The sequence below is a fragment of the Emydura macquarii genome, unplaced genomic scaffold, assembly GCF_026122565.2.
Source record: "Emydura macquarii macquarii isolate MOO-44397 ecotype Brisbane River unplaced genomic scaffold, CSIRO-AGI_Emac_v2 contig_2676, whole genome shotgun sequence".
Lineage (NCBI taxonomy): Eukaryota > Metazoa > Chordata > Testudines > Chelidae > Emydura > Emydura macquarii.
The window spans coordinates 9,828,392-9,900,480 of record NW_027132813.1 but is presented as its reverse complement, the minus strand read 5'-3'; the positions used below and the strand labels follow the sequence as shown (position 1 = coordinate 9,900,480).

Below are 72,089 nucleotides of genomic sequence, written 5' to 3'. Positions count from 1 at the left end.
AAGCCCTGTGAACATGTTCACTGAAGCCTGGCCTACACAGACATGTACCAACTTGACAAAATAGTTTTAGAAACTGACTCCATTAAAGAGTGTCCACACAAGTGGAATACACTGATTTAACTAGTTTCTAAACTGATGTAGTTACATGGTACAACTTGTGTGCATAGGCAAGGCTTGGATTTCATGCAGTTCCCCATCTCAGAGAACTATGAGGCTATAATAATGTTTTCAAGTGTAATTGTGGACCCTAATTCAGGCAAGCTACTCAAGTACATGCCTATCCTCATGCCCATGAGCAGTCCCACTGAAGCCAAAGTCAAGCATGTGCTTAAAACACCTTGCTGAACTGAGGTCTGTGTCAGAAAAGTGACACTAGAAAAATGACTCTAGAGCCGGGCATTCACTGTATCTCTGGTTTCTAGGTCAGGTTTGGTCACATAAAACCTGACTTATTAGCTTCCAGCGTCACAGTTTTCTTCTGCACTGACAAAAGTTCAGCTGTCAGAACTGAGCAGGGAATTTTGTGGCCTGTGCCTGAACAGAGCCCCTTGCTCTTCCATAGCTTCATGGGATCTACTGGGCTAACAGGAGTTAATTCTAGTTTGCATTAGCAAAGTGAGCCAGATACTAATTATCTGGTGACTATTTGGCCCTGCACAAACATAAACAATAAACATTCCCTTCCCTTAAGATCTTCCAGCCTAAAAGAATCTGAACTGTTTATTGACTTGGTGTCTAGCTATATGCCACAGCTCCACAGGGAACAGATATGCTGAGTTCAAAAATGCCATTTTTAGATAGCATATGATCAGAGAATGTGCTTACTTTTAAATTACATTTAGAAAAGACTTCTCCCATAGCAAGAGCACTTCCTAGCTTACCTCCACCCTTTATGAAAATCTTGGTAGAAACTCAGGACCCATAATGTGTGGTGGGAGTTTTTAATTTTTTTAAAATGTATTTCTAATAACCCCCTTGCCTTGTAAAGATCCAATATGTGTCCATTTCTCAATGGGAAAAAGCATGCCTGGTCAGCAGCAGCAGAGTCTTCTCCATGTGCAGTGTTCATGGCTACTTCTTATCTCCTATATGAGCGAAAGACTGGAAATCCCTCAGGTGTACCCAAGAAATTCTTGGTATTCGCCAATCCTGTCTCCACATTAGCATGCACATGTGTATTTCTGATGGTTGAAGTATCAGCCAGAATAGCATATTCTATGTTGCCAGCTCAGGAAAAGATAATGATTGGGTGTATGGGGAAGAGCGGGGCGAAGGAGTGTCAGTCAAGAGAGAGTCAATTACAGTCCCAAGTAGGGCCAGAGTCAGATAATGACTTTAAGCTCCATCAAGGCTGGTGGATGGATCCAAGAAATACTCACCTACATCACAAAAGTTTGAAGATACAGATAGAATTCAGCTGGCTTTATTTAAGCATTTCTGAGCTCTGTATATCTAGGTGCCATACAAGTGTTATAAAAGCCAGTGGGCCCAACCCTGGGATAGTGTTTGAACATTTCAAACTACTTAGGTCTGCAAAACTGAGGAGGGGAAATCTCTTGAACAGTCCTACTTGTGTTATTTCAATACTGCTTCCAGCTCTGCTAAATCCAGAAGCTCAGGGGTCCAGAGATGGTGAGTGGAAGGGGGTTAACCAAAGTCTTTCAAACATCACACAAAGTTTTTGAATTTTTGGTGAGAAGTACAAATCAAATTCCCTCTCCCGCACCCACCACATTTGGTACTTCCATCCAGAGACCCAGCCAGCTAGTTTATCCTTATGTCCAAAACTGTTCAGCTTCACTGTTGACACTACTTATCTCTGTCACAAACTGCTTTGGACAATTGGGTCTCTGTTCAGCAACTTTGCGTACCGAAATCCTCTCCATTTTGGGATAGTGGTCAAGCTCGCAGAACACATTAAGGAACTACAATAATGTTTCATTGTCAAATCACAATGGGGTGATGGTGAGTTTGTCCTGGAGGTGGAGACTGTTTGTTTTGGTGTTTAACTGCAAAGGTTTGAACTGTGTGCAGAGACGGAATAAATAAGTTAAGAGGGGGAAGTCATCACAGATCAATGAAATACAAGTTGATCAGAAAGAGAGGCCAAGGGCTCTGCGCTGGGGTGACTTCTTTCTTGCAAATGGGTTTCATCAATTGCTATAGACTTGCAGACCTTTTCTCACTGAAGTTTTCAATAAGGCTCCTAAGCTGAAAATTCACAACCTGTCTAACAAGTCAGTCAGTCTGTGGTATTTAAATGCCCCCCCTGGTATGTAGTATCTAAGAACATCACAATCTTTAATGTATTTATTCTCACATCACTCCTGTGAGTAGAGCATTATTATGTTACCCATTTTACAGATGGGGCAACTGAGGCACAGATCCACTGAGGTACATATTTTTAGAAGTAGTTAGGCATTGCTGTGCTCAGCTTAGCAATGCCTAGGTCTCATTTTTAAATGTGATCTTGGCACTTAGGAGCCTATATTGCACTGACTATCAAGATCACATGAGAAGCCTGTGCAGGACAAAAGATTTGATCCCAGGTCTTCCAGTGACATAGTTTAGTGCTCTAACTATTTTCTCCTGCAGTGTGCGCCTTTTGTTTTTAAGCTCCCAGCAGGAGATTTTCAAAGCAGTGCATTGTTTTGTGTATTTTTTTGGCTCATTTGTGTCCATCCAGTAGTGCTATATATTTTCTTGCTCAGAATGAGTAATAAAATACATCTGATTCTGTTTGCTGCTTCAGTGCCTTTAGCCTTGTGGTCATTGCTATCTCATGGGGATGTGATGAGGATTAACTGGTTAGATTTTTCAAGGTGTTTTACAAACATTAAAGGGCTGTGCAGATCCTAATATATATAATAAACTGGCTAGGGTGTATGTGCAGTGCTGCCTGGTCAAATTGGATGTGTTCAGCTGTGTGCCATAGCACTGATGCTGCTAACAGAGCAGCTGTCTTAGCTCAAACGGCAGGGGTTTGGGGTTTAGGACCAGGGTGATCTGAATCCTAGCCCTGCTGTTGTATTTGGGTGGCCACAGTCTGTGGTGTAGCGACAGCTGTGAAGTTTCTAAGTGGCCACGAATTTGTTACACTTTTATTATTCAGCTTGAGCCTTGGAATAACTCTGAACTGTGTCCACCAACACAAACTTTTTTGGTATTACTTCTTCAACTCTCATTTTCTCACGGAACACTGCTTGGTCCCTTCGGTAAGAATAACACTGGCGCCCTCTGCTGCACATAGCTAATATAACAGGATATTACAGGCTATATTGCAAGTTACTTTTGTTTATAGAGCATTGGAGGGGAGGAAAACATGTTTTCCTAGCTACAGTGGGCGAAGCAAAGGGATGCCGAGCAAAACTGCGATGCGACTTCCTCCAGCAGAGTTGGAAGTAGCAAAGTTTGTCCAACAGAAGTTGCAATGGTTTAAATAAATAAATTGGCGTTAAACTGGTGCAACTTCTGCTGATGCTCTTGTTTAAACATGGCTTATATCAATTTAGCTTGTGTCTAGAGTGTTCATCTGCACAGGCAGTTACAGCATTTTAACCAAGTAATATACAATACCATTAGTTATGTCAGTACAACTGTGTGTGTAGACCAACGCCTAGAGATGACCAAAGCTAGCTAGCTCAGTCACTGTATGGTGATAGACCTGGAAATAAGGTGTCAAATTTTAACGGTGAGAGTAATTAACCATTGGAATAATTTACCAAGGGTTATGGTAGATTTTCTATCATTGGAAATTTTGAAATCAAGATTGGATCGTTTGCTAAAAGCTGTGCTCTAGGAATTATTTGGGGGACTTTCTATGGCCTGTGTTACACAGGAGGCCAGATTAGATGATCACAATGGTCCCTTCTGGCCTTGGAATCTATGAATCTTGGCTTTCATCCAAAATTCCCTATGTAAGAGAAGAGAAGATGACCAGAAAATAGTCTGTCCATTTTACACTTGATCAAGAGAATGAGCTGAGCTCATTCTGCTGAGAATGAGCAGTATTAGGACCCAGGATCCCAAATGTTTGGAATGGAGGGTGTCTTTTTGATTCAGACCCCTGGTGGTTGTTGTTGGTACTACCATAATGCCCAGAGATCAGGGCCCCATTGTGCTAAGTGCTGTACAGACAGGGAAAGACACTTGTCCCAAAAGTACCTACTCTTACTGTAATGTGAACACTCTTTTTTAAAACTGGCTTCTTTATAGTGGATCCTATCTCCAAATGCCCCTGAATCATAGGTGCTGGGTGAACTGCCCATTAGGGGAGGCTAGCCTATGGCTCCTCCCCTTCCGCCTGAGGCCACACCCCTCTCACACTCTCCCTCGCTGCCACCCAGAGCTGCCACCCTACTGCAGCTGGAAGAGCCTTTCCCCACTCCAGAGCCAGGCTGCCCCAAGTCCCGACAGGGCAGTCCCAGTGCCAGATGGCCCCAGCTGCCCCAAATCCTGGCTAGCAGCCCCAGCCAGGCAGCCGGAGCTGCACATGGCGCCAACCACCCCAGGGCACCGGCCGAGCAACCCTAGCCACCTCAGAGCACTGGCTGGGCGGCCCTGGCCATGCCTGCTGGCAGCCCCAAGCACCCTGGAGCACTGGCCAGGCGGTCCTGATGCCAGGTGGAGTCCCTGCTGGGTGGCCCCAGCACCCAGTGGCTCCAGTCACCCCAATACCCCACCGGGAGGCCCCGACCACCCCGGAGCACCAGCCAGGCAGTCCGAGCTGGTGGCCCAGACCAATGGCTGGCTCGTCCCCTGCCTATACTAGCCAGCACCCATGCCCCGAATTCCTTGCTGAGCCTCTATCAGAGTTTGGCTCTTTATGTGTTTTTGGTTAGGGTCCGGTCTCTTTGATAAATACTACTGGGAACTGTGTGATTATAGGAGACTTTAATTTCCCAGGTATAAACTGGAAGACTAGTGCTAATAGTAATAATAGGGCGCAGATTTTCCTGGTTATGATAGTTGACAGATTCCTTCACCAGATAGTTACTGACCCAATAAGAGGGGATGCTATTTTAGATTTGGTACTGGTGAGCGGTGAGGACCTCATAGAAGAACTGGTTGTAGAGGACAACCTTGGTTCGGGTGACCATGAGCTAATTCAGTTCAAACTAAATGGAAGGATAAACAAAAATAGATTTGTGACTGGTGTCTTCGATTTCAAAAGGGCTAATTTTAAAAAAATTAGGGGAATTAATTCGGGAAGTGGACTGGACTGAAGAATTCATGGATCTAAAGGCAGAGGAGACTTGGAATTACTTCAAGTCAAATTGCAGGAACTATCTGAAGCCTGCATCCCAAAGAAGGGGAAAAAATTCATAGGCAAGAGTTGTAGACCAAGCTGGATGAGCAAGCATCTCAGACAGGTGATTAACAGAAAGCCTACAAGGAATGGAAGATGGGAGGGATCAGCAAGGAAAGATACCTCTTGGAGGTCAGAACATGTAGAGATAAAGTGAGAAATGCCAAAAGCCAAGTAGAGTTGGACCTTGCAATAGGAATTAAAACCAATAGTAAAAGGTTTAATAGCCATATAAACAGGAAAAAAACAAAGAATGAAGTGGGACTGCTAAGAACTGACAATGGGGTGGAGGTTAAGGATAATCTAGGCATGGCCCAATATCTAGACAAATACTTTGCCTGAGTTTTTAATGAGGCTAATGAAGCATTTAGGAATAGTGGCAGGGGGGCTAATAGGACTGAGACTAAGAAGGTAGAAATTACCACATCCGAGGTAGAAGCCAAACTCGAACTGCTTAATGGGACTAAATCAGAGGGCCTGGGTAATCTCCATCCAAGGATATTAAAGGAACTGGCACGTGAAATTGCAAGCCCATTAGCAGGGATTTTAATGAACCTGTAAACTCAGGGGTTGTATCATTTGACTGGAGAATTGCTAACATAGTTCCTATTTTTAAGAAAGGGGAAAAAAAGTGATCTGGGTAGTTACAGGCCTGTTAGTTTAACCTCAGTAGTATGCAAGGTGCTGGAAAAAATTTTGAAAGAGAAAGTAGTTAAGGACAGCGAGGTTAACGGTAATTTGGACACAATACAACATGGTTTTACAAAAGGTAGATTGTGCCAGACCAACCTGATCTCCTTCTTTGAGAAGATAACTTATTTTTTAGACAAAGGAACAGCAGTAGATCTACTCTATCTGGATTTCAGTAAGGCATTTGATACGGTTCAACATGGGGAATTATTAGTTAAATTGGAAAAGATGGGGATTAATATGAAAATTGGAAAGCGGATAAGGAACTGATTAAACGGGAGACTACAATGGGTCATACTGAAAGGTGAACTGTCAGGCTGGAGGGAGGTTACTAGTGGAGTTCCTCAGTGATCAGTCTTGGGACCAATCTTATTTAACCTTTTTATTACTGACCTTGGCACAAAAAGTGGGCGTGTGCTAAAGTTTGCATATAACACAAAGTTGGTAGGTACTGCTAATACAGAGAAAGACCAGGATATCATACAAGATCTGGATGACTTTGTAAAGTGGAGTAATAGAAATAGGATGAAATTTAATAGTGGAAAGTGCAAGGTCATGCACTTAGGGACTGATAACAAGAACTTTTACTATAAGCTGGGATCGCATCAGTTGGAGGTGACAGAGGAAGAGAAGGACCTGGGGGTACTGGTTGATCACAGAATAACTATGAGCTGCCAATATGATGTGGCTATAAAAAAGCTAATGCAGACCTAAGATGCATCAGGCAAGGTATTTCCAGTAGAGATAGGGAGGTGTTAGTACTGTTATACAAGGCGCTGGTCAGACCTCATTTGGATTACTGTGTGCACTTCTGGTCTCCCATGTTTCAGAAAGATGAATTCAAACTGGAACAGGTACAGAGAAGGGCTGCTATGATGATCCAAGGACTGGAAAATCTGCCTTATGAAAGGAAACTCAAAGAGCTTGGCTTGTTTAGCCTAACCAAAAGAAGTTTGAGGGGAACTATGATTGCTTTCTATAAATACATCAGAGGGCTAAATAACAGGGAGGGAGATGAGTTATTTAAATTCAGCGCCAATGTGGACACAAGAACAAATGGATTTGAACTGGCTATCAGGAAGTTTAGACTTGAAATTAGATGAAGGTTTCTAACCATCAGAGGAGTGAAGTGCTGGCACAGTTTTCCAAGGGGATCAATGCGGGCAAGAAACCTAGCTGGCTTCAAGACTAAGCTTGATAAGTTTATGGAGGGGATGGTATGAGTGGACAGCCTAATTTGGCAATTGACTGATCTTTGACTACTAGCAGTAAATATGCCCAATGGCCTGTGATGGGATGTTAGATGTGGTGGGTTCTGAGTTACTACAGAGAATTATTTCTGGGCATCTGATTGGTGAGTCTTGCCCACATGCTCAGGGTTTAGCTGATAGCCATATTTGGGGTCGGGAAGGAATTTTCCCCCATGGCAGATTGGCATAGGCCCTGTGGGTTTTTCACCTTCCTCTGCAGCATGGGGCACGGGTCACCATGGGGCATGGTGGATTCTCAGTACCTTGAAGATTTTAAATCATTATTTGAGGACTTCAGTAACTCAGTCTTAGGTTATGTGTCTCTTACAGGAGTGAGTGAAGTTCTGTGGCCTGCATTGTGCAGGTCAGACTAGATGATCATAATGGTCCCTTCTGACCTTATAGTCTATGAGTCTATATGGTTCCTGTTTTTTATCTCTTCCCTCCCCCCTCTCCACCCAGCTGCCCTAGAAGACCCGTAGACTCAATGGGATAAGAGATTATTCACTTGCTGGCCTAAAACACCCATGTAGTATTGTTAAGCAATTGCCATATTTTCCCTAGAAATAACAGGATTTTAGTGGTGGGTAGATCAAAATGAAAGGTCCTGCACAACTCTAAGGTATTAATAATATGTATGTCATTTGTTTCTTGTTTGGCTCTCATCAGATCACACTCTGGATATGATTCAAGGCTTGTAATAAATGAACTTTGAGTTATTCACTCTGTACTTCTCAAACAAAACAAACTTTTGGCTTTATGTCACAGGTCATTTAATAAAATGGGACAGCAGAGCCTATTAAATCTGAACTAGTGAAGAGGAGGAGGAGGGAGTAGTTGTTTTTCCCTCTCTCACTGCAACATGTCTTTGTGGCTATAGAATGCAGTGAAGGGGAAAAGTGGGCATGGATTAATCAGTAAAAAACACTGTGTGCAATGTGATATACACCACAACAGTTCTGAGTGCTGAGAAAAATAGTGCACTGGACAATATCAACCTTCTAGGCTTTGGAGGAGCAATATGTGCTTAGTGGCTCCATTATAAACACCTGACATTCGTAGAATCATAGAATATTAAGGTTGGAAGGAACCACAGGAGGTCATCTAGTCCAACCCCCTGCCCTGTTGTGCTAGCTGGCTTGAGTGGGGGGCATTTACTGTATTGTGTAACATTAATATGTCAAAATCATAGTGAGTCATGTAAGATATGTCATGTCAGGTACTATTAGAAAGGATGTAATGTGCTGAGTAAGATGACAATGCTTATGTTCATGTATTATATAGGTAATGGAAGTTATGGACATATTTGATGTATCTTCATTTCAACCTGTGCTGTATAAGATACACCCCAGACAGAATGGCGGCAGAACAATGGCCCGCTTAAAGGCCCATTGAAACTTTCACAGATGCAAGGGGCCCAGCAAGAAACTGAAGGCATACCTGAAGAGTTACCAGGATTGGCCCCATGTGACTCTGGACTCCATTTTAGTTCCTGTAAAACTCTACAAACCGCATGGCCAGGGCCAGAGGGTATATAAGGCAGAGGCCTGGGGAATCCATTTAATCTTCAATCACCAGTCTTCAACCAAGACTCAGCTTCAGGTACCAACTTACCTCTGGATCAGCTCACTTACAACTGAGCTGAATCTGTGAAACAAAGGACTGAGACCCACCCAGAGACTGGGTGCACACCAGAAGAACTATACAAGCCTGCAACTCCACAATTCTTATAGAAACCTGATGTACATGGACTTTTAATCATTTGTATGTATCTGATTGCGCTAATCTTTTAACATTTCTCTTATGGTTTATTTCTTTCTTTTTACAATAAACCTCTAGTTTAGTTACTAAAAGATTGGCTGGCAGCATGATATTTTGGGTAAGATCCAAACTTATATTGATCTGGTACTGTGGCTGACCCCGTGGGGTCAGAGGGAACCTTTTTAGTAAAGAGCGTAGAGTTTAAATAACTGGTCTCTTTACTGGACCTAGTGCTGATTTGGAGCCAGAAGCTGAAATGCAGTAAAGGGGGCTGTGTGTATTTGTGTACTGGCTTCTGTGGGGATTCAGAAATGCAGTTTGTGGCTGGTTGGGAAGCCTGACTTCAGTGTCACCCAGTGTTGGGAGAATCTGCTCTCTTTTTACAGCCTGCCCTGACCTTAGCATTATTAGGTGGCTACCCTGGGCATGGGATGGGTCACAGTGTTGTCAAACTAGGGTTTAAAAACCTCTAAAGATGGAGATTCCACCACTTCCCTAGGTAACCCATTCTAGTGCTTCACCACCCTCCCAGTGAAAAACTTTTTCCTAATATCCAACCTAGATCTACCCCCACTGCAACTTGAGACCATTGCTCCTAGTTCTGTCATCTGCCACCACTGAAAACAGCCTAGCTCCATCCTCCCTGGAACCCCCTTTCAGGTAGTTAAAGGCTGCTATCAAATCCCCCCTTATTCTTCTCTTTTGCAGATTGAACAAGCCTAGTTCCCTCAGTCTCTCCTCATAAGTCTTGTGCTCCAGCCCCCTAATCATTTTTGTCGCCCTCTGCTGGACTCTGTCCAACTTGTCCACATCCTTTTTTGTAGTGGGGAGCCCAAAACTGGACACAATACTCCAAATATGGCCTGACCAATGCCGAATAGAGGGGAAGAATCACTTCCCTCAATCTGCTGGCAATGCTCCTACTAATACAGCCTAATATGCTATTAGCTTTTTTTGCAACCAGGGCGCACTGCTGACTCATATCCAGCTTCTTATGTACTGTAACTCCCAGGTCCTTTTCTGCAGAACTGCTGCCTAGCTTGTCAGTCCCCAGTCTGTAGCTGTTCATGGGATTCTTCCATCCTAAGTGGAGGACTGTGCTCTTATCCTTGTTGAACCTCATCAGATTTCTTTTGGCCTAATCCTCCAATTTGTCTAGGTCACTCAGTATCCTATCCCTACCTTCCAGGGTATCTACCACTCCCCCTAGCTTAGTGTCATCTGCAAACTTGCTGAGGGTGCAATCTACCCCATCCTCCAGATCATTAATGAAGATGTTGAACAAAACTGGCCACAGGACTGACCCCTGGGGCATACCGCTTATGACCAGCTGCCAGCTAAACATAGAGCCATTGATCATTACCCGTTGAGCCCGATGATCTAGCCAGCTCTCTATCCATTTTATAGTCCATTCATCTAACCCATACTTCTTTAACAGTCAGTCCTCTTTAATGTCTTTTGGGGTTGAAATATGATTCTCCAACACGATTAGAATGTATGGTACTAAGCCAAAGGCAGTTACCCTTAGATACCAAATTTATAATCTTCTCAAAGAATGAAATCAGGTTTGTTTTAGACCTATTTTCCGTAAAATCATGTCTACTGGCATTAATTATATTTTATATTTTAATTCTTTATTAATGGAATCCCATATCAATTTGTTCATTATTTTCCCTGGGATTGATGTCAGACTAACTGACCTACAGTTGCCCGGGTCAACTCGCTTGCCCAGCTGTAATACTGGCAAATATTATCATTCTTCTAGTCTTCTGAATTTCCTAGGTGTTCGAACCTGGGTCTTCAACATTCCAGGTAAGTACTTTAACCATGGGGCTCTTAGGTAAAAGAATGGTGGCACTTAAGAACATAACAGCTGCCATACTGGGTCAGACCATGGTTCATCTTGCCCAATATCCCATCTATGACAGTGGCTTGTTACTAGAGCTTCAGGAGGAGTGTACAGAATAAGGCAATTATTGAATGATCCATCCCTATCTTCCACTTCCAGCTACTGAGAGTCAGAGGTTTAGGGTTGCTCTGAGCATGGGGTTGCACCTTGACCATCTTGGCTAATAGCCATTGAAGGACCTAACCAGCATGAATGTATCCAATTCTTTTTTAAACCCCTTACACTTTTGGTCATCACAACATCCTGTGGCAATGAGTTCCACAGATTAGTTGTGCCCTGTGTGAAAAATACTTCTTCTTGTTTGTATCAAACCTGTTGCCTATTAAATTTATTGGGTGACCCCTCATTTTTGTGTTGTGTAAAAGTGTAAAGAACATTTCTCTATTCACTTTTTCCACATCAGCCATAATTTTATAGATCTTAGTCATATTCATCCTCAGTAGTTTCTTTTCTAAGATGAACAGCCCTAATCTTTATAGTCTGTCTTCTTTGATAGCTGTTCCATATCCTGAATCATCTTTGGTCTGGTCTATACTACAGACTTTTATTGACCAAAGTCAGCTTTTTGCACCAAAACAGTGGTGCTGTGCACTCTACATTCCCCTCTCCTCCCCACCCCGCAAATCCCCAGATTTTGCAACAAAATTAAACCACCCCAATGAGAGGTGTAGAGTTTTTTGCACCAAACGTTTAGTGACAAAGCATCAGTGTAGACACTGCACATGCTTGTGTCATGGTAAATGGCTTCCAGGAAGTGTCTCACAATGCCCATCTTGACCATTCTAGCCACCAGTTTGAACGCTGCCATCCGTCCCTCCCCCTTTAAAGTCTCAGGAATTTTTGAAATTCCACTATCTGCTAGGTTGGCATGGAGAGCTCACAAAGCATCTTCCCAGCTGACCATGGTAGCTCTATGCACCAAATGCTCTCCTGCTTGGAGCACACTGGAGCTTCTGGATCTGAGCACCAGTTGGGGAAATGAGGCTGTGCAGTCCCAGCTCCGCTCCAGCTGAAGAAACTTTGATATCTACGTGTCATGGTGGAGAAGGGCTAAGAACAGGACACATTGCAGTGTCGTGTAAAAATAAAGGAATTGTAGCAGGGGTACCAAAAGGCAATGGAGTAAAACTGTTGCTCTGGTGCACAGCCAAAGACCTGCCACTTCTATAAGGAGCTGGAAGCCATCCTCAGCGGCTACGCCATGTCCACCACCAAGAGACCCATGTATACCTACGGGGGCCCAGAGACAGCAGACACTGGCCTCAATCCTAACGAAGAAGTTGTGGACAAGAAGTTTGAGTCGGAGGACAACGTGGAGCAGGTGACTGGGTCATTTGGTGATGTGGTGAGTCAGGACCTCTTCTCCATCCCAGAAGGTCTAAGCCAGTCCCATCCCTCCACCTCTGGCGTGCAGGTTGAAAGAAAGGGGAGCAATGGTAAGTGTTTTTTTTTTTAGCTGATGCTGCTCAGTTACATAAGGTACAGCTGTACTCTGCTTTGTTGCATTATACAGCTGGTTGAAGGCACAGAAATGCACAAGAGCAGCTGTGTTTGCATGTGCTTCTCAGTCTCCTGTTCAGCCAGGCAGTGTGGCAGAAAAGTGTGTTAATGGACCCTGAGATTTCACAGGAATCCTCCAGAGAAATCTCTAGGAAACTTTCCTGGAGGTACTTGCCAATCCTCTGCTAGAGATTCCATGGCAGAGCTGCTTTGTTTCTTCCCCCATTGTAGGAAACTTTCCCCCGCCAATCGGCCATCACTTGTGCTGAGACCAAAGCAGTGCAAAGGCAAGCAGCATAGGGACCTGGTTTGAAGCAGCTTGCATGGAGAAGACGCACTCTAGCATCACTGCTTACTCTCAGGAGTGAGATATCGGCTTTGGCTTCTATGGACCCCGCCTGTGGAAAAAGGTGGCACAATTTGAAATTTAGTCCCTATCTACCTTCATCAATACCCCAAACAACCACCCAGAATCTTTGCCCCAGCTTGAGTGTCTCCTCTCTCCGAGCACAACTCACCAGGCTTTAGTTGATCATTGAGCTGTGTGCTTGCCAGGGACAGTGAGAAAGAGATGTATTTTGGATAGAGAACTGGCTAGAGCATAGGGCTCAACGAGTAGTGATCAATGGCTCCATGTCTAGCTGGCAACCGGTCACAAGTGGAGTTCCCCAGGGGTCGGTCCTGGGGCCGGTTTTGTTCAACATCTTTATTAATGATCTGGAGGATGGGGTAGATTGCACCCTCAGCAAGTTTGCGGACGACACTAAGCTGGGGGGAGTGGTAGATACCCTGCAAGGTAGGGATAGAATACAGAGTGACCTAAACAAACTGGAGGATTGGGCCAAAAGAAATCTAATGAGGTTCAACAAAGAAAAGTGCAGAGTCCTCCACTTAGGAAGGAAGAATCCCATGAACAGCTATAGACTGGGGACCGACGAGCTGGGCAGCAGCTCTGCAGAAAAGGACCTGGGGGTAACAGTGGATAAAAAGCTGGATATGAGTCAGCAGTGTGCCCTGGTTATCAAGAAGGCTAATGGCATATTGGGCTGCATTAGGAGGGGCATTGCCAGCAGGTCACGGGAAGTGATTATTCCCCTCTATTCGGCATTGGTGAGGCCGCATTTAGAATATTGTGTCCAGTTTTGGGCCTCCCACTACAAAAAGGATGTGGACAAGTTGGAGAGAGTGCAGTGGAGGGCAACAAAAATGATTAGGGGGCTGGAGCACAGGACTTATGAGAAGAGGCTGAGGGAACTAGGCTTGTTGAGTCTGCAAAAGAGAAGAATGAGGGGGGATTTGATAGCGGCCTTTAACTACCTGAAAGGGGGTTCCAGGGAGGATGGGGCTAGGCTGTTCTCAGTGGTGGCAGATGACAGAACAAGGAGCAACGGTCTCAAGTTGCAGGGCGGGAGGTCTAGGTTGGACATTAGGAAAAAGTTTTTCACTAGGAGGGTGGTGAAGCACTGGAATGGGTTACCTAGGGAGGTGGTGGAATCTCCATCCTTAGAGGGGTTTTTAAGCTGAGGCTTGACAAAGCCCTGGCTGGGATGATATATCTGAGGTTAGTCCTGCTTTGAGCAGGGGGTTGGACTAGATGACCTCCTGAGGTCCCTTCCAACTCTAATATTCTATGATTCTATGATTTTACAGTATTGCATCAGTGCTGTTATTGCACTCACAATAATGCTTCTGTTCATTGTTTACTGTGTTTTTACAGATGTGCCCTTGAGGGGAAACCCCTCCACACCTGCCAATGATTGCAGCTGATAAGGAAACAACCATGGAGAAGCAAAGCATTCCAAGAACTCCTCCAGTCCTCTGAGGCAGAAAAAAAGAAAAAAAAAGGAAAAAGGGCATGGAGACATACTGTATCTGAAAATCAGAAAATTGATAGGCAGGAGAGGAGGGAAAATCAGGACTGAGTGACAGCATCACGTGTGCATGATAAAAGCCATGGAGGAGCAAATGGAGCTGCTAAAGTCACTCATAGTGCTGCAGACTGAATTCATGTATGCTCGCCCTCCCCCCCTTGCAGCCAGTACAGAACTGGTTTCCATGCCCTCCCCAAACTCCACCCACACATTCCTACCAAACTCCTGGCCCATCTCAGCACCCTATTCACTCCACCCCTTCAGACAGCTTCCAGAATGAGCCAGACTTACACCTAGCTATCATAGCTCACATTGCCCCTACTGCTTTCTCCCCTCCAGCCCAGCTTCTCATGTGTGCTCTGAATAATTGTTATTTAATAAAGATCTACTCTAGGAAGAATAAGCAATATTTATTTGTCTCTTGCACACAGTGGTTGCACTTCACATTGATACACAGTGAAAGCTGAATAGCAGTCATAGCATAGCACAGTGCTCTTTACAATGACACCTTATTGGTGCTCATTGTCAAAACAGTTCCTCAAGGCCTCCCTGATTAGAATGTGTCTTGTCCCCCCTGTTGTGCCCCTCTAATAGCCGTGACATCTGGTTGTTCATATTCAGCCGCAAGGCGATCCACCTCTGTGCTCCACCCAGAGGGAAACTTTCACCCTTAGCTTCACAACTATTATGGAGCACACAGCAGGCAGCTATAACCATAGGAATATTTTCTTCATTTAGATCTAACCTGCCATAAAGGCATCACCAGCCAGCTTTTAATCTGCCAAATGCATATTTAACTGTCATTTGGCAGCTACTCAGCCTGTTATTGAAGTGCTCCTTGCTGTTATTCATATAAGGCTTCATGAGCTATGGCAGTAAGGGGGAGGCTGGGTCTCCCAGGATCACTGTGGGCATTTCAACATCCCCAATTGGAATCTTTTGGGCTGGAAATAGAGTCCCTGCTTGCAGCTTTCTGTACAGGCCAGTGCATCATGCATCTTCCCTGACCAACCCACACTGATGTCAGTGAAACGCCCAGGTGATCCACAAGCCCCTCAGTACCATAAAGTACTTCTTTCTATTGATGTACTCCATTGCAAGATGGTCTAGGGCCAAAATTTGGATGTCATGACAGTTAGGGAAGCCCATCACTGTGAATCCATCCATTATTTCACGCACATGTCCAAGACTCAAAGTCCTTCATAGCAGAATGCGATTAATAGTCCTGCACACTTGTGATAACACAGCTCCAACAGTAGACTTCCCAACTCCAAACTGATTAGCAATCAACCAGTAGCAGTCTGGAGTTGGTAGGTTCTACATGGCGCTCACCATGCGCTTCTCCACCGATAGGGCATGTTTCATTCTGGTGTCCTTGCACCACAGGGCAGAGGCGAGCTCCACCCAGAGTTCCATGAAAGTGGCTTTGCACATTCAAAAGTTGTGCAGTCACTGCTCGTCATCCCAGACCTGCATAATGATGCGCTCCCACCACACAGTGCTCATTCCCCCCCCCCCCTGCCCAAAAGTGGTGGTGCACTGTGTGCAGATGCTCCATGAATGCAAACAGTAATCCATCATTGTTTGTTTGCATGGCATTCAGTAGGTCAGGTGCCTCGGATTCCTGTTTCAATTAGAAGTTCATTATATACTGCATCAGCAGCTGCCATGTGTTCAGAACACTGACAACAACAGTGGAAAGCAGTGCAGGATCCATCCTTTCAGTTTGAGATGGAGAGCATACAGGAAACTGGGGCTGTTGAAAAATGACACGAAACGCAGCCAGAAACCCATGGAATGACAGGATGGAAATTACTGCATCATAGGCTGTTGAGTCCACATCCATGATGCACGGTGATCTTCTCCACCTTTCCACAACTCCTAGAAGCACAAAGTGGCAAGTTGCACAGTGGGATGTTGCTAGAGCACCAACTGTGGACAAGTTTCAAACACAAGTGCTGTATCGTGAATTATAACATTGCTGCTGTAACTTGCATCGACAACACTCTCTAGTGTAGACAAGGCCTTTGTTGCCATTCTTAGAACCTTTTCCAGTTCTACTATATCTTTCTTGAGACGGGTGTGACATTATACTGCAAAGCAGCATACTGTAAACCCCCATATTCATCATTTCTGTGTGACTGTAATAATTCATATTAAGCATGCCATGTAAGATATCTAACGAAAGGTCATAATCTGTTTAAATCCATTATGCTTTCAAAATATGCATATCATTAATATGTATCAAGTTATAAGATTTTGCTGTTATTACAAGATGTTATAAGTTTGCTAGTAACAGCAGAGGAGGCAGCCCCACCTAGGAGGGGCTCAGCAGCCATCAGCCAACAAAGGAGTTGTAAACAAAGGATTTAAAAAATACAATGACCATTACACAAGACTATACAATAGAGATTGCTCAACTCTATGACTCATTCGCATGGGAGGAATTGAGCAACCTTGTGGCTCAGCAGAACCCACCTGGACTAATGTCTGCTGGCCACATGGTCAAAAAGATATAAAAGAAGGAAACGAGGCTGCATGCCTTGTCCTTTCTCCTCCCCCATCTACGCTGAAAGCAGTAGGAATGCTGGAAGACTAAGAGACTGGACCCAGGCTCTTGGGAGAGGCCTGAATACTGAGAACTGGAACATCCAAGTGGGGGTGAGAAAACTGCTTAATCTAGATACTGCCTAGTGTTAAAGGTTTAAGATTTAGATTCCGTGTTTAGCTTTATTTTTTTGGTACCTATCTGATTTATTATGCCTGCCACTTATATTCACAAAGTTCACCTTTTTGTAGTTAATAAATCTGTTTTATTTTTTCAACTATAACAGTGTGTTTCAGTGAAGTGTTTGGAAAAATCCCAGTTCAATTAACAGAAATTGATACATGTCTCTCCATGCTAAGGGAGGGGTGAACCAGGTGATAAATTTACTGGTCACATTTCTGACCAGGGCAAGACAGGGCAACTTCAGGGTGCAGGGCAGGGAGCTGAGGTGGATTAACTGGTGCCCCTCTGTGAGATTCGTGAGTAGCAATCTAGCTGGGCGTAGGGCTCCACCTGCCATTGGGCTGAGTGATAACAGTACCTGGAAGGGTTTGCAGCTTGTCAGGCTGGAGAGTTAAGGAGACACAGCAGTACCCCAGTTCCAGGTGGCACTCCATCACAATGGGGCAACCAGAATTGCATACAGTATTCAAAGTGAGGGCTCATCATGGAGTTATATTGCCATTTTGATATTTTCTGTCTTATTTTCTCTCTCTTTCTTAATAGTTCCTAACATACTGTTAGCCTTTTTGACTATTGCTGCGCACTGAGTGGAAGGTTTCAGAGAACTATGCACAGTGACTCCAAGATCTTTCTTGGAAAGTGAAAGCTAATTTAGATCCCAGCATTGTATATGTATAGTTGGGATTGGTTTTTTTTCAATTTTGCACTTATCAGTGTGAGCTGAATTAAGAGTTTTTACACAATATTGTTTGTAAGGCTTTATTATTTTTTTCATATAAGAATATTTTAGTGTTTATGAGTTGTTATTATGTGCTTTTGCCCTGCTATGCTTTACTGGTACATTTTTCTTGACATAAGTAGATTAATTCCATTTTGTTGCTAAAGACTCCATTTTGTTGTTTTTCTTTAAATCAATTGTACTATTGAACCTATTTTGGGGAGTGAATGAGGTATGTGTGTGATAAGAAAAGAGGTGCCAGACATAGATCTTTCTAACAATAAACATCATCCTGACAATCCTGCTAGCCGAAGAATGCAAATAAAACTACACTAAAGTACAAAAGAATCCATCCCAAGGATGGGACAGAACAAAGTGTGAGATAAGATAACAAGTGATCATGCTCACAACATTAATGGGTAATTAACAACCACACTAGAATGCGGAGGCAGCATGACACAGCAAGACCCATAGACTTACATGAGAATCAACCACTTTAAAGATGGGGTTAGAAGATGAAGACTTTGGGTTCTGTTCTGCAACCATTCTGAAGCATCGGATTGCGACCAACAGAGGCCCAGTTCCCTCTCATGCTCAGCCTACCTGGCCAGTAGGTTGACTCGAGCAATGCATAGGCTGGTAACTATATTCCACCTGCAGAACTTTTTGGTATGAGTGCATATGTGTGTGTGTGTGTGTGTGTGTGTGTGTAAATATAATAGCCTTTTAAGATTTTTCCATATTTACAATAAACGTGGCGTATTGCCTTGTCCCCTGAATAAGATCCTGCTAATCTTTCTTTTATAAGTATAATATCGGCATTGAATTTCATCTGGCATTTTGTTGCCCACTCACGCCTGTAATTCCTCCCTCTTCCTCAGGAAAAAAAAAAGAGCTCAGACTTTAAGGCCAGAAGGGACCATCATGATTGAGCATCTAGTCTCACCTCCTGCACATTGCAGGCCACAGAACCTCTCGCGCCCCGCGCCCACCCACCCCCCCCACACACACACTCTTGTAATAGGCCCATCACCTCTGGCTGTGTTCCTGAAATCCTCCCATCATGATTTAAAGAGTTCAAGTTACAGAGAATCCATCATTTACTCTAGTTTAAACCTGCAAGTGACACATGACCCATGCTGCAGAGGAAAGTGAAAAACCTCCAGGGTATCTGTCAATCTGACCTTGGGGAAAATTCCATCCTGACCCCAAATATTATGATCAGTTGGACCCTGAGCATTTTGGCAAGATCCAACAGCCAGACACCTGGCAAAGAATTCTCTGTAGTAACTCAGAGCCCTCCCATCTAGTGTCCCTTCACTGGCTGTTGAGGATATTTGTAGGCTGTTTCATCATGGAACCATAGGGTTAGAAGGGACTACAAGGGTCATCTAGTCTAACCCCTGCCAAGATGCATGATTTGTTGTGTCTAAACCACCCAAGATGGATGGCTATCCAGCCTCTTTTTGAAAACATCCAGCGAAGAAGCTTCCACAACCCCCTGAGGCACTCTGTTCCATTGTCCTACTGTTCTTACAGTTGGGAAGCTTTTCCTGAGTTTAATCTATATCTGCTATGGTGTAGTCTGAACCCATTGCCTCTTGTCCTCCCCTTGTGGCAAAAAAGAACAGCTTTTCTCCATTTTTTTGTGGCAGCCTTTCAAGTATTTGAACACCATTATCATGTCCTTAATCTCCTCTTTTCCAAACTAAACATACCCATTTCCTTCAGCCTTTGCTCATATGGCTTGCATTCCATCCCTTTGATCATCTTTGTCACCTACCTCTGGATCCATTCCAGTTTCTCTACATTCTTTCTATACATTATTGACCAAAATTGGACACAGAACTCCAGCTGAGGCCCAACAAGCACTGAGTAAAGCAGTACTATCACCTCCCATGACTTGCATGCGATCCCTCTGTTAATGCAACCTAAAATTGCATTTGCTTTTTTTGCAACAGCATCGCATTGCTGACTCATGTTGAGGTTATGATCCACCACAACTCCCAGATCCTTCTCAGAAGTGCTGCTGCCAGGCCAGTTTTCCCCCATTATGTATTTGGTGCATTTGGTTTTTCTTCCCTAAGTATAGCACCTTACATTTATCTTTGTTGAATTTTGTTTTGTTGTCTATAGCCCAGTTCTCCAATTAATCAAGACCCCTCTGAATTTTAGCTCTATCCTGCAAAATATTGGCAACCCTACTCCCCATCTTTGTGTCATTTGCAAACTTGTTCAGGATGCTCTCCATACCTACATCCAAGTCATCAATAAAGATGTTAAACAACATCAGACCAAGAACAGATCTCTGTGGAATTCCACTTAAGACCTCCCTCCAATCCGACATCATTCCATTAATAGTCACTTTTTGTTTGTGGTTGTTTAACCAATTATGTATCCACTTAGTAGTTCTGCCAAGCACACATTTCTTCATCTTACTTATCAGAATGTTATGTGGGACTGTGTCAAAAGCCTTACTGAAATCCAGGTATATTATATCCACTGCATTTTGTTACCTGTCAGCTCTGTGTTCTTGGGGAACCAGGGCGCAAAACCCCTACTCTCTATGGCTCACCTGAATCCCCTCCCCCAGCCTCTGCTTGAACCAGAAACCAAAAGCAATGAAAAGGCAGTGGGAGACACACCTAAATCCCTCCAAACAAGGGTGATAGGATTAAGGCAACTCCCCTAGCCTCATCTACATCAAAGATGTAAAATGGAGGCATCTCGATTAGCACATCGAATGGAAAACAGAAGTCTCATCTACATTGAAGATGGAGCAAGAATTAGCATACTGAATGGAGAACCAAGATCCAAAGCAGGAACCGCACTGAACTCTGGGATTGGCAAAGCAGGGACGCACTGCATGATGGGAGATCTCTGCTCCTGATGTTAATGAACCCACACCTGGACACACACCGTTCCACAGTTATCAGACTAGTTTGGTTATTGATATCCAAAACACTGAATCTGCCTGATTGCATTGTGAGCTCCCTCAAAGGAACACTGCCCATAGGCAGGAATGATCAGCTCCTATTGTCCAGCATAAACAAAACCACTCTGGGATACTCCCTTGAGTCATTGTCTACCCATAAACAAACCTAGTGTTCTCCCTTGAACCATTATTTCTTCCCTACAAAAACCCCTACCCAAGTTCAAACCCCTGTTCTGATGCCTGGATCCAAATGCTGCACCAGTTCCACTGGGACTTCACCTTTTCCTGACTGATTGTGTTGGGGGCTCTGCCTGTCTCAAGCGCTCCAGACCCTAAGCTGAACAGCCTGTCTCCTGGTAACCTTTGACTGCAGGGAGTGGTGAGACCCCTGTCCCCCTCTTCTCCCAACACACTCTCTCTCTCTCTGGTTAAGCCTACTTCTTCCCCTTAGAGCTAATTTAATCTCTCTCTCTCTCTTTTAGTCCAGGTATAACTTTCTATCCATGACTTTTTGTAATCGAACCTGGGCTAGCTTTCCCCAATACCCCAACTGAAATTGTGTAATTGTAATTGTGTAATATTGTATGGTTATTACTATTAATATCATAAGTTTTATATACCTGGCAATAAAATAACTGTTGTAATCACGCTGATTGCCAGTCTCTCTTTCCAAACTTCATTTACTCCTTTGTGTTTTTGGCTTCCCTATCTTGCTCTGCAGCAACTCTTCTTTTACCTAAGCCAAAGCTCTCTGGAGTGCCCAAAAATCCTATGGGGTTTGCTCATCAAGGGGGTTACTACTAGGGCACTTGTATAGCAAGAGTGGGAATAGCGACATGCTGAACCTGTGGCATATAAGGGGGTGCAGCTGAGAAGTGCTGCTCTACCTAACCTGCAGAGTCCAGGGGCATATAAGTGTGGCAGGTGAAAGTGCTGTGTAACCCAGCCTGCTCAGAAGTGTGCTCTATTCTGGTGCGGTGCAAAGGGGCGTATAAGGGTGGCTGCTGAAAGTGCTGTGTCACCCAGCCCTGCTGAGTTCAGGAACATATAAGGGGTCAGCTGAGAATGCTGATAGCCTGGTCTGCTCAGACGGTCTCTGTTAATATGGAATGTGTGTATGTATCTGAGGGGGCTTTATTTGAATGTGGAGCTGGAGGAACCCAGCCCTGAAAACCTTAGGTCCTGCAGGATAGCTCCATTGGGAGGGGACTTGTAGCCATATGAACACACAAGTAACACAATCAGTACATTAATAGAATCACACACTCCCTTCCAGGAAAGTAACCCTAATAAATAAGCGTACCCCAACGTGACAGGCAAATCTGGTAACAATTTCCCCTTCATCATACCATCCCCTCAATAAACTTATCAAGTTTAGTCTTGAAACCAGCTAGGTTTTTCCCCCCACTGCTCCCCTTGGAAGGCTGTTTCAGAACTCCACTCCTCTGATGGTTAGACGCCTTCATCTAATTTCAAGCCTAAACTTGTTGATGGCCAGTTTATATCCATTTGTTCTTGTGCCAGCACTGGCACTAAACTTAAATAAATACCGGGGAAGGAGAGGAGTTATTTCTCTGATGTATTTATAGAGAGCAATCATATCTCCCCTCAGCTTTTTTTTTTTTTGGTTAGGCTAAACAAGCCAAGCTCTTTGAGTCTCACCTCATTAGGTAGGTTTTCCATTCCTTGAACCATCCTAGTAGCTCTTCTCTGAACATGTTCCAATTTGAATTAATCTTTTTTAAACATGGGAGACCAGAATTGCACACAGCATTTCAGATGAGTTCTCACCAGGTCTCATTGTATAATTCCTTATCTCTACTGGAAATACCTTGCCTGATGCATCTGGGATTGCATTAGCCTTTTTCTCCACCGCAATCACATTGGCAGTTCATAGTCACCCTGTGATCAACTAATACACCTAGGTCTTTTTCCTCCTCTGTCACTTCTAACTGATGCGTCCCCAGTTTATAGCAAAAATTCTTGTGATTAGTCCCTAAGTGCATGACCTTGCACTTTACACTATTAAATTTCATCCCATTTCTATTACTCCAGTTTTCAAAGTTGTTTATGCCTCCATGTATGATATTCCAGTCCTCCTCCGTTTTGGCAAGAGCTCTCAACTTGTGTCATCCACAAATTTTATTAGCACATTCCCACTTTTTGTGCCAAGGTCATCAATGAAAAGGTTAAATAAGATTTGTCCCAAGACTGATTCTTGAGGAACTCCATAAGTAACCTCCCTCCAGTCTGACAGCTCACCTGTCAGTATGAACCATTGTAGTCTCCCCTTTAACCAGTTCCCTTATCCACTTTTCAATTCTCATATAATCTCCATTTTCTCCAATTTAAGTATAAATTTCCCATGTGGAACTGTATCAAATGCCTTACTGAAATCCAGATAGAGTAGATCTACTGCTGTTCCTTTGTCTAAAAAATCAGTTATCTTCTCAAAGAAGGAGATCAGGTTGGTCTGGCACAATCTACTTTTTATAAAACCATGTTGTAATTTATCTTAATTACCCTTTACCTCTATGTCCTTAACTACTTTCTCTTTCAAAATTTGTTCTAAGACCTTGCATACAATTGAGGTCAAACTAACAAGCCTTCAGTTTCCTGGATTATTCCCCCACTCCCCACTGGCCGCCCTTAAAAATAAGTACTGTGTCATCAATTCTCCAGTCATAGGGTACAACCCCCAACTTTACAAATGCATTACAAATCCTTGCTATTGGGCTTGCAATTTTATGTGCCAGTTCCTTTAATATTCTTGAATGGAGATTAATAGGACTAAATCGGAGGGCCCAGATAAACTGTTTGAGTTTGACTTCGACTTCCACGTTGGATGTGGTACTTTCTAAATCCATATCCTCATTTCCATTAGCCACCTTGCCACTATCCCTAAACTCCTCATTAGGCTTATTAAAAACTGAGGCAAAGTATTTGTTCAAGTGTTGGGCTGTACTCAGATTATCTTTAATCTCCACCTTATCCTCAGTGTTTAATAGTCCCACTTCTTCTTTCCAATTTTTTTTTTTTTTTTTTGGTATTTATATGGCTATAGAACCTTTTACTATTGGTTTTAATTCCCTTTGCAAGGTCCCAGTCTACTTGGTTTTGGCAGCTCTCATTTTATCCCTACACTTTCTGATTTCCAAGAGGTAGCTTTCCTTGCTGATCCTTCCTATCTTCCATTCCTTGCAGACTTTCGGCTTTCTCTTAATAATCTGTTTGAGATGCTTGCTCATCTAGCTTGGTCTGTAACCCTTCCCTATGAATCTTTCCCCCTTGCTAGGGATGCAGGCTTCAGATAGCTTCTGCAACTTTTGACTTGAAGTAATTCCAAGCCTCCTCCACCTTCAGATCCTTGAGTTCTTCCCTAACTAATTACCTTCATTTTTCTAAAGTTTGTCCTTTTGAAATCAAGGACCCTAGTTACCGATTTATTTTTGTTTATCCTTCCATTTAGATTAAACTGAATTAGCTCATAATCACTCGACCCAAGGTTGTCCTCTAGAACCAGTTCTTTTAGGAGGTCCTCAGTACTCAGCAATTCTAAAATGGCATCACCTCTTGATGCTTCAGTGACTATTTGGTGAAGAAATCTGTCAGGTATCACATCCAAGAAAATCTGGGCTCTACTATTATTAGTAGCACTTAACTTCCGAGACACAGATTGGAGGACAAGTCTCTCATAATCACACACTTCCCAGTAGTATTTATTTCATTAAAAACATTAAAGCAATCTCTATCCATGTCCAGATCAGATCCTGGGCGTCTGTAGCACACCTAATCACTATCCTGGGGAAACCTCTGGTAGCTTTCTTCCCCAAAGTGACCCAAACAGACTATTTTATCCATTCCACCACTTCTAATTTCTTTACACTCTACCTCATGAATATACAATGCTATTCCACCACCTTTACTTTTATTTCGGTCTTTCCTGAACATCACATACCCTTCAATCCCTGAACTACAGTCACAACTACTCTTCCACCATGTTTCTGTTATCCCTATAATACCTGGTTTCACTTCCTGCGCCAATAGTTCCTCCATTTTGTTATGCAGGCTCCTTGCACTAGTGTACAAACATCTTAGTTGTTTCCTCTTGGCTTTGCCCAGATTCCTCACCCACTTAGGCCCTGTCATTCTGCTGCCAGTATTGCCTGAATATTAGCTTTATTGATATTATCTTCACTAGCAGTATCTTTACTCTTAACGTCTATTCTCCTACCCACCCCTGTTCCTTTCTCCATTGCTGTATACTCTATTTCTTGATTTTCTTCCCTCTCAATGTTAAAATCAAGCATGGAGATTACATGAGCATCTCCCAGCCATGTCCCCCAAATTCCTAGTTTAGAGCTCTTTTAATGAATTGTGCCAGTCTATTTCCCTCCCTACTCAAGTGGAGACCATCCCATAAGAACAGTCATCTGTACATGAATGCCTCCCAGTGGTCAAACATCCTAAAGCCCTCTGTAGAGCACCACTGTCTGAGCTGTCTGTTGCTCATAGAATCATAGAAGATTAGGGTTGGAAGGGACCTCAGGAGATCATCTAGTCCAACCCCCTGCTCAGAGCAGGACCAACCCTAACTAAATCATCCCATCCAGGGCTTTGTCAAGCTGCACCTTAAAAACCTCTTAGGATGGAGATTCCACCACCTCCCTAGGTAACCCCAGTCCAATGCTTCATCATCCTCCTAGCGAAAAAGTTTTTCCTAATATCCAACCTAGACCGCCCCCACTGCAACTTGAGACCATTGCTCCTTGTTCTGCCATCTACTACCTTTGAAAACAGCCTAGTTCCATCCTCCCTGGAACCCCCTTTCAGGTAGTTAAAGGCTGCTATCAAATCCCCCCTCATTCTTCTCTTTTGCAGGCTAAACAAGCCCAGTTCCCTCAGCCTCTCCTCATAAGTCATGTACTCCAGCCCCCAAATCTAGAGCTAATACATGCCGACTAACTGTGGTAATTCTAGAGCTTGGATCATCATACTCTTGTCTTGCCTTCATTCTCCTCTTCTAGTGACTTGTAGAATCCCACTGAAGATTACCTGATTCTCCATTTCTTTAAGCATCTTTCCCAGCCTGGCATAGTCTCGCTTTCTATATTACAGTGAGAATCAAGCTGCATCATTTGTTCCCATGTGAAGGACAATCAGTGGATTCTTTCCTGCTCCCATCAGGATCCTCTTCAGCCTTAGGTCCACATCCTGTATCTTAGCTCCCAGCAGACAGCACACCCTTCTGTTCTCCAGCTCAGTTCTGGTGACAGGCCTGTCTGTTCTTCTTAGTTGGGAGTCACCAGTCATGTAGACCTACCTCTTCATGGGGTTGGTCTGATTCTCCAGCCTTCCTCTTGACCTGGCTTGGTCGCCTGTCACAGACCTGGTTGGGTTCCCTCTGTTGGTGGTGCACCAGATTGCTGTTAGGGGCTCTGTTGGATCCCTGGTTGTTTTAAGCTCCCCGAGTCTGAACACTCAGGCTTCCAGTCACAAACTTGGGATGCAGATCCTCTATCTAGCACCCCTCCTGAGAACTGTGACCACACAGTCCTTCTGCCCACTCTCCAGAAGCAGTGCTGATTTCTCTATCTTAAACATGCTTTCTCCCAGAACTTCTCCCAAAGGTATCAACTTGCTGGTTTCTCTCTTCAAGGGGCCATGGGCTAGGTGTAGCATATAACACACACAGACACTTTGCACAGAAATTTAACACATTATTGGTCTTACTTAATCATATGAGAAACACAGATCTATCCAAGAATAAACAACCCTACATGCATTTCCTTGCCTCAGTTTCCTCACCACTCCAGGGAAGTCCCTGGGCTGGGGTTAGTGTTCTTTGGGTCCATCCAGCATCTTTCTGCTCCAGTGCATGGCTTGTGTTCTGAAATATGGAACCTGCTCTTCCCCCAGATCAGCTAGCTTCCTCTGACCTTGGCCAGTCTGTCTGCTTCCCTCCTTCTGCCCAAACTTCCTGTGTGCAGCTCTCCAGGTCTTGCTCCTGTGAGTCCTTTCATAACCCTTTGCGTTGGTCAGAACCCTGCTGCTTTTCTCCTGCTTTGGAAGCTTTCCACTGCTTCACTTCCCCCTTCCCATCAGACAGAGAAGTGAGGCTCTTCTTCCAGCTCGAGTGAATGCCCTTAGCATACCTATTGTCCAGTCGAAACACAGTTGCTAAAGTTAAGTTCCCCTCACCGTCCTCCAGGTTGTCGGTACCTGCTGCAGATCCTGTCAGCAATGGTGGACGCTTAGCGAGATTGGGGCTTTCTAGGAAGCAGCACTTAATTCCATAACAACAACTTCATAATATCACTTAGCATTCATAAACTATGCAGGCAAATCCCTAGATCATCACAGGACCGAACTCCAGGGGAAGGTTCATGGCTGTAAATCCTGAGTGGAGGAGGCACCTCCCTTTGGCCTCCAGAGGTGGCTGTCAAACTCCCTTTGAAGGGTGGGGGTTAGGCCACTCCCCTCTCCTCAGAATTTCTTATTGGCTTGGTTCAATAGCGCCCTGCTCAGCACACTGGCTTTTCTGAATCCCATTCTTAGAGGCCTTATTCTCCCTGTGAACTGTACAGGTGGTCTGGGTGGCTAACCCAGGGTTATGAATTCCGGTAGGCAGCAAGACACCTAAAAGGCCAGCAATGCCAAGCTCAGTGTTACAGTGCCTAAGTGTGCCTTGTGAATCCCAGCCCATAGTGGACAAGCATCTCAACATGAGCTCCCAGCGTGAAACTGTGCAAAGCGCTACGGTGATCCTTGGATGTGCAAACGGGAATGGTAAGTGGGAGCAGGGAGGTGATTTTACCTCTGTGTATGGCATTGGTCAGACAGGTACTGGAACACTGCATACAGTTCTGGTGTTCACATTTTTGAAAGGATGTTTAAAAAAATTGGAGCATGTATGGAAAAGAATTACAAAAAAGACTGAAGGGCCAGAGACAATGTCTTATAGTGAGGAACTTAACACGCTCATTCATTTAGTTTAGCAAAAGAGCGCAGTGACTTGATTATGGTATATAAGTGCCTTCCCAAGGAGCAAATACTGGCTATGAATGGTATGTCTACACTGCAATTAAACACCTGTGGCTGGCCTGCGTCAGCTGCCTGGGGCTAAGAGGCTGCTTAACTGGACTTTCGGGCATGGGCTGGAGTCTGAGCTCTGGGACCCTCCCCCACTCATGGGGTCTCAGAGCTCATGCTCCAGTCCGAGCCCACATGTCTGCACTGCAATTAAACAGCCCGTTAGCCCGAGCCAGCAGACCCAGGCCCACTGTGGGTGTTTAATTGCTGTGTAGACTTACCCTAAGGGTCTCTGATCTTGCAGAGAAAGGCACACCAAGAACCAATGGCAGGAAGCTGAAGCCAGACAAATACCGATGGGAAATCAGGCACAAATTCTTAACAGTGAGGGTGATTAACCAGGGATACACACTACCAGATGAAGTGGGGGACTCTATGGTCTGTGGCTGACTTCAGATCAACACAAACCCAAGTAAAGGTGTGTAATGCTGAGGTAACTGGGTGAAATTCTATGGCTTGCGTTACAGAGGTCAGATTAGATGCTCTAATTGTCCATTGTGGCCGTGAACACTGAATTAAAACCAAAAAGCTTTCAGGTCATTTTCATGAGCATGAAGCAGCAAGGAAAGGCACTAACCCAGTTGCTTTCTAGCTGCACCTTTGAAGGATGCAAGCTAATGCATTGAGGGTAAAGTGAAGGATCCAATTCGCCCCTATTGACTTCAGAGGTAGGATTGGGCCCAAAGTGCCAATGAATAATTTTCAGCTGAGAGCAGTTTAGGGCTGCAGTGAACACAAGTTTGTGCTGCAGCATGGGTATAAACATGGGTGTCTGGGCCAGAAATGGCAGAAAGCAAGCGGTGTGCGGTAGAGGAGCCTGATCTCCTGAGTCCTTTGGATATTGTACCACTGATGGCCCAGAGCTTTGTCAGCTGTGAATGGAGTTGCTGGCCTGCTCTTTCCAGCAGAGGAGCAGTGTGTGAATGCTGCAGCCAAAGGACAGGGCAGACTACAGAGCGAGCCAGTGGAGGTAGTAGCTAGAAGGGGAAGCCAGAAAGCCCCTCCTTTTTCATAGCAGGGGCAGCAGGTAGAGGAGGAATGAGGGATGAAGAGAGATGGCAGTGTGCAGCCTTCTGGAAGCAGCTACTCACAGCGACACACTTGCCACATTCAGCTTTAGACAAGATAAAATGCTGCCTCTGCAATAAATAGCCAATGCTTGTTCCATTATTGGCTGGATCTCTCTGCAATATAATAGGAGCAGAAATACATACATTGGGAACAGAAAAGTCTCACTGCTTACCTGTAATTCTTGCCCAAGAATAGCAACGTTTTTTTTTTTTCCATGCTGCTCATGTGGACTGGAGGGAGCATCATTCAGGATCACGTGGTCTCCAAGGTTGTGAGGACTCTAGGCACTGACACTGAGTCTGAAGATAATGGAAGCGGGGTTGCATGGCATGTCTGAGTCATATAGGTTCCAAAGAAATGGCATTAGGGATGTGGTCTGATCACAGCACTGAGAGCCAGAAATTCAAATATTTTAATGCTCAATCCCTTGTGTCTGGCAAATTACTTAATCCCTCTCTGCTTCCCCATCGTAAAATAGGGATGAAGCTACTCCTTTACCTTCTCACAAGTAGGATTAGGTAGTTATGTATTGTACACAGCAGGTATAAATCTAATTGGATAAAAAATAGAGGAAGTTTTCAGCTTTACATTATGTAATTTTAATCCCCCCCCCTCCAAACTACATATATTTTTAGCCCTCACTGTGTTTGACATTGTGTTTCATGGGATGTAAAAAACTCACCTCCTATTCACACCAGTATCTTGCACAAATATTTATACAGGTAATAGAAATCTACAGCACCATTTTAACTTCAGGTGAATTAGTTTCAAAGGAGCATTAGCAGTTGCTAGAGTAATATATATATTTTAGGACAGGTTACTCAATACTAGAACAGTCCTAAATTCATATTTAGAGAGATGTTAAGCTAGTGTTTGAACAGAAACATTAACTTTTATGGTTGAACCATGGGGGCTGTGTTACCCTAAAGCTTTTCTGAATCTATTTTTTAAAGGGACAGAGGGTTTGAAAACCACTCTTTAGAAGAGGAATATTTAAATACAAACATTTCTGCCTCATGCTACTACCTGAAAGAAAAGCTGATTTTTTTTAATTATCCAAGATGAGTGAAGAAAATAAATGGTGTAAAGTTCAGTTCAAATAATTATTGTTACCTTAGCTAAAGTGAACATGTATCTCAATAGTGTCACTTATTTTGGAATAGCTGAGTTCACTTTCCACCAGTCCCATTGCTGTTACCAGAATATGAGTGGGTTGTGTCAGAATACGCTGCAATGGTTTCCCCACCACAAGGAACAAAGCATTATCTCCACAGACGCTTTCATAGGCTATAGTTCTAAATTACAAAACAACTGATGCTCAGGTATGGAAGCTATTTTACATACACACAAGTGAAGAGCATATACAGCACATCTCACCATAAGTATCTGGCTTTCACCTTAACTAAGTCTACACCTAGATGTGATGAGTAATACAAATGATCTATGCTACCTACTACTCTAAGTATATTTTATGACTACACAGCATGAGAATCAGATCCTTCCCCCCTGTGGACTGAGGCCTGGTCTACACTGCGAAGGTAGATCGATAGAATGCGGTTTCCGATGACCACAATGTATGCATCTTCACTGGCTGGTCAGTTCCGTCAACTTAAATCGCAGGAAAATTCAACTTAACAAAACCACCTCCATAAGTGGCATAGCACTGAAATCGAATTGTTTGGGTCGAATGAGCGGCAGGATAGGCGGAGCGCAGCGTAATTTGATGTAATTGGCCTCTGGCAGTTATCCCACAATATTCTGCTCTGCACATTCGCACTCTGCTGCACTGCAACCACGTAAACAGGAAACAGCCCCTCCCCTCAAGCCCTGGGAAATTTTTAATTCCCATTTCCTGTTTTATCAGCATGGAGAGAGCTTGCCAGCAGAACTGCTCATGGCAACTGCACGCCCCAAATGTGCTCCAGCCTGGAGTCAACCTGAGGTCTTGGATCTCATTTGGCTGTGGTGTGAAGAGTCTGTTCTGTCTCAGCTCCAAGCCAGCAAAAGGAATTTAGATATTTACGAAAAGATATTGCGCAGCATGTTGGAAAAGGGGCACAGGAGAGACGTGCAGCAGTGCCGCATTAAAATCAAAGAGCTGAGGCAGGCGTATCAGAAAACTTGGCAGGCAAACAGTCATTCTGGCTCATCACCAAAGACATGCTGCTTTTATGAGGAGTTACATGCAATTCTCAGGGGTGACCCCACCACTGTACTGCCACGCAGCATAGATACCTCAGGGGAGTCCAGGATGAACAAGTAGGACTCTGTGGATGAGGAGGAGAACAGGGGCCTGGCGACTGGGGAATCCATTCTCCCTGAAAACCAGGAGCTGTTTGTAACCCCGGAACAGCCCAGCCGGACGTAGGACAACATGAGTGACCAAGATGCTGGGAAAGGCACATCTGGTGAGTATGTACTGCAAATCTCATTTCTGTGGTTATTTCCCCAGTCCAGCTTCTTGTCATAGTGGGGGGGAAAAACAGTGTTGTTGTGGGGATGGGCTTCCTCATTAGTTGACCTAAGGAAGGGGTTCCCCCTGGAAAAGAATATTTACATGCACAGGGATGCTACGAGAATCCTCCATGGATATCTCCAAGAAACTTTCATTGAGGTACTCGGTGATCCTTTGCAGAAGGTTTCTGGGGAGAGCAGCCTTATTTCTTCCACTGCGATAAGACACGGCAGGATAGACTCTCTCTGCAGCCCCTGCAAAACTCTCAACTCACACACTCTTTCCTAGTCCCCACCCCCAAGCAATCTAGAAGGTTGACAGGGTGCAGTACGTGTTCCACTCCACACCAGGTAAGGGGAGCAGAAAGAGGTGCTGGCCCCTTTAAGAAATGGGAATGTGTTTGCTGTTTGCACAGCAAAACTTTGCTCTGTGTCCCTGTCACAGTTCCATTACAATGCATACATAGTGTTGAAATAACAATGGAGGGGAAGGAAGTTAACGATCAACAATACAAATTTACTGCTTTAAAGATCATTACTCTTTCTTTATTGAGACAGCAGGGATTACCACTTAGGGAGGGGGAAGGGACTAGCCCAGTGTTGTGGTGCTGGGGAATGGGTGGTGGATGGGAAGGGAAGACAGAACAGAGATTTTTCAGAAACATTAGGTCTCACTGCAAAACTGATTTTTCAAGGTTTCCCTGAGGTGCTCTGCTCCATGGTTGGCTCTCAGTGTTGCACTGCTGTCTGGCTGCTCAAAATTGGCAGCCAGCCTATCTGCCTTCACAACTCAATCCAATGGAAATTTCTTCCCCTTTGTCTCACAGACAGTATGGAGCACACAGCATGCAGAGAACTGTTGGGATTTTTTTTCCACTGACGTCTAGCCTAATGAGTAAACTGCACCAGCGCACCTTTAAGTGTTCAAATGTACATTCCACGAACATTCTGCACTTGCTGAGCCTATTATTGATCCTCTTCTTCTCACTGTCCAGGTGCCTGGTGTACAGCTTCATCAGCCAGGGGAGCAATGGATACGCAGTCTCCAAGGATCACTATTGGCATATCAACAGCACCAATATTTATTTTTTGGTCAGGGAAGAAAATGCCTGCTTGCATCTTTTTTTTTTTTTTTTTTTTTAAGACAGACCCGAGTTCCTAAAAATGCTTGTGTCATGTACCTTTCCAGACCACCATACTCTGATGTCACTGAAGTGTTCCTTGTAATCCACAAGGGCCTGCAACACCATTGAGAAACATCCCTTTCAATTAATGTAGTCTGTGGCTAGGTAGTCTGGTGCTAAGATAGGGATATGCGTGCCATCTATTCTCCCCCCACAGTCTGGGAACCCCATTGTGGAAAACACATCCACTAAGTCCTGCATGTTTCCCCAAAGTCACTACCCTTCTTAGCAGAAGTCTGTTAATGGCCTGGCAAACTTGTATTACAGCAGCTCCCAGAGTGGATTTACCAACTCCAAATTGATTCCCAACTGACCAGTAGCAGTCTGGCGTTACTAGCTTCCACAAAGCGATGGCCACCTGCTTCTCCACTGTCAGAGCCCATCTCAAGTGAGTGATCATGTGTTTCAGGGTTGGGGACAGCTCTGTGCAGAGTTCCAAGAAAGTGGCCTTTCGCATACAAAAGTTCTGCAGCCACTGCACATCATCCCACACCTTCGTAACGATGCGATCCCACCACTCAGTGCTTGTTTCCCGGGACCAGAAGCAGCACTCCACCGACTGCAAATGGTGTGTGACAGCCAGCAGCAAATGGGAATTATTTTGTTCTATGACTTGTAGCATGGCGTCTTGAGTAACATCACAATTTGCAGTGCTGTGGCCCCTGTCTCGGCCTTGAAAATACTGCAGGATAAGATGTGAAGTGTTTGTGATGTTCACAATGATAGTGCAGAGCTGAACAAGCACCATGCCTCTCTGGCAATGGCGTAAACAAAGCACAGACTGAAGGGTTAGAAAAATGGCGCAAAAAAACATGTCTGTTTGGGACAAGAAGAGGCGGAGGGAGGACGTTACATCATGGGAAGCAACCTTCCCAAAAGCCTTTGTGGCTAGTTGCACTGGGGGATAGCCACCCACGGTGCACTGCTTTGATTGTCAAACCAAACACGGCTAGTGGGGACACAATCCCCAGATGCAACACGTGCGGTGTGATCACGCTCCTGCAACTTCTAAAATTCAGTGGGTGAAGGTCAATTTAAAATAAATCCACTTTACTCCACAGTGGAGACATGCCCTGAGTCACAAGAGATCAAATGTTGGAAGTTTTATCCTCATGTCACTCCTTACAGCCCTCCTCTATGTGAGACTGGGGTGGCAGGTACACTACAGTGATTTGGATGTGCAGAAAGTGGGACCTACACCTGATTACACAGCTCCCAGGCATTTGGAGGCAGCATACACACACATCCTGGGCAGGATAACCCAACCATCCTGCATAGCTACTTTCCCCCTTACCATTCACCACTCAGCTGGTGGAAGGGGAGCTCCAGTCACCTTTTTCGGTTCTTCATTTCTATGGCCCTCCTAACCCACAGAGCCTCCTTGATTCCATACTGATTTGGGCTGAGTTGTTGTGTCTTCCACAAGGATGGAGGCAATCTATCACATTCACCCCTTGTTAGGATAGCATCTTTCATTCTTCCTCGTCCATTCCCCTCTTGACCTGGGCCAAGTATAAAGACAGATGGTATCTGAGGAAACAGAAGACAGGCGGCCATGACTTTCACAGCTAGGCCAAATCCCTAGGTCATGGTCCCAGTGCTGTTCTGTGGATGTCCTAGGGAATACTGTCCTGAGATTTCGGAGGACTGGAAAAACCAAAGCAGCAAGTAGAATCCCTACAGATCCTTCCTGTTTTCCTCTCAGCCAGGTTCAGAATGTTGAGGGAGGCAGTAGTCAGAAACTGAAGCTGGCAAAAGCAGACATGCAGCCTCAGCAGGCAATGCAGCTTTGGGAGGAAGGGAAAGAAGGGGCCCAGCCAGGATCACCCCTTCCCCCCAGTAGTCCCACATCCAGAACACTGCATGGGTGAGACACACCTCCCACTGGAACTAGGATTCAAGCAATGCCCTACTTCCCCCACCACGCCCACGTTGCCCTAAGGAAGAAAAGTTCCAGGGAGGCTTCAGTGCCAGATGTCAACCAAACTGGCAAAAAGCAGTTATAGCCACCCAGCAGGGACTCTGAAGGAAGAGTTTTAATAGGATCCACTTCCCCTTTGGGAGGGGGGGGATAAAATAGCAAGTCTCTCTTCATCTTAACCTCACTCCGCAAATCTTCCATGCTCCCTTCCTTTGCCTAATCCACTCAAAGTTTAAAAAAACATCATGGCACACACATGCTATTTGACACCATCACATTGGTTACTCTGTCAGACCCAGGTCTATACCCACTGTAAGCTCCTCAAGGCAGGAACTGTTGGTGCAGTGCCTAGCACAGTAGGCCCCATAGCCACTGCTACTATAATCAAAATTCTCATTACATGCAGACACACTCTCCATCCCAGATGGACATTAACCTTCTCCAATATACACTGTCAGGCAAACAACCGTCCACATAGCCTGTGCTTTTTAATTCATAACTGTTAGCATGCCCAGGGCAGTGTGAGGTACAGCAGAATTGAAGAATAGGGGAGAAGGTTGCTGTATATTCTTTATAAAAAGGGCATTTAAAAAAACATGTTCTACTTGAACAGCCATGTACAGTGGTAAAGTTAATAAAAAGCCAACAGGATTACAGATAAATGTATTTTAATTAAGATTAAATATATTATTCCAAGGTATTTTGAAATCGCACTTGTACTGTACTAAACAGCCAGAGGCAATAAAAAAGTTTTGAAACTGAAAAGTTCTGACATTCAACACGCGACAGTAATTGCTGCCATTTAAAGCGACATACACCGCTCCCAAGAACAATTATATTTTTAGAGAAAAGTCAAACTTTTTTGTTTGTTTGTATGGACAAAATCTAAATTGAGAACTGGAAGAAATATTAGTGCCTGCCTTAAATTTTTTACATTTTTAAATACAATGTTTTTTTTTAAAAAAGCAAGGTACTTCCTAACTCCATGGCCTATACACTGTATGTACACATAAGCAGAACATTTTACAAGTGTTTTGGATGGAGCAGCACTAACTAGCTAAAAGCTGGTAGTGTGTTGCTGAACCAAATGCCAAGACAAGTTAAGCACTCTATAGGAGGTATTTCTCCATAGATATGAGAAAAAGAAAGTGAATCATGTATGTACAAACCACATATTCAAAGAAAAACTTCACAAATGCCAACATCCTCATTTGTTATGGAACTGTACAAGCTGCAACTAATCAATGGAAATCCTACTGCAATAAGTGATTTGAGAAAGATGCACCAATAATCAAGTTATTTCAGTAATGAAGTGCATTACCCATGAAGAATGCACAATTCGCCTTTACAATACCTGAACCCTATCTCACCCCTTCAAAACAAAGCTCTATAGAAAAAGTGGATTGGTACTGCAGATATGCATCAGATAACCATCGGCATTTGTTTTCAGAGCAAGAACTATGAAAACGTTTCAACAGCCTATGAAATATGTTACGGAGATTAAAGCTGAAATATTTTAAGTATCAGCAGATACATTCTGCATTTCCCTGAAAAACATAATTACAAACTAGAATTAAAGCATGGAGGATTTGCACACACGTACCACCAGATTAAACTAAAATGGTTTGTTTCTGGCAGTGATTTCCATATTAGTGCAACATTAATCCTTACACTTTACCAAAATGATTCAGATAATTGTTTAAATGCACTATGTGCAGATTTAGGTTTACAAAAAACAAAGTAAGAGCTGAGAGTTGTGCAGAAAACTGATTGAAATTAGAAGTCTACTCACAGCCAAATCAGCAAACAAGATAAGAACTTATTCATCCCCTGGTTCAGTGTCAGAATCACACCAGGACTAGCAGCAGCTGGAGGGGGCACTAGAATTCTGCTTTGTGTCACTAGCTACATACATTTTTAATCGCTATCCAGGTTAAATCTTCCCATTTTGAACTCAGACAAGGGACTCCATTTTTACAGTACTGTTGTATTGATCTGGACTGTGCAGTCCCACTGAAAACAAATCCTGTTCATCTTTTTAAAGATGTTTTTTACACTGTTTTAAGAGATGGAATGTTACCTCTTGCATGACAACAGAAGAAACACAACTTGTTTCAAGTTTTAATGGTGTAAAAATCTGACATTCATATACAGTTTTAAGAGAGACTTGCTACATTGCAAATTGTATCCGATTCTGCCCATTAAGGATGAGACCCCACTAATAACAATTAACATTAATTACCATTAAATTCCCAAAGCATACAGACCAAGCAACAGCATACCAACAACTGTTCAAACACTACACACGTGTGTGAGTGTGTGTGTGTGAGAGAGAGAAAGAAACCAGAAACAGTTTGGAGGTTTTGCATATGCAGTTAGTGTGACTTTAGTCTAAGCACTGATAGCCAGAGATTTCATTGGCTAACCTCTTGATGCTAGTAAGAGATTGGAGATCCTGTGCTAAGCCCCAATGCAATCTTCATTACATTTGTGCAGCAGAAAAATCCCAGCTTCTAATGTTAAAGTTCACACACAAACCGTATAGACACACCAGACAGGGTAAAATACAGACTCAAAAGATCCATTGAAGAAAATTCCAAATAAAATGATGTCTTCTGCACAGCCCCAGCCTCCGACACTGCAACATCTTTATCTAGTATAATAGACTCTGTAGTAAACTGTTTTTGACCTCCATAATGAGTAGGAGTTGTCAAATTTAAGGAGATAAACTCCTTTCCCTGGGTACTGGTGGCTGCCAGCGTACACTTCTTCATGACAGTCTCGTCTGTACACAGGCACTATTTCATCTAGCTGAGGCTTGCTGGCATTCTTTTTGGCTTTTTCTTCACTGCTAGTGTTTTCTGTAATGGAAAAAAATAAAGTCATTAAATAGGAGTGTGAATTTTATGCAAACAAAAAAAGAGTAAAGTCAAATTCTTTACTAGTCCACCAGGGGACAGGAAGACATAAATCAAAGTTATTCCATTAACAGAATAAGAGGCATGAGTTTAACTATTTGGGAGAGAGCAGACTGTTATGGACTAAGCATTCACAAGGAAGCTTTGAGGTAAGATTGTCACTTCATGCTGTTGTGTAAGATTTCTCAAACGAAGCACGGAAATTAATCTCTTTATTCCTGCTTCAGGAAATTCATTATCCATTTTAAGAAAATGAATGAGTGGTACTTTGTTGTGACATATTTACAAAAAAGGGGAAACCAGCCTCATGTTAAATGCTAAACTATATTAACATATAACATGCCCATGGCTGATTTTCAGGTCTTGAGCCCCCACAACTTCCATTAAAGTCCAACTAGTGTTCAACATGCAAGTCAAACCATATGCACTTTTACAACTTCTTGTCAGAGGATCTCAAAGCCCAACTATTCAAGACTCCCCTCTTGAGAAACTTTTGCTCGAGATCAGAGTTAATAGAAGATAAGGAAAAGACTCGAACTGATAGCACAGCAAAATAAAGTTTAGCTGAGTTAACTGTTGATGAACTAACAGTTAGGGTGGCTGATCTACTGTTATGCACATGAGCTGACGGATAGCCCATTAAGGGGGCCTGCGTAACCTAATATCTAGACCACAGCTGGCTGAATTAAGGTCATAGCCTGAGGAGTTTCCACATGTGATTCACTCAGTAGTAAAATATCCACATCACTTTGTTCCCTTTTCTATGGAGAGCAGTTGTGCACTTTCAAGCAAACCTCTGTGCACCATTTTTGCAGCCAGGATACAGTACAGCCAAAGCTGGCCTTGCAGTTTAGTGGCAGAGGATTGATGGCTGGTTCACAACCTCCTGCAATGGCATGTCAGACGCCCTGGTGGCTATGGGAAGGGACCTGGGTCCAAGCCTTTGGCCACATGGGTCATTGCAATGAGAGGCCTTGGAAGAGAGGAATATTGAGGTTAATTTTCTCCCTGGAAGATTTCACATCAGACCTAATAAGTATTTTCCATCTCTGGCTTGTAAGAGTGATACTTCTCATTCTCCCTCACTTCAGGATATTTTTAACTCACATTGTCACCTATTTTAATCATACCACATCATCCACAAACCAAGATTTCAAAGGGCCCTCTATGCAACCTCCATTTCTGTGTGAACATTTTATGCACACCAAGGAACTCTATGCATCAGTTCTATTGCTTGTAGGCACAGAGCATAGTTCAGACTATGCATGTGCACCAACCTTATGGACTAAGGCAAGAGTACAACAGACTCATGCATGGAGTCACGGTTCCTGAAGTCAAACGAACAATCACCAGAATTGAAATTTTCACTTTAAAAAGTTATATTTTTGTTCTTGTGGTTGCAAAGTAAAGCTTGAAATGCAAGCCTACTGTAACAAAGGCAGTGGTATCTAGCTGACGCTTCAGACAGCCTGAAGAAGCGGTTTATTCCAATGGGGTTTTAACTTTAAAAACTCCCACTACTCTGGGAAGCACTGTACCCACTGAGAATTGTGTGGTACCCCTGCTGTCAGCCCCCTGTTGCAGGTCTGTTGGGGTTTTGGTGGCAGGACCTCTCTGCTTGGGTGGGTAAAGAACAGAGTCCTCTCTCCTCTGGGAATGGCCCCAGCCTGCTTAAAGACAGGGAACAATAGTCTGGACAGAAGGGAGGCCCTATCTTGTCAGAAGATGGAGTGATAAGAGACCCCTCCTCAATCCATGTGGATGTATCTAGGACCATGATTGCCTTAGCCTGGCCTCAGGAAGATGTGGTACCTGAAACAACTTAACTTAGACTTGAAAGGAAGCAAATTTCATTTTTAGAGGACACCAGCTGTGCGCACAAAGAGAGAGAGTGCACACGCATAAAAAAAGAGATCCTTATGTTAGAGTATGGTCAAATGACACCTATAAAAGTGTATATAAAATAAGCAAATATACCTTCATCTTCATCCTCATCATCACTGGATTCGCTGACATGCACACTGACTGCGGTGTTAGGGGAGTCTGTCCATTCAAAATATACCCCAAAACCAATGTCATAATTGTCTGTAGCAAACTCCCAGAAGAGATACGACCCCTCCTCGTGAGTTGGTACTCTGACTGTAACCACTTCTCCTCGGCCTACTGTGATCACAGAGTCTGCATCCTGTCGGATCTTCTCTTTGAAGTCTTTTATCTGCGGTCGTGTCCACATGGATGGAGCTGCTATCACTGGAACAGATTCTAAAGAGGGAAAAAGCATGGATGGTGAATGACTTGCCTCTAACAATACAGCTTCTTTAATGTTCTGTTAACATCACTTCTGTAAGACATGGCACCAGCCAGTCTCTGTAGGACAAGGCTCATAGTTGCTTCCTAAAAGGAGCTTTCATGCTACAGGACAATGCCCTTGTAGCAGAGGCCTGGCAAACTCATATGAAACGTATCATGACGTCTGCATTGTGACGCTGCACAGATTACAATTCTGCCACACAGAACTGTAAATCTGGCTGAGTGTTTCATTCAATTTGCAGGAGTCAGCACATTTAAGCTGACTGACGATCTCTCTTTCCCCATAAACATCTTTATTCAGGAAAAATACAGGAAAGAAAGTGATGTCTTAGGAATGAAATGAAGTGCATTGCAATATGGGTTATTACTAGAGTCAAAGGCAAGGATTACAACTAGTTGTAGGACAGCTACACAAGGTTACTTAAACCCTTTCAACAAATCTAACTCCTACTGACTACATGTCAAATAAAACAGCCTGCGCCTTTAGAACTGCTCCACTTTTTCCCCCCCACATAGGACCCAGAACACACCCCTTTCTTGCTAGGAACAGTCCAAGTCCTACAAGGATTTTGGATGAAGGCATGGAAGTGCTGCTGATGGGGTCAGGAATAGTGGTAGACAGAAGTACAGATGGAGGGTGGGGGGTGCAAGTGGGGTTTATTCTCCTCCTCTGGCTCCATGGACTCTAACAGGGCTATCCCTGGGAACCAAGGGAACAGTGAGGAGCTGCAGTCTGTTGGGTTGGAAGGAGGATGGATCTGGATACAGAGAGGGCAGCAGCAGCAGGAAGAAAGGACAGAACAAGTTACTCCTTTAGAGTCTTTCCCTTTAGACACTTGGTCCTAGTGTCCACGAGATTAGGTTCCCACCTCCCGCACCCCTATTCAATCAACAGACACCCCTCAAGACCCAATTGTGGAACATATCCCTATGTATAGAGAAGCCCTGCAACAGAACTTCTACATTACATCTCTTCCCTCTATGGTCTTGTGTTGTAGTTATCTTCAGCCCAAGAGGACTGGATGAGGCTTTTTGGAACCCATCCAGCTCTCTCCCCGTTTCATCTTTTTCTATAAGAGCTGAGCACACCGCCTTTATGCCCAATCCTTTCTGCTTTGGGGAAGCAAGAGACAGGCCCAAGAACCAAATCTAGCTCTCACATGGTAGCACAGAGTGCTCACTAGAGCCACAGTCACAATACCAAAGAGAGAAACAGATAAGTTACTTACTTTATAGAACTGGAAGCTCTTTGAGATGTGTGATTCCTATCTGTATTCCACTGTAGGCGTGCATGCACTCTGTCCCCTGTGTCGGAGAACGCTTGCAAGGAGTGTCTGTTGGTCCACCCATGTGCCCTTGCTCTCCTCGTGCCCCAAACCAAGGGAATAATGGGCAGAGCAAACCAACTACCTCTCCAGTTCCTTCTCTACAGAAAATCCAGGAATGATCCAAAGCAAAAGGGAAGAAGAGTGGGCAGTGAAATGCAGATAGGGACCATTTATCTCAAAGCACCTCCAGTTACTATAAAGTAGTTTTTCTTCTCTGAGTGCTGGTCCCTGTGTGTATTCTGCTGTGCATGACTGACAAGCAGTACTCAAATAGGAGAAGGGTGTGAGGATCCAAGCAGCAGGCTGTTTGAAAGATCACTGTCCGAAAGGATGCATCAGTGCAGGAGTCCTGTTAAAGCATAACGTCTCATGAACATGTGGCTTGAACTCCATGTAGCTGCCTTGCAAACGTCAAGTAAAGGTAATTCTTGAAACACTGCCACTGATGTCGCTTGTAGAATAAGCCCCATACCCCATAAGGAAGAAGTGAGAGCTGCTAGCACAGTAGGATACTGCCAGAAATTCATTTAGAAATCCTTTGGGAAGATACAGCATTGACCAAGTCATTCTGTTGGATAAAAAGCCAAGGCCTGTCACATCTTAACAAATGTCCTCTCTTCCTCAGATGCATGTGGTTTTGGAAAACCACAGTGGATTAATTGGCGTAAGTGGAACTCTGAAAGTATCTTGGCAGTGAATTGTTAATCGACAGGCGAGTGAAAGATTGAGTAACTATTGAGGGTGAATGGCATGCACTGACAGCTGCCAGAAAGACTCTCATAGAACTGAGCGAGCCTAGTTTTGAGGAAAAAAAGACAGTCCAAAATAAGGGGAATATTTGCTGACTCAGGTATGTGTTTCAGCTGTGCCCATATGGAAAAACACTTCCACTTGGTTGAACAGCATTTCCGAGTGGATTTTTTCTTTTAAGGATGGTTTGCATGGCTTCAGAGCAGTTAATGCCCATCCAAAAACCAATCCATAAGATGAAGTGCTTCAGGGTTGGGATTCTTGTTCCTGCCCTTCTCCTGGGGTCAAGAGATCAGGAAAAGCCAGGACTAAATATAATTTCTTGGGAGGACATGGTTCCTCTGGTGTTCAGATTCTTCAGATTCAGGCCAAGGAAGCGAAAATTGGTTCCAGGTCTATCATGCTACTAACAATTCCAATGGAGGAAAAGCAAGACTGTTAGATAGAAGAGAGGACAGACTTCTGTCATAGCCAACATCCCCTGGTGAAGTTAAGATCTCCCTAGTGAGAGAAGGTCCTGATGAGGAAATTGAGGGTTGGGAAGAGCAAAAACATCTTCTGGTATAGTATAAGTCTCTACCCTCCCTGGAGTGTGAAAAGTCCGATCTGCTGGAGCTAATGGGGTTGGAGGAGGGAGGCTCTGTGTATGAGACAGGGAAGGTACCATCAGTGCTTGAGGCTCTGGTCAGATGTTCCTTGCTGGAACTGATGGATCCTGATTTTTAGCTTGGACAGTACCAGTAGAATCCAAGTCATTGGTATGGGTCTCGTACCAAAAAAGCCCATAAAACCAGAGCTCTAGTGTCATGATCTTGGGACCTTAGGACATTCTAAGTCCTTATGGGCTGAACAGACTTGCTCTATTTAAGCAGAAATGCATTGTCATCTTTGAAGCACAGTTAGAGGAAGATCTGCTCTTAGGTTAGTGAGAGCATTCCCTGCCTCCTGACAAGAATCTGTGGGTAAGGATTCCCTCGCACCAGCATCAGACCTCATGGTGGGAGGTACACTCCATGTCGATTCAGGCCGAGGTACAGGGAGGATCCCTTGGCCTGGGTCTGACTGCAGCCTTGTGGTCTTGTCCATGAGGTGCTTTCTAAGCTGGAGCTGCTGTGCCTCACAGATCCAGCTAGGGAAACAGTGGCAGATATTGCACCCAGTCAGGATGGGTGCCTTGCCAAGGCAGTACGGGCAGCATGATGGTCATCACTGACAGCAAACAGGGTTTTGAAGCCTGGAGTTCAGGGCATAGTCCAACAGCTGTAATGGAATATTGGGGGGAGGAAAGGGGTTGTGGGGGGTGTTCTCCACAGCAGGGAATCCAACTAAAAAACTCTTAAATTATAAGCTTTCTAAATCTATTAAAAATTATGTACAAAATACACTAAAGGCAAAACTTGAAATATTTACAGATTGAAGAATAATGACAAAGCAGCAGTTCTGGACCCTGGAGGTTCTGACCCAGGCTATGCAGTCGTAAGAAGGAACTAGAGAGGGGGTTGGGCTGCTCTACCCTTTATACCCTCGCCTTGAGGCACGAGGAGAGCAAGGGTGCATGCACAGACCAAAGGATGCTGCTTGCAGGAATTCTCCACTCTGGGTACATGTAGCACATGTGCACTCACAGTGGAATACACATAGGAACCAGCACTCAAAGAAGAGCTGGGCTCTGGCAAAAGTCTTATTTCTTGTTTAAATTAAGGAATCTAGTTTTAGTCATACCTTTTGGTCCATTCTCTAGTGCTTCTTCAAGAGCATCTGGCTCCAGCTCTTTTTCAGGACTGTCTGTATGAGCATTGGCCTGTCCGTTAACAGATGGGCTCTCTCCTGGGGCAGCTGCATTCACCTTTGACATGGTAGTCATAGATGCCGTTGCTGCCTCCTGCTGGTTTTGTAAGGCTGCCTACAGTTAGAGAAACTAAGTCCAGTAAAAACAAAGCAGCAGTCTGGGGAGTTCTCTCTCCACTATCAAAACATCTTAACAAGTTAACATTAAAGAATGTAGGCCAACATTTTTCTGATCTGGGGACCTAAAGTTAGGCATCTAAATCAAATATCCTGATGGTGTGCTGAGCATACGCTGCTCCCATTGCAATCAGTGAGTTAAAAAGATTCAGCATCTTCTGAAGTCAGGCTATTTGGATCCAGATACCGAAAAAGCATTTGGATTGAAAATGTTGACTATTTTCAAATTAACTGGAGGCAGTTTGTGACAACTGTTTTCAAATCCAACTGGAGAAATGTTTGCACATATCAGGAATCATTTTAGTAATTTTGCTCAAAAAAAACTTTGACTCTTTTTTTTAGAAAAGGCATGCACAGAATTTATCACATTTACATATTTACTGGCCTTTAACAGTTATCCTGTTGAAAAGGTCTATCATGAACTCTAGTCAACTTTTAAAAAGCAGAAGTACCTGAGGGTTACATTAAATCCCATGCCAGTTTGTGGGTTTAAAATATCATTTTTTTCCTCTTTAAAAAGTTATATTCTCTCAAAACTGTGTGAATTTGAGACTAAGGGCAAAAAAAGCCAACAGAACTAAAGTAGAGAGCAGCTATGGAAAATAAGCCAGAAGAAGGGTATTCCAAGGCACAGACTCAGGATGCTTTCCACACAAATGAAGGCCTAAGCACTTTACCAGCTTTAAAAAAAAGGCCTTAATGGGACATAAGTGATGCATCCATTTTGTATGGGCCCTCTGCAAATGATTGAATTCACCCAAGGAGAGGGAGGATTATACCATGTAATAATTCAAAGACTGTATAGTTACATTTGGAATTAGCCAGTGGGGAAGTCTTGAATTTAGCAAGGAGAGTTTATTCTTGAAAAAAACTGGGAATTCAACAGATTATAGAATTAATGGGTAGAGCAGATGTATTTAAATTTATGCTCATCAAGAGATCAGATTTATATGGCACCGTCCTTTATGAAAAGCAGTAAAGAAAAACAAGAAATGGCTAGCAATAAAGATGTCAGATGACTTCTAATTCCTTAAAAGACTTTCCCATGAATGGGTCTGAACTAATGTATTGTCTTACATCTCCAGAATTTCTCCCATTTTAATGTATATTTGCTATCTGAGCCCAGATGCCACTGATATGGGCACATTAAGATATTGAAGTACATATATTGCAGAGTGCTTAAAATTTGACCTCCAAGAACTCTAACAAGGATTAAGCCATTGGCAATGTCACTTCAGACAAGTCAAAGGTTAAACTGTCTACTTAAAATATTCTTAGTCAACTGCTGTCTTAGAAAACTACAGGAAAAGTAGAAGCTTTGGTATCTGAATCTGATACAGTGTCAGTCAATCAAATGCCACTTTTTAACCATTAAGAGTCACTTCCTCTTTGACCTATGATAAAGTGTATTAGTACCTCTGGAAGAGAGCTTGTCAGGGATACCGACAACCATAGACCACGTATATCTCAAATTGTCTACTGTACCTGTTGCTGTGCAAGCTGGACTTGATACAACTGCTGCATGTACTGTTGATAGTGCTGTTCCTGGAGCTGGCGAATTAGGATCTGTTGCTGTTCATAGTTGCCCGGATATTGCTGGGCTGCATATTGCTGGAACTGAACAGCAGTCTGGGAGTTCAATGCTGCCATTATTTGTTGCCTAAATTGTCAGGAGCAGAGTAAGAAGATTACAAATGGCTGGGGGTATCAGCAAGATCACTATTTATAACTGGCCTCAAATATACTGAGCTCAATTCCTTGTGCAAACTAATTAACAGAGATGGGACAAAGCCAGGAGATAATGCAAGTGAGATTTCTCCCATCTAAAATATGCCAGCTGAGAAAAGTATAAGCAAGAAGGCCAACTTGTTATTTTCTACTTACTCTTTGAAAACCCATTTAAAGTGTTAAATCAAGGGCTATATTGCAAGGCACGCAATGAGTCACCATTTGAAGTCTGATACACCAGAAGGAAGCACTAGAAATTCACAATATTGCATTTTTCAGATTTTGAGGCAAAAAAGGGTTTGGTGTTCAAGTGTACAAACACAATCTCAATAATTCTTGAACACAGAAGGCATCAGGACGGGACCTACTTTGACACTCTATGTCAAAGCTTTGTGGTGAAGGTAAGAGTTTTGTACAAAAGGAGAAAATACATTCTGATACTAGATCTGCCTCAAATTCCCTGGACAGAACTCAACCAGATAGGCCAGTCATACTTTTCCTGATTCAGGGAAGGAGAAAAAAACAAACACTGCAAGATGGAACATTTTACAATAGCAGATTAATTGGTAACACTTTAAGATTAATACATGGGTTAGTTCTGAATGGATTTGTAGCTTTCTTCTTTTTCCCCCACAGGAATTAAATAGGAATTTGATCAGACACAGGATCCATTCAGTCCAATATCCTGTCTACAACTGTGGCCAGCACCAGATGCTTCAGAGAAAGGCATAAGAACCTGGCAGTAGGCAGATGAAGGATAACCTGCCCCTACCCCATTAAGTTTTATCCTGATCTCTAATAGTTAGAGACTGTCTTAACCCTGAAGGATGAAGTTAATCTCTCTTCCACAAAATGTTATGACACTTCTGAATATTCTTGACATCCATATACATGTTCAATCCCTTTTTTACTCAAATTATTTGCATCAACTTCCTGAAACCATGAGTTCCAATTTAATTACATGGTATGTGACAAAATATTTCCTTTTACTGGTTTTGAATTTCCCACTTTTTAATTTTATTCCAGTCCCCTTATTCTTGGGTTATGAGACAGGGAGAACAGAAGATCCTGATCTACCTTCTCTCTATCATTTCATATACTTATGTCCACTCTTTTTTGCCTCCTTTCTAAGATGAACAATCCTTGTCTTTTCAGTGTCTTTATACAAGAGATTTTTCCATGCCTTTGATCGTTCTCATGACCTTTCTCTGAATCCTCCAAGTTCTGTAATATCCTTTTTTAAATGGGTGCCTACTACTGCAAAGAGCATAACAGATGAGGCTGTATCACTGATTTATATAAAAGCATTATAATATTCTCTATTATTCACCACACCTTCTTCATGCATCCCAACATCTTGACCTCAACTGCACACTGAGCAGAGGTCTTCATTGAGCAGTCTACAGTGATGCTCAGGGTCCCCCCCCCTTCTTGAATTGACAGTTATTTCAGAACCCTGTGAAGTGTCAGGGCAGGTCTACACTTAAAATGCTGCACTGATGCAGCTGCACTGCTGTAGTTCTTAAGCGAAGATGCTCCTATACTGACAGGAGAGAGCTCTCCCATTGACAAAGAGCTATTTACACAGAGGTTTACGGTCAGTATAACGTTGCTCAGGGGTATGGATTTTTCACACCCTGAACAATGTCATTATACTGACATAGGTCTGTAATGTACACCTGGACTCAGTAAAATTTTTCCCTGAATGTGTATTACTTTGCATTTATGGAAATTGAATATTGTTTGTCATCAAGTTGCCAATTCACCTAGCTTTTTTAGGTCTCTCTGAAGCGCCTCCCTGGTTCTGACTATCCTACATAACTGACATCTGCAAATTTTGCTACCTTACTACTCACTCCTCTTTCCAAGTCAAATATATTAAACACAAAACCTAGTACAGAACACAGAGGGACCCCACTGTTAACCTTCTGCCATGATGAAATTAGACATTTTTAATCAAAGAGAGAGAAAGTAGTTTTAATTAACTACTATTCTATATGCAATGAGTTGTACTCAGTGCATATAGATAGGTGGATCCATGATCTCAGGATTTTGATGTGTTTGTGCTGATAAACAATGAAACACAACTTTAAATATGCTGTATAGGATTTTTGGCTTTTTAAAAAAGTTAAAGCTTTACAACTTCATAAAATTTTACCATATTTTAATCTTGGGCACAAAGTTCTGGCTCTTTAGTGACCTGATTTTTAGAGGTACTGAGCACACACAACTGTAAGTAAACGGGAGCTGCAGACAGCACCACTGAAAATCAGGCCATTTTTAAGGGCATAATTTTAGGTCACCAAGTTTGAAAATTTTGGTGCACATATGCACAGAATTGAAATTGAGAAACATGTTTATACAGAGATCTCTAGGAAGTTATTAACCTGGATTCAAATCTCTGTATAGACAGGGCCTCAAATCACAGTTCAAGTAACTTTTTCATGGGGACACTCAAACTTTCCTCAACTGTGGGTAGCATTAGCAACCTGTCAAGAACCAGAGGGCTGCAAATTTGCATAAAGTGCAGCCCATGAAACTAGAGAGCCCAGAATGAAGCAGCCTTCTTCACAGCTGCTTTTTCCCTTCATTCTCTCTGTGGAGCCACTCATGTGACCTTGTCAAATTCAGAGGGCGAGGTATCTAACATAGGGTAAAATGCTAAATAGTCCAAATCCCATTTTTAAGACAAACTAAACAGCAACTTTGCTCAAAATGCAGCACCACATGCTGAGATCTGCAGTGTCTGCAAAATGCACCTCCGTAAGATAGGTAGCTGCAGATCTCATTGTAGAACTCCACATACCATATTTGACACACACTCTGACTGCCCATGACCAAGACTTTTGACATTTGTTTCTAATATAACTACTCCAAAGTGAGCACAGAATGAATGACAGGCAACTGTGCCAATAGCCTGGATAGCAATTTTCTTAAATTTTGTTTATTCTAAAAAACTCACTTCTGCTGTTCCATCCGGAGTCTCTCCTCCTCTATTCGCCTCCTCTCCTCTTCTTCCCGTCTCAGTCTTTCTTCCTCTTCTCGTCTACGTCTCTCTTCTTCTTTTTGTAAATGCTCTCGCTCTTCCTCTTCACGACGCCTTTGTTCCTCCTCTTCCCTCCTGTGACATCCATTCAATGAGACATTTCAGCATCTCTACAATCTTAAATTTAGTTACTTTGGCCATTTTGACATCTGAGGCAAAGTTAAAAATTAGATCTACACAACTCTCTCACTGTACAGGGCACAAAGTTTGGGGCTGCTTTTCATATTATGATAAGGCAATGGTTCCCAACCAGGGGTACACGTACCCCTGTGGGTACGCAGAGGTCTTCCAGGGGGTACATCACTCATCTATATATTTGCCTAGTTTTACAACAGGCTACATAAAAAGCACTAGCAAAGTCAGTACAAACTAAAATTTCACACAGACAATGGCTTGTTTATACCGCGCTATATATTCTACACTGAAATGTAAGTACAATATTTATATTCGGATTCATTTATTTTTATAATTATATGGTAAAAATAAGAAAGTATGGTATTTTTCAGTAATAGTGTGCTGTGATAAAAATACAAACTATGTCTGGTTTTGTAAGCTAATAGTTTAAGTGAGGTGAAACCGGGTACGCAAGACAAATCAGCCTCCTGAAAGGGGTTCAATAGTCTAGAACAGCTGAGAGCCATTGCGATAAGGCTTTCCGTATTCAACATATTTGCCCCTTCCTCTTTAACTTGACAGGCACAACATCTTACTGAAAATATGAAGAGAATCTATTGTCTGATTTTTACTTAGCTGTCATCAGATTTGCCAAGTGTAAAACTTAGAATCATAATTTGATGATCATTATAACCTACTAAGGCTATGTCTACACTACAGCCTATGTCAGCATAATTTATGTCACTCAGAGACATGAATAAACCACCCCCGAGCAACGTAAGTTACACCAACATAAATGCTCATGTGCATAGGAGGAGAAGCTCTCCCACCGACATAACTTCACATAGGTGGATTTATTATGGAGATGGGAGAGCTCTGTCCAGTCAGTATAGAGTGTCTTCACCAGATGCACTGCAGTGGCACAGTTGCATCAGCACAGCTGCGCTCCTGAAGCACTGTATGTGTAGACATGGCCTAGGTTACTTTTGTCAGCAAACTGTGGTAGAACATGAAAGTAAATGGCTGGAAACTTGAGCTCAGCCACAACCAGCCCTTTCTGCCCTACGTTTGTTAACAATCTAGAAACTACTACACAGCTTAATACCACATGAGCTGCTGTATAAACCCACCATCTGCTGGAGACTAGTAGGATAGGAGATTTTAGATTTAGGAGATTTGTTCATAGTTCAGTTGTTCCATATGTTAGATAGTGGGAAAGTTATTTTTAGACAAACTCAGTTCCTCACAAAGTTATTACAGATGTCAATAGAAATAACCACCAGCCACTTCTTTGGCATTCTACAGATGTCTGGTTTTCTTACCCTATTCCTTCAAATACTAACTTATCACTGATTTGGTAAAAAGGCTTAAGGCGTGTGAACGGTACGCAGCAATTTTTGGAAGAAATTACTAACAAAGCTAAGGGCCTGCAACTGAAGCTAGCTTTGTCTTTGCCTGCACATGGAGGAAGACAGCTCTCTTCCACACAAAAAAATAACTTCACCTTTTCTTTTCTTGTTCTTCTTTCTCTATTTTATGGGAGGTGACGTATGTTGAAAAGAGATGACAACACCTATTAAGGAGCTTTACAAATTCTGCCATGGCTTCCTGTTTTGCCATGTTTCCAAGGGATGCCCATTCTTTCCTGGGAGAAATAATAAAAAAAAAAAAAAATCCCAGCAAGAGTAAAACATAGTAGAAGAACATATAGCTACCTTCTCAAGTTAGTGGTCAATTCTCAATTCAAAAAACACAAAAGGAACTCAGGTTAAAACTACAGTCACATTTTGATTCATGGTGCACAAGAGACGTGGGACCAAGTGTGTTTATCACATACTAACTACAAAGAACAAAGTTTTTCTTCTTACAATTCACAACACTTTAACCTGAAGACTTCATAGCTACTTTTCCTCCCTGTGCTACAAGGGTTTTTCCTGCCCATCCCACTTTTTATGGTATAACATTTACCAAGAGAATTTGTTAAAGTATTCTAAGCAAGTCTCTAATGCACATCATTAAACCTAACTAGAACTCCACATTATACTTTGAAAATTTCAAAACTCAGATAAACTGGAAAGGAGGCATTTGATGCATTACCCCCCTCTTGCTTCTGTTCTATGTTATGATTATCTTCAACTGGCTATATCTATACAATTGGTCTAAACCACTTCTGTAATATCACAATTCTGATTAGTTAAAGCCCCAAAATCTTAATAGATTTCATGAAGAATTGAAGGATGCTGAGTATTATTGGGTCTAAATAACAATTCTATTCTTATATTTGTCAAGTAACTCAGATGTCAGATGCATGTATCTGAAGAAATCCCCCTTCCAACAACTTATGTGCATTTCCAGACAGTACAATATATTTGTTTTGCTATTGTTGAACCAAGATGATAACTGCATTTCTCCCACTGTCTGTTTGAAGTATAGGCCAATGAAAAAGATAGACTACCTCCTATCATTCCCCAGCACATCAAAGAATCCAACTTCAGGGCAAGTGTCTGGATTGTAGGGTCCCAACAGAACCTGCTTGTGTAGTGCCACAAGTTTAAGTTTTTCTTCGTATGTTGGATGAAAGGCTTTTCCATCTTTTTCTGCCAAAGCGAAGAAAAGAATTTGGAATTAAGATTCATTCATTAAGAGATAAACGTACACTAATATGAAAAAGCCTCAAAGAATAGATAGGGTAACCTATGCCTTAACTATTCTCAATTTTTTGCCCTCTAGAAAATTACTTGCCCCTTAATGACTTGCTAAATACAAGTCATAATTTTGACCAAATAACAGAATTTATCAAATTTCTCCAGAATAGAAACATGCAGCCGTAGTTATTCAACATAATTATAAAGTGTTTTAAATAATATACCCTAGATTGCATCTTCAGCTGGGTAATTACCATATAAATATTTAAGTTATATAGACCAACATTGTATTCATATGGATCTGTAGTTTTCAAATATTTAAGAGGCTCCTTAATGTGGTTTTTTTCACAAGTATGTCTCCCAAGTCCCCTGTAATGGCGTGGAGAGAAGTTTCTGTATAAAGAGCTGAGATCTTAATTTTACATTCCACAGATTTTAACACTGCTCTTTGTGTCTTAACCTGTTCTTTGAGACTTGCTTTATGCCAAGAGTTACAGCAATGAAGACCGCAGAAAGTAAACAGTCACAATTTAAGGGGAAAATCTTGCTTAATTCAATTCCATTACTCCAACTGCTTTGGCAAACGGTGACAGTATTTCACAACTAAGAGGCTAGAGATAACTTATCAAGGCTTAAATTGAATTGGTTTTGGTGCTAGAGGAGAAACAGCATTAAACACATATTTACAATACATTAGAATTAATTTCAACTAAGTCTCCTGATTCTGTATCAAAGCTGCATATATCAACCTCTTGATGCTATCCTAGTCCAATTACATAGAGCACTTATTAGCAAGAAAAATGATGCATGGAAGATTCTTTTCATTTAAAAAAATTGGTCAACTAGAACTATCCCACCACGTTTCACTAACTGTCAAAACAAAGCAAAGAAACACCCATTATTTGTAATTATACTGCTTGCTGAAAAGACTTGTTTTCTGTTACACAAGATAGAATGAATAACCTTTTGTTGTCTTTTTAGAAAGATTAGCATAACGGAGTTGTTAGTGTAGGTAACCACAATAGAAAATTCATGTAAAAGACATGCAGTTAGTCTTGAAGCCAGACATTGAGCACAAAAAAAATAAAAGACACCTATATCCTCTTTTCCCTTCCTAGGAAGAGTCTTAAGTATTCACTGCCCATTTTCCCCTGGTTTGCACGGTCATAACTAACATCTTTTTGGTAAGCGACTGCACTGCCTTCATAAAAGTCAATGCCTTGCCTTAATGAAACAGCTGTTCATATTGGTCATGTGAGGCACCACCTTCCATTTGCTCCACCACCTTAGGGCAACACACTGTTTCTGCAGTGCAGCCAGCTCAGTAATTTCTTTACCTACATCTCAGGCTACGTTTACACTGATGGCGGAAAAAAATCGCTGCCGCCAGATCAATCTTTCAGGATCGACTGAGCGGCCAGTGAGACCCGCTCAATCGATCAGGAAGTCGACTGAGTAAGTCCACCCCCTCAAGTAGCAAAGCGCTGCGTCGACAGGAATGGCTCAGCACAGTGTGAACAGCACGCAGAAGGGAAGCTGAGCAGTTGACGTCAGTTACACAAACTACTCTGCGTAGTTTGTGTAACTCCCGTCGACTGCCACCGAATCGCGGGGTCAGTGTGAACCAGCCCTCAGATCTTTTTCCTCCTCTTCCACTTCCCAAGCCACCCTCTTAAAAACCCTTTTTGTATCCTCCCACTTTCTTCTTCGCTTCTTTCCATATCATCCATTGTATTTGGAACTCAACCCCCTTATGCAACAAGCAGCCACGCACATTTCTCCAAGTGCACGGAATACCTGATAGTAAATAAACCTATTCCCCTATTTTGAGATTGGACTTTCACTTAGTAACCCGGTGTAGTGTCTGACTGAGAATGCAAGCTCTCTGGAGCAGATGATTGGGTATCTCTGCATTATACTGCACTGAGCACACTGATACTGCTAAATAACATGAATATGGGAACTAAACTTAACTCAGACACACTTGTACAACACAGTAAGTATTCAGATATCACAATGGAGGAGGCAGCATAAAAACCTAGATAGATGGATTTCTGCATTGGAGTTAGCTCATTGTTCCTACAGTCTCAAATCAGTTCAGACAGTTACTCTGAAATTGTTCTTAATTAAATACACATAAATGAGAGCCATGGCTCAGATACCACTGTGACAGGCAATACTGAAGGATCCTGGAAAAAACAAAAGATAAATGTTATGTCAGACTATACAGTTTTATTTGTAATTATTCACTAGGTAATTTCTGAAAATAGCTGTTGGTCCATAGATCATTCATGAGCACTTTATTACAATTATTTGAATGTTGAATTAGACAAAGTACATTTAATTTTTAAAAACCGGTTTCCAATGTGAATACTCATGTTGAAAATGTTATTTATAGACAACTATAATCAGAAAATCCAAGCAAATCCAAATGGAGATGACTGTTCTTGTCCGCATGGCACTCTTGTCATGGCCATTTTATCTAGGTTTATATGCAAAATACACTTTCAGACCACTAAACAACATGGGTAAATCCAACAATGGGGAATTGTGTACCTGTAATTCTTCATTGCTGGATGCTATAGCATAGACTGAGTGTGGGGGTTTTTACCACATCGACTAACCCTGCTCAGAACATTAGTATCTGAGCCCAGCTCAGAGCAGGGTTAATAAAGCCTGTTTCTATCCACACTTGAGAATTACAGATCTGCATTTTCCCAATGTAGACAAGCTACCTCTCTGATGACCAAGCTCCAAATCTGAAGTGAAGTTGAAATCTGTATTGACAAAAAAAGTTCCCCCGGGGGAAAGAAATAAAAAGCTTTAAAAAAAAATCAGACAGACAACTTTCCACTGAGAGTAGATCAAGATAAGAGATAGGGGAGGGGAAGAGAAAATATTCAGTGGCTAGTTAATAATATAAATGGGAGTACTTAGCAAATGGTATTCTTCTGATTCAGTCAAGAGAGTGAGTTTTTAGGTTACATCCTAGCTACTTCTTGTTTTAATCATGTGTGCGCTCCAAGCAAACTAACCACCCACCACACTTAGGCCTGGTCTACACTAGAGAGTTTTGTTGACCAAAGTCAGCTTTCATCGACAAAACACTGCTGGTGTACACATTGCAATCATCCTCCCACAGATGCAACTTCCCTGTTTTTTCAACAAAATAAATCCACCTCAACAAGAGGCGTAGAGCTTCTAACGACAAACTTTTAGCAACAAAACGTCTGTGTAGACACTGCACTTGGTTATGTCATGGTAAATGGCCACCAGGAAGTGTCCCACAATAACCATCCTGACTGTTCTGGCCATCACCTTGAACTCTGCTGCCTTCAGCCACCGGACCCTTCCCCTTTAAAGTCCTGGGATTTTTTAATTCCATTTCCTGCTTGATCAGCGTACAGAGCTCACATCGCCTCTTTCTAGCTGACCATGGTGGCTCCTCACAAACACACTCCCACTTGGAGCACACTGGAGCTGCTGGACCTGATTAGCATTTGGGGAGAATCGGCCGTGAAGTCCCAGCTCCACTCTAGCCACAGGAACAATGATACCTATGGCCAGATTTCTCAAGCCAAGTGGAGAAGAGCTATGAGCAGGACACGCTGCAGTGCTGAGCAAAAAAGCAAAGATCTGCAGCAGAGCTACCAGAAGGCCAGGGAGGCATACTGTCGCTCTGATGCAAAGCCAAAGAGCTGACACTTTTATAAGAAGCTGGAAGCCATCTTCAGCAGCGACCCCACTTCCACCCCCAACCATCCAGGGATACCTCTGCAGCACTGGGACCAGTGGACACCATAATCAACCCCGAGGAGGAAGTCATTGACAAGGAGGTGGAGTTGGAGGATGACCTGGAGCCAGGGAACAGTTTGTTTGGTGAGGTGGGAAGCATTTCTTGACTTCAGAAGGTTGCAGCCAGTCCCAGTCCTTCAGCTCTGGCATGCCGGATGCAGGACAGGGGTGCTTATGCTGCTTGTGTACATGAGGTAAGACGGTCTTTTGCTTTTTTGTGTTATAGAGGTGCAGCTTTGTTCCTTCCATTGTTTAAGGAAGCTTTCCCGCACCAATTGGCAATTAGTTGTGCAGGGACCAAAGCGGCACACAGGGAAGCATCCTACTAGCATTCCTGCTTACTCTGAGGAGGGAGATATCGGCTTCTATGTCCACCTGCGGAAAATGGTGGCACAATTTACAATACAACAGCCTCATTTTTGTATTTGCGGCCAATTACTGTTATTTCAAAAAGACTTAATATTTGAAGAATAAGCACTCTATTTGACTCTTGCACACACTGGCTGCACCTCTCATTGATACACTGCATAAGCTGGATAGCAGTCAACATGACACATGCTGTATACTAAAAGACACTTTATTGGGGCTCATTGTCAAAAGAGTACCTCAAGGCCCCCCTGATTCAAATGACCCCCCATTGTGCCCCTCTAACAGCCCTGGCATCAGGCTGCTCAAAGTCACCCACAAGGCAATGCACCTCTGCACTCTAGTCAGGGGCAAACTTTTCACCCTTAGCTTCACAAATATTATGGAGCGCACACCAGGCAGCTATAACCATGGGAATATTTTCCTCATTGAGGTTTAGCCTACAATAAAGGCACTTCCAGCGAGCTTTTAATCTGCCAAATGCACATTCAACAGTCATTCAGCACCTGTTCAACTTGTTATTGAAGCGCTCCTTGCTGCTATTCAGGTTGCCTGTATAAGGCTTCATGAGCCAGGGCATTAAGGGGTAGGCTGGATCTCCCAGGATCGCTATGGGCATTTCAACATCCCCCATTGGAATCTTTTGGTCTGGAAAGAGTCCCTGCTTGCAGCTTTCTTTATAGGCCAGTGTTCCTGAAGATGCACCTTCCCTGACCAACCTGCGTTGATGCTGGTGAAACACCCAAGGTGATCCATAAGCGCCTGCAGTACCATAAAGAAGTACCCCTTTCTGTTTATGTACTCTGTCGCAAGATGGTCTGGGGCTAAAACTGGGATACGAGTACCATCTATTGCCCCATGACAGTTAGGGAATCCCATTGCTGCAAAACCATCCACTATTTCATGAACATTGCCCAGAGTGACAGTCCTTCGTAGCAAAATGCAATTAATGGCTGTGCACACTTGTGAAAACACAACACCAACGGTGGACTCCCTGACTCCAAACTGATTAGCGACCAACGGGTAGCAGTCTGGATGGAGTTCCTAGCTTCAACATGGTGATCTCACCACGTGCTTCTCCACTGAGAGGGCGGTTCTCATTCTGGTGTCTTTGAACTGCAGGGCAGTGGCAAGCTCCACATAGAGTTCTTTGAAGGTTGCTTTGCGCATCATCTGGAAGTTTTGCAGCCACTGCTCATCATCCCAAACCTGCATAACGATGTGATCCAACAACTCAGTGCTTGTCTCACGCACCCAAAAGCAGTGGCTCACCATGTGCAGATGCTCCGTGAATGCAAACAGTAATGCGGTGATGTTCATTTGCATGGCACAACAGGTCAGGCGCCTTGGATTCCAGTTCTGTTTGGGCGGTCTTTTCAGATAGAGATGGCAGGGGCTCAGGAAATACGGGCTGTTGAAAAATGCCACGAAACACAGAAACCCACGGAATAACGGGACGGAAATCAATGCATCATGAGATGTAGAGCCCGCACTCATGATGCGCTGTGGCCCAAAGGCCTTCTCACAACTCCTAGTGGCACAAAGTGGTGAGTTGCACAGTAGGATAGCTACCTACAGTGCACTACTCTTAATGTCAAGGCGAAAGCACCACGTTTGGATGCGCTTCAGCAATACAGTGAGTGCTATACGTACTGGCACAAGCGCTGTACTTACAGCACCTTTTGATCACCTTTGAAACTTGCACTGAAAAAGCTTCTAGTGTAGACAAACTTTAGGCTACACTACCACTTATGTTGGTCTAACTTATGTTGCTCAGGGGTGTGAATATTTCATCTCCTGAACAACGTAAGTTACACTGACATAAGCAGTAGTGTGCATAGCTTATGCCGCTTGCGGGGGTGATCTTTTTATGCCGATAGGAGAGCTCTCTTCCACCAGCATAAAGCGTCTTCACCAGATGCGCTACAGCGACACCGCAGCAGCACTGTACGTGTAGACATGCCCTTAGAAACCTTAGAAGTTAAACTGTATCAGATGATGAGCAGCTGAAACTGTCTGCACCAGAGCACATGGAAAGACCTACATTAGTCTGAGTCTTGCCAAACAGGAAAGAGTGCCAGGCTCTTCAAGCATCCATGAGTCACAAGCTTCTGACAGCCCTGAATATAACATCTCTGCATGGTAAAAGTAGACTTTAGTTTCAATATATTTAGTGCTTGTGAATGGTTCCAGACCAACACTGGACAGTGTGTTCCCCTATTTTTCCAGAGGATGTACACAGCAAACTCCACTGCCTAGAAAACTTGTCAATTTCTCTGCTCTAGCTGAGCAGTGAAATTGACAATTATGACAGCCCCAGATTTCACCAGTTACCCTCTTTTCTGGTATCTCTCTCAGCCCTTCCGCCTCTCAAATCTATGGCAAAAACTTTGGCACGGCGCTTTATATTCCCCAGCACTGGCATGCCGCTCAAAGCCTCCTAGCTTTGGCCAACATCACCTCTATCCCAGGTACATACTTTAGTTGTGCACCCCTGATGTAAAGGTGGTACCCCTACCCACACTAAATCTGACATCTGTCATATCACAGCCTTATATACTCAGCCCTTCTTCCAACATATGGCGCACATTAGTCTGTAAATATAAAATCCCGTGGAAAATGGAGTGTTGGGGTACTTATTAAAATTTTCAGAAGTTAGGAGGTACGTGCCACTTAAAAGGTTGAGAAACACTGCACTACAGAACACTCAATGAATTGCCCATTGAGTCAGCTCTTCAAACAGATTAGTCTAGGCTAAAATTAAAGACTGGCTTATTTACAATGCATTTAAGACTGTTAATTAGACTGCAAGTAAGACAAAGAGAAAGATTAAACCATTCCAATGGGCTAGAAATGGAAAGCTGCTAAAGATGCAATATACGCAATAACTGTACCCTTATAATCAGTCACAAAATTTGATTTACTGTTTCATTATTGTCAAGCAATATCTAAAATGAAATATATGCTGATAAATTAAGACTCAAGAAAGAATGCAATGAAACATACTTAAAGAAAGGAGTATTAACGTACTGTTTATACAAGGCCAAATATCAGAACTGACTATTGCTTTCTAACTTTATATATTGAAAATTCTTCATGGAGAAAACAGCACAATACACTCATAACACACTCTCTGATGCCTATTCAATTACTGCATCAGTTCTAAGGGAAGGAATCCCATGGGACAAAGTTAATTCTGAGTTGTTAGAACAGCCTGAAAAATATGTTTTTCATTAGGTGTTTTAGAAGTGTCAAAGCAAAACATTACAAGAAATTATTTAAAACCTAATCACTGTCTAGTTTATGTGCAGTTCTTAACACACACCCTTACAGAATATGTTCAGAAAGCAAGAAAAGTAGAAATAAAATCCCACTTAGGGAAAGTCACTCAAGCAAGTCCTTACACTCAGAGGTGATCGGTAAGGCCTACCGCCATTCCATTCACATCTGGAGATCTCTTTATAACTTTTCAAATTCCAGAGAACGAGAATGTACCCACAAAACTCATTGGAGGGACAATTCAGCCATTTCTAGGAAACAATCACTATATGCCAAGCAACTGAAGAGACCAGGTCTTTCTTCCTGTTCTGAAGCCTCTGTGTGGGTTTGAAGACCGAGATACAACTTCTTCAGTATGATTCGAAGAATAGCAGCTGTGGTCAGATGAAATTCAGAAACAGATTTCGGCCACCTCTACATCATGGGTGCTACAGTAGCACAACAGCAGCACTGCAGCTGTAACGCCCATAGCGTAGATGATTCCTACAGTGACAGAAGCGGTTTCTCACACCCAAACAATGTAGTTAGGTTGATCAAATTAAGTGCAGCCCAGGCCTTTGGATACCACTATCTTCCTGATAGTAAAACGACTACTGTTTCTTTATGCATAGATGGTGCTGCACAGCTGATCATTTCCAGATCAGTCTGAGAGGAACAGACTGGTGCATACTGAAGGTTGGGGGAAAAAGAAGGACATTTCAGGCAGAGAGATTTCCGTCTCATAAGGTCAGGTCTACATTAGAAAAAGATTTGCTGGTATAGCTACATTGGCAAACCCTCCTAGTATAGGCACAGCTTACACTGGCAAAAAAGAGCATTTGCCAATACAGCTTAAATCTGTGCTTTTCTGATGTAGCTTATATAAGTGGTTCCCAAACTTTTTTTTTCCACCAAGGACTCTTGGCATCTGACTAAACATCCTGGACCCCTTTAATTTCTTATACATAAATTTCATGTTATTATTCTATTAGTTAAATGTATTATGACACGTGTATTCACCCAGAGTGGAGTTTAGTGGTCTCAGGACTCAGTGCATGAGGGGTCATGTAATACACAGGATGCCATTTTGAGAATAAAATGGCATCTTCCTTGCAGCGAAAGTGTCAGAATGCCATTCCAACATGTTCTGGCCCTGGCTCAAGGGACAGACCTCCACATAACCACAATGGACCAACAGAGAACTAGGAATCCAATTTAGGGAACCAATAGCTTACAGCAGTTCAGTGAGTGAAATAACAAGCTATACCGGCAGAAGCACTTTAATGCTAGTATAACTGTGTCCATGCTAGGGCTTTTGCCAGTATAGAGGGGTCTCAAAAAGCTCAGACTCCTAACTGACATTGCTATATAGACAAAGGTTTCCAGTGTAGACCTGGCTTACAAATATGGAATAGTCTCCTAACGAAACTGATGGAAGCACCAACACTGGAATTATTTTAAACTAGATTGGACAAAGCAGTAGTATAGCAGGGAACAACTCTGCCAGTAACAGGGGAGATGGAAAAAGGGATTATATTTAGTCCATCTCTAATTTCTCTTTTTGGTAAAGAGTAAGCAAAAACGCCTTTAAAATTTTATGCCTCATCACTCAATGTAATTACATACTATCACATCACAAATAAAGGTTCAGTTTTTTGATATCTATAAACACACAACAATGAAAAATCTTGGCCATCATGGTGATAAGTTATCCAACCGGTACATCTGCATTGCAGCTCGGAAGTGTAGTTCCCAGCTCAGATAAACTAAGGTCTGGTCTACACTACAGACCTATAATCAGTATAACTACATTGAGCGACATAGTTATACTGATATAACCTGTCTTCGCCTCTCGGGGAGATAGACTAAGTATGTTGATGGGACAGCTCTCTCCCATCGGCTTAGAGCATCTTCATTAAAGTGCTACAGCACTGCAGCTGCACCAGTGCAGCTTTTTAAGTGTAGACTTGCTCTAACACTAGTTCTGATTGAGCTAATGCTCTAAAAACAGCAGTATGATCGTGGCAACATGGGCGGCAGTTTTGGCTAGCCACCCAAGTACATCGTGTGTGAGATCCTAGGTATGTAACTGAGATAGCTAACCAAACTGCCACCCATTCTGCTGCAATCACACTTCTATTTCTAGCACACTAATGTGATCAGAGCTAGCACAAGTAAGTCTGCTTGAGCTGGAAATTACACCTTCCAGTTGCAGTTTAGATATACCCTAGAGTGTTTTGATCAAAACTAAGTTTTATAGAAAGAAGAATCAAAGACTGCAGGGATAGCTAGTCATGTACTAGACATGTATATTGAGGAACAACACTTGAATAAGTTATTTCCTATTCTCTAGTATTGCTTATTCTTTGGCCTCCTATGGCAACGTCCCTTGTGTTCTAACCTATGCTCTTTCCATGCCAATATCTGTACCAGTGCCAGTGAGAGTACCAATTCACAACTCAAACTCAAAAAAGATGAGTCCTACAAAAAAGTGGCAACTAGGTCAAATTACAAAGGATGAATATAAGCAAATAACATGAGTATGTAGGGACAAAATTAGAAAAGCCAAGGCACAAAACAAGATTAAACTAGCTACAGATGAAGGATAACAAGAAAACATTCTACAAATATATCGAAAACCAAAGGGAGACCATGGACAGGGTAGGCCCATTATTCAATGAGGAGGTAAAACAATAACAGAAAATGTGGAAATGGCAGAAGTGCTAAATGACTTTTGTTTCCAGTGTTCACCAAAGAGGTCAGTTGCGACTGAATGTCTAACATAGTGAATGCCAGTGAAAAAGAGTTAGGCTAGGAGACGAAAAATAGTGAAAGAACAAGTTAAAAATGTCTTTGAGAAGTTAGGTGTCTTCAAGTCACCAGGGTCTGATGAAATACATCCTAGGGCCTTGTCTACACTAGCACTAGCCAGCAAAATTTGTCACTCGGGGTGTGAAAAAACACACCCTTGAGCAACATAAGTTTTTCCAGGATAAATGCTTGTGTGGACAATGCTATGTTGGTGGGAGACATGGCTTCATAAGTGCTCTGACAGCAGCACAGCTGTGCCACTGTAAGTTAAGTGTAGACTAGACCTAGAATAGTCAAGGAGCTGTCTGAGGAGATATGAGCCACTGACAATTACCCTTGAAAAGTCATGGAAGATGGGAGAGATTCCAGAGGCCTGGAAAAGGAAAAAAATAATGCCAATCTATAAATAGGGGAATAAGGACAACCCAGGGAATCACAAAGCAGACACTTTAACTTCTGTACCAAGAAAGATAATGGAGCAAATAATTAAGCAATCAATTTGCAAACACCTAGAAGATAATAAGGTGGTAAGTAACCATCAGCATTTATCTGTCAAAAACACATCAAACCAACCTGAAAGCTTTCTTTGACAGGGTAACAAGCCTTGTGGATGGGGGGAAATAGTATATGCGGTATATTTTTACTTTAGCATGGCTATTGTTACTATCTCACATGACCTTCTCATAAACAAAGTAAAGAAATACAACCTAGAAGGAGTTACTATAAGGTGGGTGCATAACTGGTTGGAAAACTTAACATTGACTAGTTATCAATGGTTCACAGTCCACTTAGAAGGGCATATTGAGTGGAGTGCCACAGGGATCAGTTCTGGCTCTTGTTCTGTTCAATATCTTCATCGAGGATTTAGATAATGGCAGAGAGATCACACAAAGTTTGCAGACGATACCAACCTGGCAGGGATCGCAAGTGCTTTGGAGGATAGGATTAAAATTCAAAATGATCTGGATAAACTGGAGAAATGGTATGAAGTAAATAAGATAAAATTCAATAAGGACAAAGGCAAAGTACTCCAGTTAGGAAGGAACAATCAGTTGCACACATACAAAATGGGAAATGGACAACCTAGGAAGGAGTACTGCAGAAAGGGGTCTGGGGGTCATAGAGGATCAAAAACTAAATATGACTCAACAGTGTAACACTGTTGCCAAAAGAAACAAAACAAAAACAAAAACAAAAAAACCATCATTCTGGGATGCATTAGCAGGAGTGTTATACACAAGACACGAGAAATAATTCTTCCACTCTATTCCACACTGATTAGGCCTCAATTGGAGTACTGTGTCCAGTTCTGAGTGCCACATTTCAGGAAAGATGTGGACAAATTGGAGAAAGTCCAGAGAAGAGCAACAAAAATGATTCAAGGTCTAGAAACATGACCTATGAGGGAAGATTGAAAAATTGGGTTTGTTTAGTTTGGAGAAGAGAAGACTGAGGGGGGACATAATGGTTTTCAAGTACATAAAAGGTTGTTACATGGAGGAGAAAATTGTTCTCCTTAACCTCTGAGGATAGGACAAAAGCAAGGGGCTTAAATTGCAGGAAAGGAAGTTTAGATTGGACATTAGGAAAAACTTCCTAACTGTCAGGGTAGCTAAGCATTGGAATAAATTGCCTATGGAGGTTGTGGAATCTCCATCACTGGAGATTTTTAAGAGCAGGTTAGCCAACAACCTGTCAGAGATGATCTAGATAATGTTTGGTCCTGCCATAAGTGCAGGGAACTGGACTAGATGACCTCCTGAGGTCCCTTCCAGTCCTATAATTCTATCACACAAATTTGCTCTTACCTGCTTGTGTATTTTGTGTTGGGAGAGTGGACAGTAAGCATGATGGGCTGCAACGTTTTATCATCAAATAAGTCTTCAGAGAAGGAAGGAGTTTTTTCCTAAGAGTTCAGCATTCATGAAAACTGCTAGACTAACAGCCAAAGTTTTCTTTCCATCAGAGCATAGCTTTTAGAGAGGGATCACAAGCAACACAGACTTCTTAACATTAGCCTTCCAGCATTCCTCAATCCTAATCTGGAGCAAGAGCTTGTCTGGGATGGAAGGATTTGGTCCTTTTTTTGTGCATTCACTCTTTAGCCTCTCTTCCGAGAGGACCCATAAACAGTGCCACTGTGGAAATGTTTTTACAATGTTGATATCTAAGCCATTGGGAACAGGAATGAGACCAATATATTTCAGACATTCCATTGTCATCAGCCTACTTCAGTGGTTCCTAACCTGTGACCTGCGGGCTGAAAGTGGCCCGCAGGGTCTTTCAAAGTGGCCTGCTGCTCCCCTCCCACAGGCTGCAGAAGGGAGCGGCTGCCTAAAGACCCAGGTGGAGCACATTGCCACAGGGCTACAAGACCAGTGCAGGCTCCTTGCTGCAGCTAAGGGGACAAGAGATCAGAGACTGGTAGCCCTTCGGGGTTGTAAAAATTGTATCTGTGGCCCTTGAGCCAAAAAGGTTGGGAATCACTGGCCTATTTCATATGTGACTCAATGACCTGAACATGAGTCTCTGTAGCTAATTACTAATATGCTAGGTGACAAATGTTCAGATTGCTACATTATGGTGAATGTTTCGCAAATAAAAAGGAAAAAGGGTGTAGCAGTGACTGGAAGGGAATATTTTGACTTAGAAGGAAAGGCATCAGGAATGGTGGGAGGGAGATAGGGAACCTCGGGACATGAAATTCATCTCTATATCTAGACAGATTAAAAAGACTTAGTTTTTTTTAAAGAAAAAATAATATCCCACACTACAGATTAAATAATCAACGCTGGTTGAAAAGAACACATGATTTAAGACTGAATCAAGTTTAGCCCTCACAAAACAGCTTTTATAAGGCCAAAAGAAACTTTTAAAATATTGAAAGTTCAAACATTGCAGTACGAAAAACCGGAAACTAATTAAACACAAATAGGATACTGGATTCATTGATTTTCCATTGTCCAAACTGAGAAAGATACACAGTACCTATAGAGCTTAAGTGACTTCTCCCCCCACCCCAAGTTTTCACTTTTAGGAAAGTAGGCCATTAGTAGTAACACAGGGTGGATACAAATAGATCTTTTTTGTGTCAAAAAACTGTTTTTATTTTGTTGTTTAATTATAGGTTGTTGGTTTTTTTTTAAATAATCCTGTTTAAAATGAAATCTGAATTTAATGCAAAATCTGTTAAGGCATCAATGTATTATAATCTCTTAAAATATTTCAATAAAAAATATATATCCTGAATCCATGAGCCTCTATCAAAAATTGAGAAATGCTGCTTGCTTTTCTATGCAAAGAATGGGGATCTAACTTCTGAGGTCAAGCTTTATAAATATGGCACGATTGGTTATGTACTATATAAAGGGCTTGTTACGTTTAATAAAATGTATATGCTTTTTTCTGTGTTTAATTAAATTAGTTACCATCCTAATGCAACTTGACACAAATCATGAGCAAAATGTAGTAAATCATCATTCACCATTTTATAACATACTAAAAAATGTACAATTAATAAGAATTTGAAAATATTAAACTATATAACTGCTTAAATAAATGTATTTACGTATAGTGTACCATCCCAAGTAGCCAAAAGACACACCAAATCTAGTGTAAAGTTTCTATTTAGTTTTAACCATTAAAGCATGTTGATTTACATCAACAAATGAGAATGCACCTTTCTTCAGAAAATAACCGAAGTACAAATGGAAAAGTTGATTGAAATAGATTATTTAAATTGATGCTTTCCATTTGGTGATTTAGAAACACGTGAGCTTGTTCACAATATATGATTTTTAAGTTTAAATAACTAGGGAGGAAAAGAGTAATAAAACTACAGTCAAGAATGAAAGGCAAAGATAGTTATAAGGTACCTTCCCTACACAAGTTTCAAAGTAGTTTAAAAAGTGCTTATTAAGACACACAAGAATCCTATTAAGTATCATACCTATTTTAATAGGTGCAAACAAGGCAGAGATTACATGACTTGCCCAAGATGACACAGCATGACAATGGCAAACTCAGGAATAGAACCCAGGAGTCCTGATTCCCAATTCATGCAAACTTATTAGATAAACTTTCTGCCTTATATTTTAAAGAATTAAAAAAATGCCTGTACTTGTTGTAATTTTAATATGAACAAGAAAAATACTCTGCACAATTACGTCTTCTTCCCCAGGTCAGTCTGAGGGTATGTTCTACGCTTAAAATGCTACAGTGGCACAGCTGCAGCAGTGCTTTAGTGCAGAAATTACCTACACAGATGGGAGGAGTTTACTCATTGCTGCAAGTACCTAGCACTGTCTACAAGTGGGGTTAGGTCAACATAGCTACATCTCTGAGAGCGTGGATTTTTCACATCCTAAGAGACATATCATGCTAATGTAAGTTCCCAGTGTAGATCAGCCTTAAGGCAATCCAAGGCCCAGAACACAAGCAGCATGAGTGCTAAAGCTCCAGGATGAAAACTATATTCAACTTCATTTCTCTGGCATAATGGAACTTCTATAATAAGGTTAAAGCTTATCTGTCCAGGAGACAGAGCTTTCTTGGGGGCGAGTATGAAACCATGAACTCACACAGGAACTAAGGACCGCCACAAACTTCACCACCACTTCTCCCTATGTGCAAGGAGTACTCTGACCTTGTCTTTTCTAACATATAGTAAGATATTATTTAAAAACCCAAAACAAAACACACTACTGCACACACTTAGTCCCCTAGGGAGAGGATGAGAGAATAAACATGCAACAGAGGTTCGTCACATGGTTTAATGCACTATTGGAAGGCGCTCAGATAATCTAGTGATAAGCATGGTAAAAGAATGAAATTCTCTCCCAGGAACAGCACAAGACAGAACCTCCCCCTTTGGGTGCAATAAAGGTGGCAACAGGGATCTCTTCTCCCTCCTCCAGAGGGGCAGAACAGGTTGCTCAGTACTTACCCAAGCAGATAAACTATGGCTGGGCTACACAGTTGTCTCCTGGGACAATGTTCACAGGACTCCCAGAGTAATGAGCCTTTGAGTTAACATCCCTTTGAGATGCATGGGGCAGCTCATAGTTCTCAGAGTAACTGGGTGGCTGTCTGCAAACTCAAGCAGCCCTCAATGCATTGGGGATGCTCAGTCCACCTTTTCAAGGTTTTCTTTGTACTATGCAGATGAGAAAAAGTGAAAACTCAAATTCCAATACAAATGCATGACTCCAGGCATTGGAACCATAAGTATGAGCCTACAGTCCCTGTAACCTTAATCCAGTCCTGCTCCTTCCCCTAATACACAGAAAATTTTACTGCTACAATTGAATATTGGACATGAAACCAAAAAAATCCAAAGTATAAAAATCAAAGATATTTTCACTGTTTGAAATTCTGAGGTAAAACCCGCTTGTTGCGATCCTTGTTAATGTACCTTTACTACTACACTCTCACTTGCTTGTCTAACAATATCTGTTATAATATTTACAGTGGTAACCCGGTGGGGATGGTGGTGGGGTTTACCAGGGAACATTACACAGATGCTATTGCTGGTAATTTTCTTTTAAATCCCGAGCAGTCAGGCAGCTGGCCGTGGCTGGCCCTAGAAGCTGGCCGCCTGCCGCTCCGCGGAGTCTCCGTGCCCCACCGACACGGCCCCTGTCCGCAGCAGGAGGGCCGCGTGCTCAGGAGGGGCCCGTCCGTGGTTCTGGGTCAAGTCACAAGCAAAGGCTCCCAAACAAGACGAGGGGCCGCGGCTCCTCTCGCCCCAGCCAGGACCCGGGCGGCCTCCTGCACCATGCCCGGGAGGCTTCAGGGCACGCGGGAGGGTCAGTTCGCCGCTCCCTGGGGGCGAGCAAGGCCAGAGACCCCCGGTGGGGGGGAAGGGGCAGCGCGGGCAGTCGGGGTGGGACAGGCCAGGACCGGGGGTGGAAGTGGCAGGGGCCCAGGATCCCGCTCCCTGGGTGCGGGGCCCCGGCCGGGAGGCGCGGTCGGTCTGTCTGTCTGTGTCGGTCTGTCTGTGGGGGGGCGGGGCAGTCACCTTTGAAGAAGCGCAGCGCCAGGCCGTACAGCTCCTCCAGGCCGAACCCCCAGCGCCGCTCCGGGCTCAGCGCTGCCGCCGCCGCCTCCTCCGCGTCCCCTTCGGCCTCCTCCTGGGGCCCGGAGCCCGGGCAGCTCTGCCCCGCCCTGCTCAGCCCTCGGCGATCCGGCTGCCCCGGCCCCGCGTCCCCGGGCCGCTCCTCGGAGTCGGGGCTCAGGGTCAGCCCGTCAATGGAGACCTCGAGTCGCTCCGAGCTCAGCGCCGCCACCGCCGCCGCCGCCATCCTCGGCTCCCTCCCTCCCTCCGGCTGGGCCGGCCACGTCCCGACTTCCGGCCCCCTCCGACCCGGAACTTCCGGCAGCAGCGCGCAGCTCCACGGGCCCCGCCCCCTGCCTGCTCCCCCTCCCCACCGCCCGCAGGGCCCCGCCCCCTGCTCCCTTCCCCCGCCCGCAAGGCCCCGCCCCCTGCTCTCCTCGGCGGCTGCTCCCAGTGCCCCTCCCCCTGCTGGCCCTAGCGCGCCCCGCCCCCTGCCCTTCCCAGTGCCTCTCCCCTTCCCGCTCCCCACTTACTGCTCATCACCTGCCCTAGCCACGCATGCCAGTGCCTTCTCGCCCGGCCCGGCCCGGCCCGGCCCTTCTTTACTAGCCTCCCCTTCCTCCCCTCCACTGCTCCCTTCTCCCCGGGCCCAGCTGCTTCCTGCTCGGCCGCCCCTTGTTGGCAGAACTTGGCACTTACCCACCTACCCCCGGCTTGCACCAGACGCTAACAGTCCGGTTACCTCCGCCCCCCACTGACTTCCTAGGGGGAGACTTTCAAGGCCGGGGCGGGGGTTGCGGAGCAGGCGGCGCTGGGGGAAGGCGGCCCCCGTCCGTCTCCTCTCTGGGCCCGGGGCATGGTGCCCGCCCACCACCCCTAGTTTGCAAATAGGTGCCTGCGGCGGGAGGGGCTCAGCTCAGCTCAGCTCCGCTCACTGAGCGCCGAGCCTGGGCGGCCGCGGAGCTCGCCGGGCGCTGCTTTCCTCCCTCCCGCCCCGCTGCCGCCTGACCGGCGGGAGGCACCGAGCCGCTCGGCCGCTGCCGCAGGAACGGTGCCGGACGCGCATGACTGCCCCGGCAAACAGGTCACCGCGGCCGGGCGCAGAGCATGGCCCGCTCCCCGACCCCAGCGGAGCCCCGCCACGCCTAGCGCCGCTCCCAGTGGTGCGCAGCCCCGCCCGGGGCCCCTGTAGCGGCCCTGCAGCTCTCAGGAGATCCCCTGCTCTCTGACCCTGCCCTCAGCAGCGGGCACCGGCCTGGACTGCTGCCACAGGCTCAGGAGTTGTGTGGCGGGACCTTCCTTGTTTGCAGCCAAGTTTCCCAACCCTTAGGTTAATCCCTTCAGTCATTTCTCCCTTCCGGGGCCGTCTCACTTCTTCCTTCTGTCCCCTCCCTCCCGGGGTCTGTCTCACGCCCTTCCTCTGTCCCCCAGTTCCAAGACTAAGCAACTTTCTCCCTGCAGGAAGGTGTGAATCTGAAATCGGCCCAGTTTGGGATGAACACTTAACTGCCCTCTGGGTATTCCTCCCTCAAACACACGCGCGCGCCACAGACATCTCACCAATACACACACACCACAGAGATATATCCGTTCCCCAGACTCCACACATACATACAAACAACTGACATGCACACCCTCATATGCTTCACAAACATACACAAATCACATATTCTCCACACATATACAAGCCTTCTAATTACATTCATACAAATGCACATGCCACAGGCACTCCAATCCTACACACACACACACCATCTCCAAATGAGTATAGTTTTGTAATCTATCCATAAGCTTGGCCTAATTCACCTTTTTTTTTTTTTTTGTAATATCAGTGGCTAATATCAACGTTTATTCTTAAACATTTTTTATTTATCAATTTAAATTTTCATAGTTGTGGGAAATTGGGGGAGGTCAGATGAGGAGGACAGACAATCATTTAATGACAGTATATGCTGAGATTCAAAAAGTTAAAGTTTTATAACCATTAAAATACAAACTGTCATCATCACATGTGAAAATATAAAAAGTTTCAGTACAAAACAAATATACAATATCCTTAACTCAAACTCTAATAAGTTTTCTATCCACATTTTTCTTACTTTGGTGATCAGTAAATTTTTATTTTTAATTTTTTTATTTTATTGATGAAATATTTTTCATCAGTTGTTGATTTCACAGTACATACACATTTTCCAACATTTACTGATAAAAATCTAATTTTTTCAAGCCTACCCATCCATTTGCTTACATTACTTTTCCAGAAATGCATTAAGTATGCCTGCATTACAATGCCTGCTGTGCCCCCATTGGGCAGGCTCCTTGTCATCTCCTCTCAGCCTCACCAGGAGGTGAGTCCCAGAGGAGGGGCCAGTGGGCTGGAGGGTGGAGCGTGAAGGACAGACAGAGGGAAGAGAAGAGGCGGGGGTGCCACAGGGGAAGAGGCAGAGCAGAGGCGGGGTGGGGGTGTCGTTTTCAACAATTAAAAAGTTGGCAACCCTATGCTCCCCTCCTTACCCCCTCCCTCTGTGTGAGACATTCACAACTCCCCTTTCCAATGGTTCCAAGTGGCAACAAAACATTTGTTCCCCATCAAAATGCATAGACCCCACCACTACCACCCAACATGACCCAAGGTCATCCCTATTTTCAGTGAATGACACCCACCTCCAATGCTTTGGGGCAATGTGCCACCTTGATGCCTCTGTAATGGATATGGAGAAATGCCCTTCAGGATAAGGGTATGCACCCTTTGTGTCTGCACAGCACCTGGTGTATTGTTAGCATTTAACAAGTTATAATAACTGTAACTGGTGCCTAAACTACAAAGGCATTTTGAAAATCCCACTAGATGCCTACTTACATCTTTAAGCACCTAAATACCTTTGCAAATTTGGCCCTTATGAGCCTAAATTCCATTTTCAAAAGCACTTAAGGCTCACTAAAAGTCAGTAGGATTCAGGCTCCTAAGTACCTAAGTCTATTTTGAAGATGAGATTTGGCTTGTAAATCATTTAGGTTACCCTACATCCTTTTTTAAATTGTAGCCAGTCTTTCATTGTCAGTTGGTAACTGCTGCTGATACCCAGAACAATGCGGATCACAACAGTGTTTGGAACAGTTACTGCAGAGTACTGTGCACATAGTTCTTGATTGTTTTATACATGAGGGATGATTGCTCAAAAGTTTCATGGAAAAGATAAAAACCCATTTTCTCCTGCCTTGGGGTTGTGCTCTATGTTTAAGCAAGTGTCTGCTATTGACTCTTCTTTCTCATGTTTCAGGAAATACATGCTTCAGTTCAAATCTCGCATATGTAACCCTGAGCTTCCTAATGTGGGGACCCAGGGGAGGAAATGAGCCAGAGAAAGCAAGAATGCAAGTGCAATTGTTTTCCTCAATAGTAATATCTACTATTAACTCAGTCTCTTGTGACTCAGCAAAACACCATCCGCAATAACACTGCTATTGTCTGTTGTTCACAGGGAAGGAGTCAGATAATACAATCTTATATAGCTCTATGGACAAGGAAGAAGTTTATTTCTAATTTGTGCAGTCTATGTAGTACATGTCACATGACTTCAGGAAATTAATACATCATTTCATTGTCACATGCTCTTGGTCACATTTCTCTTTGACTCATCCATGACCATAGGAAAAAGTGCAAGCCTTGAAATATCAAGATCTGATGTTTAATTAGATCAAAAACAAGAAACAGTACTTTAAACTTTGTGTAGTTTACTGCTGGAGCATGTAACTATGAGTTAGGGCTCCTGGGTTTTTTGCTTCAGTTTGCCACTGACTTGCTAGATAACTTTGTGCAAGTCAGTTAACTTATCTGTGTCTAAAATTACCCTTCTATAAATTGGAGATAATGAAACTTACTTCCCACCTGCACAGAAATGTTTAATTAATTAATGTTTGCAAAGTGCTTCAAAGAAGTACAAAGTATTCATTTAAGGTGTTTATTTATTATTAAACATATCCAGTTAGCATTTCTAGGTCCTCAAGATCCAGCTTGAAATAGTGAATGCTACATGGGGGATTGTCTGTTATAAATGTTTACAACATTGGGAGGAATTTGAGGCAGATAATGTTTCAGCTGAGTTTTTAAAAGGTTTGTTAAAGTTCTGTCATCCAGACTTTGAAGTTCTAAATACCATGAACTGTAAATCTGTGCTCTCTCTTCTATTGAACTAATGGTGGGACAGATTACTTTAGTTGCAAGTACAGATGGCAAATGTATACACTGTGCTTTACAAGTTTGAAATTTCATCATCAGATCCAGCTTCTCTTGTTGATTTATGTTAGTTCAGCTATACAATAAAGTGTAATAAAAAACTCTATTTTTCAGATTTTTGATCTGCCACATTTTGTGCTTGATTTACAGTGTTTCTTTATTGTGTTTCATAAATATTTTATTATGCAGCAGCTACATTATGCAGCAGCTTACAATCTTTAGCAAGATTAAGCAAAGTGTCTGGTTTAAGAAATTTTATTCCTTATTATAAAACACATCTTCACTGTAAGAGGAACTGAATTTTTGACTGGTCCTGTCAGGCTTGCCATGTTTCACTCATACGGAAGGAAATACTTATTTGCAATTTT

General features: G+C 43.3%; 1 protein-coding gene across 1 annotated transcript; it reads right to left on the bottom strand.

The window, feature by feature from the left end:
• Window positions 1–36,503: 36,503 nt before the first annotated feature.
• ACBD3 (acyl-CoA binding domain containing 3) lies at window positions 36,504–67,770 on the bottom strand. The gene is made up of 8 exons (XM_067564847.1): window positions 67,449–67,770; window positions 51,010–51,151; window positions 50,059–50,199; window positions 48,357–48,515; window positions 45,152–45,326; window positions 43,424–43,604; window positions 39,291–39,575; window positions 36,504–37,256 (listed from the first exon to the last, which is right to left on the bottom strand). The coding sequence occupies exons 1-8, from the start codon at window positions 67,729–67,731 to the stop codon at window positions 37,045–37,047; spliced, it is 1,578 nt and encodes a 525-aa protein (XP_067420948.1). The 5' UTR covers window positions 67,732–67,770; the 3' UTR covers window positions 36,504–37,044.
• Between the last annotated feature and the right edge of the window lie 4,319 nt (window positions 67,771–72,089).

Excerpts from the sequence above, each read along its gene's own strand:
- ACBD3 (XM_067564847.1), bottom strand. The coding sequence starts at position 67,731 with ATGGCGGCGGCGGCGGTGGCGGCGCTGAGCTCGGAGCGACTCGAGGTC. Across the intron at positions 50,200-51,009 it reads GTGCTGGGGAATGATAGGAG|GAAAGAATGGGCATCCCTTG; the intron begins GTAGTCTATCTT and ends TATTTCTCCCAG. Across the intron at positions 48,516-50,058 it reads GAAGAACAAGAAAAGAAAAG|GAGGGAAGAGGAGGAACAAA; the intron begins GTGAAGTTATTT and ends TGGATGTCACAG.